Source organism: Apteryx mantelli, chromosome 4 (assembly GCF_036417845.1).
Source record: "Apteryx mantelli isolate bAptMan1 chromosome 4, bAptMan1.hap1, whole genome shotgun sequence".
NCBI lineage: Eukaryota > Metazoa > Chordata > Aves > Apterygiformes > Apterygidae > Apteryx > Apteryx mantelli.
The window spans coordinates 3,541,074-3,613,162 of NC_089981.1; the positions used below are offsets into that span (position 1 = coordinate 3,541,074).

Genomic DNA, 72,089 nt, shown 5'->3' on the forward strand with positions numbered 1-72,089 from the left:
CTGGAATGCCATGGCACAGTGCTTTAACAAACCTGAGGTCTATCTCCAGCCATGAGCATTCATCATCGCAGCACAGAAGCATAGTTAAGATGCACCCAGATTTATCACCACAACACGCACGCACAGGAGTCTGCACAGCACTCTGCCTCTTACCAGAGCAAGTCCAGTGAAGGGCCATGAACTGATTAAGGCACTGGAGCATCTCTCTTACAAAGGGAGGCAGAGGACTGTTTAGCCCAGAGAAGAGAGGGCTCATGGTGGGGGATCTTATGGATGTTTATAAATATCTGATGGGAAGGTGTGAAGAAGATGGAGCCAGACTCTTCTCAGTGGTGCCCAATGACGGGAAAATAGGCAATGGGCACAAACTGAAGCTCAGGGAAGGGATGGTGTACCCAGAATGCATTTTGTTCTTTTGGCTTTATCTGGTGGGATACAAAATGGAATATAATCCAGTATCTGACAAAAGACTACACTTCTTCCTATAAATTTTGCCCTGTAGACTTTCATAACAACGGTATTATCACTTTTAGGATCTACTCAGACATTTAATTTTTTCCCCTCTCCCAGTGCATAGAAGTCTAGGCAGACTTGGCGTTGAAGGATCTTTCCGTATTCCTTGCATTACTATATTAAACAGTAACTCAGTACTTGCAGGAATGACTTACACACTGGTTCTATAGCGAGAGCTCACAAGAATATTCTAGCTGAATCTTATGCAGGAAATTCTTTACTGATAACCATTCTAGCAATTCATTACTATGATCAGCTATGATTTTGTATAGGCCCTCCAGAAATGACAAAAGGTAAACCACTTGTGAAATCCATGCGCTACTTGAAGTGCATGTGTAGCCAGGCATAAGAATGAGCACAAATTACCAGCACTACTTCGGAGAACAATCAAAAAAATCCCACTCTTGTTCCAGGAAGCATCCATGCATTTATTTATTGCAATGCCACTTTCCCTCTGGATGCACAGCTTGGTGTATATGTTACTGTTCCAACACTACCAACCAATAACTTTTGCAGTGTTAACGTGGATAATATTGTTTATCAATCACTCCTAAAGCCTCTTCTCTATGTTTGCAGTGTGTGCCTCTTACAAAATTAAGACTCCCAAGTATATGTTAGAAGATATGCTGGTATTCTCCAAGGATTACCAAACACAGGTCTACCTTATGCAATGCTTGCATAGACTTTTGGCTGGAATAAATGCATGAGGTCGAGTTCTCTTTGTGTGTACTGCAGTAAGCCCTAGGACCATCAGAAATCACGTATCCCATGAAGTTTTGAAACAGAGAATGGAGCTAGTCATTAGGTAATAAACCCAACAGATGCCAGAAATGGACACAGTGAACGGATACATTTCATGTATGCCTAGGAGTAGAACTAGGGCTGTGCCCTTCCATCTTCCCAAACTGGCTTAATGTGCTCTCCACTAGCTGAAAACTTTCTGAGTTACCCATCTTTTGTTGGACAGCCACAAGAGGGCAATACTTCATACAAAATCGCTCTGTGATACACAGCTCCAAAATACAGTGCTGTACAGATAGTCAAGTGACGATGTGCTAATACTAGCCAAACGAATGCACCTCCTGCCTGTGAGATGCTCCCTTTCTGGACCTTCTAACCTGAGACCTTACATCTAGATCCCAGTGCTGATAATCCAATCCTGTCACAATGCAACATTCTGCTAAACCATACATCGCTAGCCATCAGCATGAAGTACGTGGTAAAGCTAACTATCTCATCAAAATGCACATGTCTAAAAGGTAGTGGTGTAGCTGTATGTGAAAGTATAAACAAGTTCAAGGAGAGCTTCACGTCATGTATCTTAGAAACCTCTTTCAGGTTGGGATGCATTGCCCCTTCAAGGTGAGAGTCTCCCATGACTATGGAGAGAGCTTTGGGCTGCTGGCTCTCAGTGACACCTCTAGTTTTCAGATGTGTCATTGTAGGCATGTTCTTAGTTGTACCGGGTAATTAAAAGTAGAAACATAGGGCAGTGTCTGAGATATGTTCTTAGCCATATCTAATGAGGCCTTCCAATTAACCAGGCTGGTTGTGATGTTGTTAGCCCAAGACTACAAAGGTCTAGGTTTGTGAATATGATGTTACTGATCCTCAAGATGCTTGTGAACTGTATGTGCCGCTATTATGTACCAAATGCAAATGCTGACTTTAAGGCCTCAGGAAAATATCAGCAATTACCAAAAGCGTCCTCAGCTGTGTCTGTATTATGCTGTTCTTTTTATCAGCTTTGTCATATGGTTACCAAGGCCTAGTGAATTTTACCTAAGTAGAGAAATATTTCATAAGAATAGCATTACTAGCCTCTCTCTATTCTAGATACTGAAATATTCAGTCCATATGCAATAATTGCAGTACTTGTGAAGTATTACTCAGGAAAAAAAAATGAGGCCTTTAGCCCAGTTGCAAGTAGATGTTACATATTGCTTGTAAAAAGGGTATTCTGCCTTTGGATAAAAATCCCATTTCACAGGTAGTATTCTTCACCTATGAATACTTCAAAGTAGTTTGGAGGTACTTGGGTGGTGCAACTCCCTCAAATGTTACTATTTCATACGCCTAACTTGCAGGATATATGTAGTGCAGTGTAAACTCCTTATTCCAGATCTTATTAATCCAAATGGCTCTATCATCCAAAGCCACCTGCTACTACTCAACCTGCTTATTTTGGTATGGTCACCACAGGAAATTTCTAATTGAGGATGTGCACTTTAAATTACAGTTCTTCCATTTTGTTTTATGATGAAATAGTAATTAAAACAAAAAAAATCTCAGGAGTCTATTTGGAGAATACATGCATGCACTAGTTGATGATATGCTGGGCCCAGATAATCGCAGGCCTGTTGGGGGAGCAATTTAAATCAAAAGTTTTGAACACACGCCTCTGAATTCAGCGAGTCCTTGGAAAAATAGTTCTTCCTTTGAGCCCTGCTTTCCAGGTCAACACCTCTCAGTGGCATTTTTGGTTGCAGAAAACTCAGCCCTGGCCCTCTTGGCCCACCAGGAGAGTCTCTCTCCCTCTGTCACTTCAGAGGCCTCGCTCTGGCCAAGTCCTGCAGCACACTGTCCCCCTCCAACTCTCAGCTGTCTCCAATCTGCATTCAAACTGCAGATTCCCTACCAAACTCCTGCCCTGCCAAAGGCACTTGCTCTCCAAAAGCCTCTCTAAGGTCAGGATGTTTGGGGCAACTGAAATCTCCTGGAGTTTCATCTCGATCCACAGTGCAGCAACCAGGACAAGACAAATAAGCAGCCATTCCCCTGGTGCCCAGCCACACGCTTTTACATCTATACACTCATTATTATCGCAACTTCCTGGCTGTTTTTTTTTTTTTTTCCCTAGATTTTGAATCCTAGCTTTGGATCTCAAAGCAAATAGAAAGCTCGGAAGGAGAGGAAAAGTCTTTTTATGCATGCCATACTGCTGTTTTATTTAGGCCTCTTCTTTGCACTGTGCATGCTACTGCATTGTGTAACCCTGCAGACTGGTGCTTCCACCGAGGGTCGTCGGCCTTATACCTGAGGAGCCGTCACTATGGGGTTTATGTAGGCATCAGAGGGGCAAGTGTTTGTCTGGAGAAGGGCTTTGTTCAGCCCTCTCATGGCACACCAGGACTATGTTCCTGGAGCAATGTGATCAAAGCAATCTGATTTTGACTAATAGTGGGATTAATGAGCTTTGTCAGGTCTTGAGCTGTCCAACTAAGGATGCTCGTTATGAGCCCAGGCCAATTACAGACTTAGCTGCTGCCTTCAGACATGGGGCTGAGAACGATCCTTTTTTCTTTCATGGCCATTTGTGTTTCAGACATAGAGACAAGATGCTCTGAGGTAGTTCTGTTGCAAGGGAATAATCCCTCCCTGCAGCTCACATTGCAGGTGGGCTCCATCCTCCCTGCTAGGCTCCCTCAGAATGTTCTTTATTCTAAAATTAAATGAAAAACTGGGTTTCTAATGAAAACTTTGTCCCCTACTTTCCAGGTTCTGCAAAGGAGATGGAGTAGCAAGAAGAAATCTGCAGAGTAGGAGGCCTGGGACAGCAGAAGAAGACAGGGAAACTTGTGAATTGGCCTCATCTTTGCCAGAAACCATTTCTGAGTTTACTGCCTTTGCTATGTAGACCAAATTGGTCAGCCAGCTGTGTATCATCCCAGCAAAAAACAGAGTAGTTCAAAACCAGCTCAGTCCAGGCAGTTTTAAGCTGCAGCCCCACTAGTGCAATGCAGCCAGCTCTGTTTGACCCATCATCTTTAAATGAAATAGATTAGACCAGGGTCTCTGTGGGGTTTTTGGAGATACAGCAAAAGCATTGTAGAGATCCTGCCAGTTTTCACAGGCTGCTTTTCCTTCAAGGCGGTCTCTCACTGTCCCTAGATTAGAGCAATAATCACATCTGACTGTAAGATGAGAGAGCTGCTAATTTCAAGGAGTGAAAGAACTTGAGATTTTAATGATGCACACTGGAGCCAATTTAAACACACTTGCAGACTCACTTGCCAAGTTGCATCATTGCAATTTGTCAGGCACGAGTTTCTTAACTGTACCTACGGAGACCTTACTAAAATCATCCTAAGTCATTTCCTGGAAAGACAAACCAATTATATTAAATTGCTTGCCTTGAGTCTTTAGACACAGGCTCCTTAAAGCTGTAACCTACCTGGAATTTGCATTTGGCTTCCTTGTCAAAGTCAGAGTGATTAGTTCAAATCAATACATGTAATAATCTGCGTAGGGTTTCCTCAGAGAAAAGCAAGGGAAATCACAGACATTTCCCCTGGAGGAAAGGTAAAGCTTAAAAAAAGAAACTAGGAAATTACAGTTTCACAATTACAGATGAAGCAATTAAAAAAAATCTGAAATGCCACAGTTTTGTTCTTATGGCTATGTTAGCATCTGTCAAATATTACTAGTCATCAGTTAATAAGTTTCAGCCTGACGTGCCTGTTTTCCACAGTCTCTCCATTTTGCCTCACCAGCACAAAATGTCTTCTTAAAGGCATACATCTTAATGCTGAGAGAAATCAAACTGGCAACTGAGGAATCCAGTGCTGAAGTCCATCACTTCCACAATTTATGAAACAGGTTGCCCCTTCCGGGAAAAAAAAAAAAAAAAAAAAAAAAAAAGAAGAACTTTAATAATAAAATAATTGAAATTTGACAGTATACATAATCCAGCCCAATTTGTTCTCTCTCCTGCCACATCTCTCAGGTTATTAGGCAGAGCAGAGGGGTTGCCTTGGGCAGCAGATTAGTAATGGCAGCAAAATTGCCAAGACCCCAGCAGAGCAGAATCCTGGAAAATTTCAGTGGGGCATAAATGGAGGTGGTCACTGAAGGAGTGGGGCAGGGAAGGAAGAACAGCCCCTCCCCAAACTGGCAATTGTGTCCTTGTGTTTTTCTGTATCCTTAGCAGCGGGTAGTGAATTCCAGCTCTTCAGGGCTGTCCCTGCACAACTCTGTGGCCTCCTTTTGGGTTTGGCAACAAAATTCAACTGCCGAGAAGCCTGTCAGCCAACCCTTCAAGTCTGCCAGTGCAACTCTTATCCTAAACCCTACCCGACAAGCACCCCATAGTTCCATTAAGGATCCCAAATCCTATTTTCCACTGCCATGTTCCCTACGAGATCAAAGATCAAGAATACCTCGAGCCCACCTCCGCCATATGTGTCAACTCACAGACCCAAGTGAGGGCTGCTGCCTACAGACTTGGAAATAGAGAGTTCAGTCCCCTGTCCTGCAAAGACCTTTGGCATCCCAGACGGTTTTCACACAATGTCAGACCATGCAGAGACTGTATTACAAAGTCTATGATATACATTCTGAAATATCTAATAATTTCTTTGTTGAAATTAAATGATTCAAAATGAACAAAGTGAAGCATTTTGATTTTTCTCAATTGAAATTTAGCATAATTGACCCAGAAGACATTTCAGTGTTTCAACATTGCTCTCTCATGTAAAAGGAAGATTAGAGAAGTAGGAATTCCCCATTGAAGAGAAACAGTATTTGCCCAAAGATGGGAGATCTTTGGAGAGCAGCCTCCACCAGGAATACCAATGACTCCCCCACTGCTTCTGACCTTCCTTCTCTTTCTGCAGGTGTGGGAGTGAGGGCAAATTTAAGATAGCATTTAAAATACCAGCAGGAAATGAGTGGAAATGGAAAATGTCCCACGTCCCTGTAAGATGAGTTTGCAAGAGAGAGATGATGAATTATCTTCTTGAATGGCCTGTCTCCTTCTTTCGCTACAAAGGCAGCTTAGACAACTAGATTAGATTCAGTCACCTAACTTTTAAATAGCTTAACTGCAGGGAGATGAATCCCATCTGCTGTACTGCTGTATAGACATGTGGCATGTGCTCAAGATCCCATGATGGGTCTGGATCTACTGCACAGCTCTGTCCAGGAGATGCATTTCACATTCTCTGAAATGTCACACTGAGCTGCACCGTGTGCTGTTCTGACTGTCTTTATGTACACAGTAAACTATGCACATCCCGAAATCTGGGATGCATGGAGCCTAATCCACATGACATGGAGAAAGCATGTGTGAAATTGCACATGCATGTGTAAAAAAAAAAAAACAAAAAAACCCCTCCTTCCCTGGAAATCCACCAGCCTTACCCTCCCAAGCCTGCAGTTCTGCGCCATGCCATCACACCATATTTCCATACCACAGCAATGCAGGAGGCCAGGCTCCATGATTACTCTTTCAAATGCTCATAGGTGTGAAACACTTGGGGAAAACATACAGGAAGACTTCCTTGCTGAGCTTTAGCTGTATGCAAGTGACCTATTTAAAGCTAATCAGGCTTCCTCTGTGTTCATCAGAGAGAAAGAAGTTAGCATCTTCACAGAGCGCTTCTTCCTTAGGACAAGTTGAATCATCTCCAGGAACTGCCTGTCTCTCTCTGTTGAGTCCAGAGGGGGTTTAGATGACTAGATTAGATTCAGACAAAGCTTTTAGGTGCTTCCTGGTAGATGACATGAGCATTTTCACGCACAGTCCTCCCTAATTTCTCCCTTTTATCTCTACCGAGAGATCTCCAACCTCCTAGGCACCAGCATGAGGTCCTTCAGTAGGATGCCTGAATTTAGGCGAGAAGAACTGAATCCTAAGAGTCAGTTACTCTAACACAAACAGATAATGTAACTCCCTGTATTTCTCTTGTTGGCAGATGTTGAACTTTTGACGCATTTAGTGACATAATGAATACATTCATAATGGATAATTTGCTGAAGGAGCACAGTAACTTAATTCCTGCAAGGTGGAAGTTTCACAGTTATTCAATTCACCTCACAGAAGAAAATCCTCTTGTCTTCCCTTTACTCTGCTTCCCCAAATACTTGTGCAGCCTCCCCAGATGTGATACTGGATTGTGTCACTTCCTCCTTTACCTATGGATGTCCCCTTGTATGACTTTTCATAATTAACTTGTGCAGGAGAATTATGAGAATTATTAATTGTGTTCAATGATCTTATTCCTTACCATTGAGATCTGGCTGATAAATCAGGTGCAAAAAAGCAAGGAAGATAGAGATGCCAAGGGGAGAAGAAAGAGAGGCAGTAACAGGAGCAGCGGTGAGTTTGAGGCTGCTGAGGCTTTCTTTCCACCATGCAATTACTGTGCAGCTATTTTGTACGTCTTATTTCTTACCCTGTCCGTTAGTCTCATGGGCTAGGGAATTACCCATGCCAGGTGGAACTACTCTTCTTTTGCTATAGTTATCTGGAAGTTAATGATCTAAATCCAAGGTACTTGGGCTTTCTGGAGAGTTGATAGGGACAGGCATGACGAGGGTTCACTGAATTTGCTAGGATACTTATGTCATCAGTTTCACTAGTAAAAAGTAGTAAGGGCAGGGAATGAGACGGGCATGTCCTATAATCAATGACAACAAAGACACCCTTAGAGGATGATTCCTTCTGCTTATCACACTTATCTTAAGATGGGATGAATTGTCCTTTAAAGGTGATATTGCTTCCTTTGTCTATAGGGGAGCCTAGAATAGATGTTGACGAGACCCCTAACCAAGGGTAGGGGAAATTAATTCACAGAAAGATTCTTCATTACAGTGCACCTGCTGAGACTCCTAATTAAGGCCTGGTGTCTTGCAGGAGATCTAATTTACAGATATTAAACTGCATCGAGAGTCATAAATACACCAAGTACTTCAGTAACACCATTTTTCTGAAGAAAGAATTCTGAAGCGGCAAGCTGAGTGTTAGAATATCACATTTAGAATATCACATTTCATATTGAAGTTGTTTCTCAGCGTGTCACTCCACTAATGTTTCACAACGCCCAGGCTGCAGGTCAGCTGCAACATATAGGGAAAAGAATGAGCTGTTGCTCCAAAGGCAGTACTGAATTGCATAGTTCTGCAAACATCGAAGCAAAGAACATTTATCTGGGCATTTGTCTGGAGCAGGGAGGGGCTCTACTGCAAGTGTGAAGTCCTAAAGTTTTTCTATTTAGACAAATCTTCTGATTTGTTTCAGTAAGATGTCTTTGTAGTGAAGAAGGAAGCAACTCGCTATTATGAAGGTACACGAAATGTTTCACAGAATCACAGAATGGTTGAGGTTGGAAGGGACCTCTGGAGATCATCTAGTCCAACCCCCCTGCTCAAGCAGGGTCACCTACAGCACATTGCACAGGATTGCATCCAGGCGCGTTTTGAATATCTCCAGACAAGTAGACTCCACAACCTCTCTGGGCAACCTGTTCCAGTGCTCTGTCACCCTCACAGTGAAGAAGTTTTTTCCCATGTTCAGATGGAACTACCTGTGTTTCAGTTGGTGCCCATTGCCTCGCGTCCTGTTGCTGGGCACCACTGAAAAGAGTCTGGCTCCATCCTCTTGACACCCTCCCTTCAGATACTTGTACACGTTAATAAGATCTCCTCTCAGCCTTCTCTTCTCCAAGCTAAACAGGCCCAGCTCTCTCAGCCTTTCCTCATAAGAGAGATGCTCCAATCCCCTAATCATCTTTGTGGCCCTTCGCTGGACTTGCTCCAGTAGTGCCACATCCCTCTTGTACTGGGGAGCCCAGAACTGGACGCAGTACTCCAGATGTGGCCTCAGCAGGGCTGAGTAGAGGGGGAGAATCACCTCCCTCGACCTGCTGGCAACATTCTTCCTGATGCACCCCAGGATACCATTGGCCTTCTTGGCCACAAGGGCACATTGCTGCCTCATGCTTAACTTGGTGTCCTTCAGCACTCCCAGGTCCTTCTCCGCAGAGCTGCTTTCCAGCAGGTCAGCCCCCAACCTGTCCTGGTGCATGGGGTTATTCTTCCCCAGGTGCAGGACCGTGCACTTGCCTTTGTTGAGCTTCAGGAGGTTCCTCTCCACCCACCTCTCCAGCCTCTCCAGGTCTCTCTCAATGGCAGCACAGCCCTCTGGGGTATCCGCCACTCCTCCCAGTTTTGTATCCTCAGCAAACTTGCTGAGGGTGCGCTCTGTGCCTTCATCCAGGTCATTGATGAAGAAGTTGAACAAGACTGGACCCAGTACTGACCCCTGGGGGACACCGCTAGCTACAGGCCTCCAACTAGACTCTGTGCCACTGATCACAACTCTGAGCTCTGCTATTCAGCCAGTTCTCAATCCACCTCACTGTCCACTCATCTAACCCACACTTCCTGAGCTTGTCTATGAGGATGCTATGGGAGACAGTGTCAAAAGCCTTGCTGAAGTCAAGGTAGACAACATCCACTGCTCTCCCCTCATCTACCCAGCCAGTCATTCCATCACAGAAGGCTATCAGATTGGTTAAGCATGATTTCCCCTTGGTAAAGCCATGCTGGCTACTCCTGATCACTTTCTTGTCCTCCACATGCTTGGAGATGGCCTCCAGGATGAGCTGCTCCATCACCTTTCCAGGGATGCAGGTGAGGCTGACTGGCCTGTAGTTCCCTGGCTCCTCCTTCTTGCCCTTTTGGAAGACTGGGGTGACACTGGCTTTCTTCCGGTCTTCAGGCACCTCTCCTGTTCTCCATGACTTTTCCAAGAGGATGGAGAGTGGCTTAGCAATACCATCCGCCAGCTCCCTCAGCCCTCGTGGGCGCATCCCATCGGGGCCCATGGATTTGTGGGTGTCAAGTTTGCTTAAATGATCTCTAACCCGATCCTCCTCCACCAAGGGAAAGTCTTCCTTTCTCCAGACTTTCTCTCTTGCCTCCAGGATCTGGGGTTCCTGAGGGCTGGTCTGAGCAGTAAAGAATGAAGCAAAGGCGGCATTCAGTAACTCTGCCTTCTCTGCATCCTTCCTCACCAGGGCACCCTCCCCGTTCAGCAAAGGGCCCGCATTTTCCCTAGTGTTCCTCTTGCTACTGATGTCTTTGAAGAAGCCCTTCTTGTTGTCCTTGACATCTCTCGCCAGATGTAATTCCAAACGGGCCTTAGCCTTCCTCGTTGCATCCCTGCATACTCTGACAATGTTCCTGTATTCCTCCCAAGTGGCCTGTCCCCCTTTCCACTCTCTGTAGACTTCCTCCTTCTGGTTGAGTTTTGCCAGGAGCTCCTTGCTCATCCATGCAGGTCTCCTGCCTCCTTTGCTTGACTTCCTACTCATAGGGATGCACCGATCTTGAGCCTGGAGGAAGTGATGTTTGAATATTGACCAGCTCTCTTGAATGCCCCTTCCTTCTAGGGCCCTAACCCATGGCATTCCTCCAAGTAGGTCCCTGAAGAGGCCACAGTTTGCTCTCCTCAAGTCCAGGGTTGCGATCCTACTCAGTGCCCTGCTGCCTCCTTGCAGGATCCTGAACTCCACCATCTCATGGTCACTGCAGCCAAGGCTGCCCCCAACCTTCACATCTTCCACCAGTCCTTCTTTGTTTGTTAGTACGAGGTCCAGCAGCACACCTCTCCTTGTTGGCTCCTCCACCACCTGTGTCAAGAAGTTGTCACCAATGCTCTGCAGGAACCTCCGGGACTGTTTGTGCCTAGCTGTGTTGTCTTTCCAGCAGATCTCAGGGTGGTTGAAGTCCCCCATGAGAACCAGGGCCTGGGATCGTGAGGCTACTTCCAGCTGTCTGTAGAAGGCCTCATAAGTTTGTAGCTTTTGAAATAAGAGTTTATTTCTGCAACAATACGGCATAAAATATCTCGCACCTTCAGGCAAGGAAGGTAGGCCTATTTCTTCATTTTAGAGATGAAAAAGATCATTTTCAATCTGCAGATAGAATCATAGAGTCATTTAGGTTGGGAAGGATTTCTGGAGGTCATCAAGTCCAACCTCCTCCTCAGAGCAGGTTCAGTCAGATCAGATTGCTCCGGCCCGATCCAGCTGAATTTTAAATGTCAGCACAGATGGAGATTCTACAAATTTGCACCTAATCCAGTGTTTGATCACTCACGTTGGGGCAGGAGAGGGAAATTTCCTCCTTCAGTTTCCCAAGTAGTCCATGGAAGAGAGCAACCTGTTGATAGCAAGCTCATTGAAGCCCTTTTCTGAGAATTAACTGGGCTAGTTGCTGTGCTTTAGGGCAGAAAAGGTTGGGTAGGTTGGAGATAAACAACAGCCAGCTATGCAAGGATAACTCAGTGTGTAAAGGCAGTCTGGTCTTTTGTGCATCTAAGCAGGGTAAGCATTTTGCCCACTTAAACTGTGTACCTAACCATTATAGGCTGGTTTTAATCCTGCTGTCTGCTTCTTGAAATGGGCAAGTACTTCTGAAGATTTGGTTCAAGCGGGGAATAAACTGGCTTGATATCTACAGTATGTACTCTTGCCTTTCTGGATGAAACAGGTCAGTAAGAGAATAGTTTTGTACCTATGCAATACCTTGAAGCCTATGCTAGAAACAGACCTCAGCAAGAATTGAAACCTCCATTCAGTCACCCACATTATAAGAACTCTGCTTTGAGAGCGTCAGCCAGGTTACTGGTAACCTCCAATAGATTAATAATAATTTTTCATGTGAGGTGAAGCTGGTAGAACCTTTACAGGGATGAGTGATTCCCTTTCTGTTCAGGATTCCTTCCCTTTTAGCACGACTTTTTTCCCCCTCTAAATGGAAAGTATTTCATTTGGTGACTCTTCCCAATTTATTCCTGAGCAGAAGATGGCCACTTTTCCTTGACAACAGGGATGCAAGCAAATGGGAAATCCTTTCTCAGCCAAACCTGGAGGATCTTGTGGTATCTGCTCCTCTTTGGGAAGATGCAAAGCTGGGTTTTCCTGCTGCTGTTGCCATTTAGTGCTTACCGACATTTCTTTCAAGAGAGGAAACTCTTACTTTCTTCTGCCAGGATGTGGATTTGTTATTTGTATGTTTACGAGTTGCAGTCCCAAAGGTCAGGCTGGTGGAGGTCCATGTAATTAAGGCAGGTCTTAGCAAGTTGGCACAGCTGCAGCCTAACCTTTATATTCCTATTTCAGCAAGGCTGAACGGGGGCTGCTTTGCCCTTTTAATGGACTTTGTGGCCCATACTGAGCTATAACTACCCTGCTACCAATGCCCAAGGGAGTTAGCTAGTAGGCAAAAAACGTATTGGTGATTGCAATACAGGAAGAATGATGTCTGAACTAGTGTCAAGACCATGTATCTTCAGGAACAAGTGGGCCATTGCCCTTGGAGTGGGCCATTTGGATGATACTGTACACCCAACCGTGGCCACGAGTGAGGGGAGAAGAGTGCTCCATAGATGTCCTCAAGAAAAGCAGACTTTTTTCCTTAAATAAGGAGAAAGAGGGCACACAAAAACCATTGTAGTGCCAAACTCGGACTTGTGTTTCACAGTGCTGCTGCTGCCTTTTGAATAAATTATTTTATCTTTCTGCGCTTTCTTATCTCACCTGAAAAATAGGAACAGTACTCCCTTGTATCACAAGTCATTTCAATGCGTAATTCAAGAAGTCTAGTCAGAAGCTATGATGAAAATGCTCCGTACTTCCTTGTGGCTACTGAGACAATCCATTGTGTGTTGCCAGTTTCCCATCACTTCTAGGTGTTGAACCAGTTTCCTGTTGGGAGATAACATGAGTGTGCTAGCAACATGCCTGAGAGGAATCACTGTGTGGCCATTGAGTTTATCCTCTCTGGACTAACAGAAAGCCAAGAGGTGAAGGTAACCCGTTTTTTTTAAGCACATTAATAGGGAATCTTGGAAGGATCATGTAGATGAAGGTTGATCCCCCGGCTTCACACACTGTGTACCTTTCCCTCAGTAACTTGGCTTCTGTGGATTTCTGTTACTCCTCAGCTCTCTCCCCAAGGTTGCTGGTGAACTCTTCAGCAGTGAGGAGAGCCACTTCAGTCAGTGCCTGTGTGGCACAGCTATTTACTTGTCTCCTCATGGCTAGTGCTGTGTGTCTCCTGCTGGCAGTAATGGCATATGACTGCATGTGGCTCTCTGTAACCCTCTCCTTTATGCAACTGTCATCTCCTCAAAAGCCTGTACACAGATGGTAATCATCTCCTCTTTCACTGGCTTTGTCCAGGCACTTGCGCAAACTATCTCCACCTTCACATTCTCTTTCTGTGACTTTGGTGTTATCGGTCATTATTTCTGTGACATCCCCCTAGGATCCAGCTTTCATGCTCTGACACCTATAGCAAAGAGACGGTACTTCACATTTTTGGTGTGTTTCGTGGCACCTTCACATCTCTGGCAATTCTCATCTCCTCCATCTACCTCATCTCCACCACCCTGAGGATCCACTCCTCCAAGGGCAGATGCAAAGCCTTCTCCACCTGTGCTTCCCATCTGAGAGCTCTCTTCTTGTTTTATGGCAGCACCGTTTTTATGTGCGGTAGCCCAACATCCAGCTACTCATTGGACTGAGATAAATGGGCCTCTCTGTTCTCTACAGTGGTGACTCCAGTGCTGAATCTTACCAGCTACAGCCTAAGGAATAAGGAGGTGAAGGATGCTCTGAGGAGAGTTTTAGGTCATATTAGAGAAACTTCAGCAGACTTGTTAGAAAGAGAACTTTGTTTGGGGAAAATTTATCAAAACCTTGGTACAAAGAGTAGGACTTTCAAGGAAGATTTGATCAGCTTCCAAGGGTGAGATTCAGAAAGGTACTTAATTGTTAGAAGTGATTTTAGGTGGACTTTTAACTGGTTGTATCTGCAACTTCTATCTTGAAAGACTGTGTTCCTCTGCCGCTGAAAGCTGGAGGAATCCTGACTCTTAACTTGCAAGTTCCAAGCACAAACAGGACTCCTGCCTGAGGAGTGCATGGCACAGAATTGCAGTTCTCTGTTCTACTAGGAACGTTTGCTCATGTAGGAAAACCACCGGTCCGTCAAGATGAGAAAAAGCTTTCAGAGATATTCAAGAGGAGAAAAGAAATGTGATTTGAATTTACGGCCATTTCTGCTACGTCTTCAGTATTTGAAAGGAGTAGCCTCTTCCAGTGCAACACACAGAACCTGAAGTTCTGCAAAGGAAATCTTGGAGAACAGACACCCGTGTTTTTGCCCCCCAAACACTAGGGAAAGTAACTGTCCCTCTCCTGTTAAATCTCCCTCTTCTGTCACTCATTACTACCTCCTTTTTCCCCTTCTGCCTGGAAACATGAAAAAACTACAGAAATGCAGAAAAGATTGACTTCTTATTTTGCTACCGTTGTGAAGTAACGAGAACTTATTCCTGCTTTTCATCTCCACATATCAGCAATCCACTTGAGGCAACTGAGTGAACTGGTAGTTATTTTAAGGACATTGGACATAATTTGAAAGTTAATCAAGCTGAAGTGTTGTTTCACTTAAAAGAATGACGGAATAAGATGATGACTTGCCAACTACATGTCTGCCATCAATGTGATTTTGATAATAAACGACCAATCATTTCTGGGAGATGAGAAAGTTGGGAAAGGCTTTGGAATCCTTTTATCAATTCAACTAAGCTAGCTCTAAGGATAGGTGTTCTAGCGCTAAACGATGTTTCATCCCTTCTGGCTGAGTTTACAAATCAGTCGGCAGAAGGAGTTGAAATCTTTATTGAGCTGAAAGTGACAGAATTAATCTCAGACAGGCGAGAGGTTCCTGCCTCTGCATAAGGTTTACAGTCAAAGGGGGATGGAAAGAGGTCTTGTGGATTCCCTTTGCAAGCCTGTTAGGGCTGTTATTTCCCCTGACTTCCTCTCCTTAAAGCTGTGCATAACTGTAGCAAAGATTGTGTCCCTGTGATCATCTATGGCACCCTAAAGAAGGATTTTACAAGTCTCAGGAAAATGTAGCCTTTTGGTCCTGCTAGTTGTCATCTTTCTGTTGCTGCAGAGGCTGAAGCTCAAGGTTTGTCTCTTGTTTCTCATTATTAAGTATCATCAGATATGTGAAGATCACAGTTTTTACACGTATCAATGTTGCGTTGTCCTTATCTTGAACAGAGATGTGAGATTTTTAAACCAGATTTCTGAGGTGTTCAAAATTGTCTCTTTCAGTGGACTCCCAGCTCACAGGAAGGAAATAGCTTGGAAAGAAATCACAGGCATCATTTTATTTTCCTGTGTATGTTTACAGGTCTCTGGGAAGAGCAATGTACACTACTACTCTTCCAGAGAAAGACAGGTAGGTTGTCATCAAAGAGCTTCCCTGCACAGCAATGAGTCATGTCTGCACACCTCTCTCTGCGCTGATGTTTAAGATAGTCAAAGCCATCCAGAGCTAAGCATCAGCAGAACCGGCAGCATGTTTCAATCAAGAATCACAATCTCAAACCTAAATATGCTTTCTGACAAATATCATCAAAAAGAACAGATTTTCATAAGCCCTGCATTCACCTATGCCTTAGTCTCCACCTCGAGAAACCCAGACAAAATTAGGGAATTTAAAATGTTAAAGAGCTGCTGTCTCTTCAAATCTACAGTTTGCTTTTCGAAGAAAGCCTTCTGATCCAACATCCAGAATCCTGTTCCTCTTCTTCCCTTCCCCAAATCTCAGTTCCAGGAGGAGATTTGGGAAAATCCCGGCCTTGAATCACTTGTCATGACAGCAATGCTAAAGTAAGTCTATTTGCAGTAGAACAGCATTGCCCAGAGTCAGGAGGTCGTAGGGGCATTTGGGGTTTCCCTGCTGCAAACAGTTGAGGAAAACTCAATGAATCGAGAACAGTACTGTTAAGAATTTTAGGGAAATTTTCAGTGTTCAGCTAGGAATTAGGTTATATTGTGTGGAGTATGGAGAGATATTGGATCCCCGTATTTCCACTGAGATACCTATCCCTTAGATTTTTTTATACTGTAAAGCACCAGACGACTGACCAGCCTAGACCTGAGACTTACACAGCTCTAAGGTGTCTAAAGGTAAAAGCCACAATACCACCCCAAAGGCTCGGGTTTGACTGGTGACAATATGCTCACATCCTTTTGACCGACAATTTCCAAAGAAAGATGAGAGCTGCATATAACTTTGAATTTATTTTCAGTTCTATTCTGAACAGCCACGCCAAAAATAGAACAACATTCCTGAAAAGTCCCTCCTGAACACTTCTCTTTGCCTCCCCATGGTTTCTTGAGCTACAGTCATCTTACAAACACTCACCCTGTTGTTTCATGTCTCACTGCTCTTTGCTTTTCTGCTCCACAGCTTTTTCAAGGCTTTTTTCATGTCTTCATTTCGGAGGGTGTAAATCAAGGGATTGAGCATAGGCGTGATGATGGTGTAAAACACAGAGATTATCTTGTCTGCTGAAAAGATGGTGGAAGGGCGCATACAGATGAAAATGCATGGCCCAAGGAACAGAAGTGCAAGAGTGATATGGGAGGTGCAGGTAGAGAGTGCTTTGAGACGCCCTTTGGAAGAGGGTGTCCTCAAAGAGACCAAAATAATGACATAGGACACAACAAGAACAAGCAAAGAGCCTGAGGAAATCAGACCACTATTGGCAACCACGATGCAACCAGCCACGTAGGTGTCAGTGCAGGCCAGCTTCAGCAAAGCGTGTACATTACAGAAGCAGTGGTCGATCTCATTGGGCCCACAAAACAATAGCTGAGCGGTCAGCAGGGTCTGCACCAGGGAGTGCACACAGCCTCCCACCCATGAAACTGCAACCAGCCGGCCACACACATGCTTGTTCATAATGCTTGTGTAATGAAGCGGCTTGCATATAGCAGTGTAACGATCATACGCCATTGCTATGAGGATGAACATCTCCGTGCAGGCAAAGAGATGGACCCCAAAGAGCTGTGCTATGCAGCCCACAAAAGAGATGGTCTTCTTTTCAGCAAGAAGGTCAGAAATGAGTTTGGGAACTGTGACAGTAGAGTAACTGATATCTACAAAGGACAAGCAGCTCAGGAAGAAGTACATGGGAGAGTCCAGCTGTTGACTGTTCTGTATAGTGATGATGCTAAGCAGGTTTCCAAGAATAACAGTGGCATAGAAGACTAAGAAGAATGTGAAGCATACTTTTGCTAATGCATCATCTTGTGTGAGTCCCTGGAAGATAAACTCCATCACATTGTTCTTGTTCTTCATATACGTCACATAGACAGGACCTGAAGCACAGAATAAAGCCACCTGTGATGGCATTAGAAACACAGTGCTATCAGTACACATCCATGTCGATCACTGGTATGTTCAATATCAATGTATTCCCTTTTATGCCTTTTGGGGAAAATTTCCTTTCAAAGTCAATGCTTCTCTCAAGGAGTGACAGTTGATATCTAACTCAGAATGCATTACTGAAGTGTGTATTAGCGAGTTCCATTTATTTGTTTGAGGGAGTTGGTGGAAATATCCTCCAGATTCATATTTCTGATCTTTGCCCCTTTTAAAAAGGAAGACTAGCTGCTAGGCTCCCTAAACATCCACTTTTGAAGTGTTGATTTGGAAATGAAGAAGTGACTGAGAAGGATAGTGCATGTTTTGATTTGAGTCTCAACACGCTAGTCATGCCCTAAGGAATTCTGCTCAAGCAGTGAACGTACCTTCTTTTTCAACCCTCTGAAGGAATTCAACAGAACTAGTCCTTGCTATTGCTCTCTGACTCTGGTAGAATGTCCATGCATTTTTGTGCAACCATCAGTATTCACCTCATGACACAAGGCAGCTAGCTAATTAACACCACTTCAACTCTCAGCGTATCATGTCTGTTTAGCAGAGATGTGCCTTTAGGCACAAACTGTCTTTAAGGCGCCCTAAGTGAAATCAGACCATGTTCAAGGCATGCCAGGAAACCTGAAGCAGGAGAGTCATTGTCCTATATGTGCTGTACTGGGCTACATCTTGTGTGGATTGGTTCCAGTTATTGCTCATGAGTTTCTGGGTTGCGACCTCAGTCTCCAAAAGAGCAGGCTTGTGTTTCCTCAGACCACCTTTCCTACAGTACGTGGGTGAATACTGGAGATAATCTGCATTAACGATGTGTCAGTAAGGTTTTTGTACACCTCAGCCAAGTTCTGGACTAGGCATGGAAACCCCCATAAACACACCTGTGATGCCACCGGGGTAATAAATACACCGCTGCTGAATCTCCTTTACTCACCAACACCCTTGTATTCACCTTTGCTGCACTCTAGTGCAGTACGCAAGTATCACTAGTGTTCAGTTTCTACACTGAAAAGATAGACGGCAAGAGCTGCATAACAGTGTCTACAATACTGGCAAGTCCTTTGGGCTCTTAATCCTGTTCCACAATCACAGGTCAATCAGTTCTTTCTCACGAGATCTCTGCCTCTTCCACCCTCCAACTTTACCAACAGAGGAAATATTCTTTCATGTCTCCATCCCTATCTCCATGCCACTCCGTGGGCAGAGGGAAAGCAGTATGGGGAAGCCCAAAGCGTGTGTGTTAAGAGCATTGTTGCCACGATGTGTACAGCTAGAGGGGACAAATTAAGACTGAGTACATAGGCAGTGCTGCAGCTACCTGTGGACTCCTTGACTCTGTAACACCAGAATCTTCCTTTTGACAGATATTTCTGGAAATGGCATATAACTGAAAAAATAAGCAAAGACAACACCAATTAAAAGAAAGGGTAAAAAAAAAATTGAGTTCTTTCTACTTCATAAAATGCACCTCACAAAAGTCACTCGACAGCGATGCCTCTTTTCAAAGGCAGGATTTCATAGTCATGCTTGAACAAAACAAAGAAGCAAAATCAGAAAATTTACACAGTTTATATTTGCTAGTCTGCAACAGTTTGCCTGCTATTCTCCTCTGATGACCCCTCAGACCACTTTAGGCAGGTTCATCAAAACTTCTCAGCTCCAAGCTGCTTCTTGTGTGTCACGAGAGCAGTCCACATCTCTGCCAGGGCTGAAAACTACAGGGGATGAAACGGACAGCCTGAATGTCCAGCTCCATTTCTCATTCTGCAAAAACAACTTCCAAGAGCATCTGCAAGAACAACTCTCTCTCTCTCTCTCTCTCTCTCTCTCTCTCTCTCTCTCTCCAGATGGGGAAGTTGTGGCAGAAATATTTCAAGTAAATTGCACAGCAGAAGCACAAGCTTACCAGAAGCAATGAGATCGCAGAGGCATGTGAAGTTTTCTTTGTCAGAAAGAATCAGTGGACGGGGAGCTAAAATATATATTTTGGACAGCTATTAGAGTAATCTCTACAGGGTGACTCTGGAGCGTGATCACCTAGACCATGTCACATTGTGGAGGGGTTTGCTTGCTTTCTTGCTTGCTTTCCAATGCTGTCCAGATAAATGGACTTCATTTAGTATTAGCTATGTGCTTCTTTTGGAAACATTTCTATTTAAAATCAATGTCATGGCTGACCATTTGCAAGAGTTTGTGTTCACATTACCCTTGCAATCAAACATTTTTTGAGTAAAGATGACTCTTACATGTGTCAGATATTTTTTCCCTTCCAAGACAATATTTCACATATGCTTTCTTATTTCTTATTAACTTGCTCTTACCATTGCATGTTTGCAGCATAAATAAATATCAGAACTGTGCTATAGGACTGTTGGCACTTAGACATCTGGTCTGTACACGTTTGAAACAAGAAGTAAACGAGGAAATTATTTCAAGACTTTAAAAATGTTTGTGGTCAGGCCTCACTACTTGCCAGGTATTTTTACTCAGGCAATGCAAAATACAGAAGCAGCTGGTTAGTCCTCATATTAAGTCATTATAAGGATCTGGGCCAATGTGTAGAGGAATCAAATGTTGTTGTTGTTGTTGATGCCTTCCATAAATTATGGTCCCACTGTTGCCTGCTAGCACCCGCCAGCCGGAAGAGAAATCAGAAAAATCATGGTGTTATTCCCCAAAACATTAAAAAAACCCAAACTAACAGTTTTAAAATTATAAGCCTTAGCTTGAACTGACCATGTGCCCTAACCCCTCAGCAGTTTCAGTATGAAGGGGGTCACTGGGCCCCATCTGTCTTTCTACCTGCCCCACCTAGGGTGAGACAGACCAACCTCTGAAGGCGCCTGTCCCTCTCTGTTGACAATGGTGCTCAGCTAGACAACTGTCCTTCATTGCATGAAGAATTTAGACTGCTACAAATAGGTGGGGATGGTCCCACCTTTAGCTGTGTCCACAGAGTGTGAATGCTGGGTGAGGGACATGCTGGCCCAGGCCTGAGGGACACTATCCCTCTAAGCCTTGAGAATCAGGATTTATCCCAGTTCCGTCCTGCTGGCTGCCATCCACATAACCCACCACGGTGAGGAGAAGACACTGAGACATCCGCAGTGTACTGGTGCATGCCTGTGAAACGGGAACCCACTCTGCCACCCCCTGCATAGAGCAGAGGACATTCGGGGAACCAGAGCATTTGCGACATTGTCCCAGGGTTTGGTCTGTAGATCTGCTGCTCTCCTGTGCAGGGAACACCTTCTTATCTTGAACCACACTTAAGCCATGTTAAGGTGCAACACAAGTGCAAGCAAGTGTTTATAGGGAACGTGAAGTGAAGGAAGAAAAAAGAAAGTGCTTTAGTTACTTTCAGAGTGCATTACACAGATGTCTTTCTCCCTCACGCAGCGGATCTGCTCTTTTCCTCCTGGCAAGGTAGGAGTCAGGGTCCCGTGGCTCCTCGTGGCTCCTTCGGCCTTGTGGAGAACCTTAGCTGCTACAACTAACCTCCCTGTGGCAGCTGTGACTGGCTCTGAGATGATTTAATCTTCCATCTTCACATTTCTTCTCTTCCCTCCTGCAGCAGTAGCTGCTCCAGCTATTCCCTTGGAATACATGTTTCTTCCTTTGCCTGGGCCTGTAGATGTGCCCTGTTGTGCTAGGAGTTATCCTGCGTAAAGGAATTATTCCCAGACAACTCTTTTTTTTCACTGACACATAAAATTGTGCCCCCCAATGCTTTCTTTGGTGGCGACAATATCCTACAGTGAGCAATTTATCTTTCACTTGGATCTTTGATTCTCTATTAGTAATAAACAGTAAAATGCAAAGTCTGAGGCAGAGATGAAGGGCAGAGGGGATGGTTAGGAAGGAGGGCATTAGTGATAGGTGAACTACTGCAGAAAGGCAGAGAGTTGCTGCACTGGAATGGGAAGGGGAGAAGCTTCTCCTCATATCATCTGCATCAGCAAATGACCCAACCAGCATCTAATATCAGCAGTTTAATTGCTAACCCGTGGATTCAGCATATGACAATGCAGTACTCCTAAGAAGGCATTTACTCCAAAGTAAAGGGGAAGGAAGCCTTTGGTACAATTGCTTCCAGCAGCAGGTGACCAACAGCCTTGCAGACACCTTGGGCCATTGTTTCCTAGCTGAGTAGATTACAGAGTAGATGGAGTTTGTCTGACGGAAAGTTTACACCTGGGAGAGCTCGGACTAATGGGATGCTCTGCCTGGAACACATTTTAATATTTTTGATAGCATTCATTTCTTTATTTGCTGGTGTCTCAGCAGTGCTTGGAAGCCCCAGTCCTGGGCCTGTGCTATTCAAAAAGAGAACATAAAGGGAATCCCTGCTAGTCACAGAGTTTACAATGCCATTCCAATCAAAACATGAACTTTCAGTGTCTTCCTAATTACTGCAACAGCTAAAACCAAGCTTTTCTTCAAAAGGGAGCTTTCAGTAAATTTTCCAAAATGGAATTATAGTGAGAGAGACTTGATTTTCTCAGCTCCTGAGAAAATGTTACCACAGTTCTACACCTCACCCTTTTCACGCCAAACTTTTCTATTCCACAGTTTTCTCATGGCACTTTTCATCTCCTCATTTCTCAGCGTGTAGATGAGTGGGTTCAGCATGGGTGTGATGATATTGAAAAACACAGCTAACCTCTTGTCCTCCGAGAGACTGCTGGATGGGCATATGTAGGTGAATGTGCATGGCCCAAAGAAGAGAATCACCACAGTAATGTGGGACCCACAGGTGGAGAGGGCTTTGTGCCTCCCTTCGGATGTTCGCCTTTTCAAGGAAAACAAAATGACAATGTAGGATGTGAGTAGGATGAAGAAAGAGACCAAACAAATCATTCCAGTATTGGCAACGACAATGATGCCCACAACATAGGTGTCGGTACAGGCCAGTTGTAGTAGAGGAAGGACATCGCAAGAGTAGTGGTCAATTTTGTTGGGACCGCAAAAAGGGAGGCTAACGGTTATGAGGGTCTGCACCAGGGAGTGCACAGAGCCCCCCACCCATGAACCCATCACCATCCAGCCACACACACGCCTGGTCATGAGGGTGGTGTAGTGCAGGGGTCTGCATATGGCAAAGTAGCGATCATAGGCCATCGCTGTGAGGATGAAGATCTCAGCACCGCCGAAGACATGTCCCATGAATAGCTGTGCCATGCAACCCCCAAAGGAAATGGTTTTCTTCTCAACAAGGAAGTCAGCAATCATTTTGGGAGCTGTGGCAGAAGAGAAGCAAGTATCTGCAATGGACAGGTGGCAGAGAAAGAAATACATGGGGGAGTTCAGACTTTGACTGCTAACTACAGTGACAACGATGAGCAGATTTCCTGCCACAGTAACAATATAGAAGAACAAAAACACCACAAAACATATTTTCTGCACCCCTTGGTTCTTTGAAAGGCCCAGAAGAATGAATTCCTTCACACTGCTTACATTCTCCATGTTGATCAGACGGGTGCCAATATGCAATATACAGCTTATACACCTGAGAAAACAAAGACAGACACATGATTCATCAGCATTTTATCATTATTAATGATGAGTTCTATATCAGAAGTGGATACAAACCAAGAAAGATATAGCATTAGTATTAAGCTTTTGAAGTGTTTAGTTTCTGTCATGTATTTTTCTTAACGGCTATTTAATTCTCCACAGTACAAAACTTCTGCCATGGCTTTGGCGGCACAGAGATAGGTGCACTCTGTGATATGTTCCTTAATCCTGGTCCTCCAGGATTTTGAAGGACTGGCTCCATGGCTGATAGCCTTCCATGCACTAAGGACAAGGCCAGAGTGTTCACCTTGGGCACTACAAGGCAGATAATGCAGCATGTTTGCCCTCAGGGGAGACAAAGTCCCTGACAGCAATCTTTGTAAAATGGGTGTCTTTAAGAATACCTGGAAATATTGCTCAGAATGATGATTGGCTTTATAAGTACACATGATCTTTGAATTCTCGTTTAGAAGGGAAATGTACCCACAGGCAGAGAAAAGAACTCTCTTGTGTATATACATTTTGAAACGTAAATATGAAATGTCACAGGCTGAAAAACGAGTTCTGGGAAGGTTATCTATCATGGAGGGGAAAAAAATTGCACATATGACTTAATGGAGTATTTCACATTGTTCTAAATCTCAGCATTGTTTCTATCAGAGGAAGGAAGAATGAAAGACTCTTGTGAGATCTTCTGTCCTCCCAGCATTGTACTGATTATACCTAGTGTGATTTTTGATACACTCTGCGTGATGCTTTCAAGGGTTAACTTAGCTTAATGAAGCTAATCTAACTAAACTCCTTCAACAGCCAGTATAAGTCTGATTCATAGGCTGATTCAGAATGACTGAATTAGGGTCCTTTGCAGAACCCTTTTTTCCTCCACTCACTATGAGGAGCTTAAGCAAATTAGCACCACCAGGTTAGAATGAACTTCAGAGAATAATCCACCTTTATTAGGTTATGGCTGAGCTCCTTGTCCCTAGGCATTTCTACATCCATACAGTTTCTCATTTGAGACAAGGTCACATTCCAGCATAAACATGGGACTTCTTTGGTTCACCCTGTATTCCAGCTACAACCCATCGAGCATTACATGTCACTAATAAATGAGTAGCCTACATCTTTAGAAAGAGTGTAACGTCTCTAGCTTGCCATTATGCACCCAGACCACCAGAATTCCCTTGCTCAAAGAAGTCTGGGAACCACCAGATGAAGCTCTTCACAGAGAGTTTAAGGTCAGCCAAAAGCAGGCACTCTTTTAATAAAAATATCCACTGTATGGGCTTCCTTCTAGGATCAAAACATTCCCCGTCAGCTGGTGTTAAAATGCACCATTTTAAGTCCTGCAGAATTACATCACAACCAGGTCTTCTCATTTGTCTTGGTGATCTGTGAGCAAATCTGTGGAATGATTCAGTTAAGCCAAGTTATCTACCAACTACTTCAATCTGCAGCATAATCAGAAATTCTCATGCAGGCACAAAGTCATCAAGCATCCACAGGAAACACTGAAACTGAGAAAAGCCAAGATTACTTTCAAACCCCCAAAGTGAAGCCGAGAGAGGAAGTGGGCAAAGTTAGGGACTTTTCCTATGCTTACAGTTGTACTTACACTAGATGAAAGTTTTTCAAGCAGAAGGGTAAAATTTACATGGATGGTTCCCCTTCAGATATTTCTACAAGGAAAAGGATCAGTAAGAACAACGGGAGGTCAGTTTCTCCCTCGTCTTACCAGGTCGTGATCCTTTCTACCCCTCTTCCTTCTAATGAGCAACGACGTAGACTTCTCAACAGAATAAATGACAGGGATGAAATGAGCACACCTTTATGGCTGTGCAGTACCCAGTCGAAAAGAAATAGCTGGGCTCCATCCAAGCCAGAGCATGACTGGAAGCATACCACAGCAATCGCAGGGCCATATTTAGGCAGTCAGAAAGGAGTGACCAAGAGAGAAATGGTCAGGGGAAACTATATGCCGGAATGCCAGCAGATGGCAAATTCCTGAGCTAAAAACAAGGTGTGCATCTACAAAAGGACCGATTCACAATTCAGACAGCTCGGCTATGTATCTTGCTTGATAAGGTCCTTTCCATCACCACCAAACTGCATTTAACAAACTATCTCATCTGTCTGATCTCATCTCATCGACTTAAGTCATGTAGGCACCTGTACCTAAGCTAGGCATATTACACCTGACCAGCCTACTTGTAGATGTGATGAATCATGTGCTGCAGGTACCCGTTTCTTACTGTTGACTCCAAGAGGATTACTAGAATGACTAATTCAGTAGAGGATTGCCACCAGTTATGGCTTATCTCTTCAAGTGCCTTTGCAGGGGTAGACCTGAGCTATATGACATAATGCAATCAGCTGCAAAATAAAATGAATCTCATGTGTACTCTTAACATCTCAAAAAGGGTGAGAAATTGCACCATCTCCTTACTGCATGCATTCTTCCCTGAAATCTCAGGTGGTTATGGGAAACAAAAGAATAATATCGAAGCAATCGAATCTGCGGCTGTAGAACTAGCTCTGTGTATGATTCTAGCCAAAGACAACTAGAGACAGTTGATAACTTCAGTGGAAGTTCCTTTCTGTATTTTCACATTTGTTCAAGAAGAAAGGAAAAGGAAGAGGAAAGCAAAGCAAAGCAAACAAAGCGAAGCAAAGCGAGAAGGCAGAGAAGCTGCAAAACTTACCTCGCCTGTGTTTAGAGATCTAATTTTTTGTGTAAGGGCTGTACAACTTCATCTCCTCAACTTCTGTCTCTCCTGGTATGAATGTGTTAGAACACAGCACCTTTAAAGAACATAGAATGGCTTCTGGAAAGCTTCCAAAACTTGCTTAGGAGGTGGCTGTTAGTGTATAATCCAGTCCCATCTAATTTATTACTTGCTTTCGTGTGTCACAAGTGTATCTTGATGTTTCCTGCCTGTGTGAGAAGTGGTTTAATAGGCTGTGTGGATGATGTGACCTGGGTGTGCTGAATGATGCTTTCATATCCCAGGGCTGAGAAGAAAACCATTTAAGCACCAACCTTTAACCCTCTCACAGGAAATCTTCCACCTGAAGGGCTCTTGGGGCTGCAGGAAGGAGGGGTGGAGGCTTAGTGAAGGGAAGGCGTGAAAGAAAGGGGCAAAGGAGGAGAATGAGTTCTGTCTTGACTGAAAAGTTTAAGTAAATATATTTTAAAGAAACAGTTGTCAGTCAATGCTTTTATAATGATATCACAAAGGCATTTCAGGGTTTCTCCATAAGAAATAACAGTCAAAGGAGTAGCTGAGTATTCAGCTGGACAAGCATATGCATGGACCTATCCAGCTAACGCTTCTCGGAGTTCTTCCTTACTCCAAGCTGATAGTTGTATGGATTTCCCATGTGTAAAGGGCCATTAGGTCCACTGCTCTGGCTTCCTAGCATTGTGAATGCTAAAACAGTCCATTTGTAATCTAGATATTTTCTCTCCTTTTTTCACTTCTGTGTATTCCAAAACACATGTAAAAGAGAAATCTTCATTAAAGGAAAAAAAGAAAGAAAACTCAAGCTGTAGGAAGAGTCACCATCCTCCAGGGATGGTAAAGAATTCCTATCGCAGGAGTCTTTTAAGGACAGGTTGGGCTCATTTCTCTCAGGAGTGGTTACGATTAAGTTTTTATAGGGACAGAAGATGTCCTGGGTGACCTCTTGATGACCCTCCAAGTCCTATCTCACCAGAAATTTCATCACTGGAAATCCAGTGAATAAAGCCTCTTTGCAAGAATTTGCATGTTTTAACAGAGGTCAGTGAATTACAAAGTCAGTCAAAAAAATCCTTCATTTACGAATTGGGAAACTGGGGGAGGAAGTCACCTATTTAATGCCGATGGAAGTCAGCAAATTTAACCCTGACTTAGTCACTCTAGGCTCTTCTGCGGAAAAAAATGAATGTCTCTGGAGGCAGATGCATCTGATCTACCTCAGAACTGATTTTAGGATGCGATTAGGTGTGAAATAGACGTCTAGCTTTTAAACAAAACAACCTAGGGCGGACAACTCTCAACTGTCATGATGGGCCCCATCTTTCTTAACCTGAGCAGCTGCAGTCAAAGGTGAACCTATGAAATGAAACAAACGAAACAAATAGACATGCTGATTTATAGCAGCATATCATCTCAACCAAGGCCCAAGTCAAATTCATCATTTCTCTCAACTCTACTGTGTATTTGTAGCTTATGCCTCATGGATGTCAGGAAAGACATTGTCTCAGCTACTGTCCTTTGCTTTGTTTTGCTGAAATTTCTGGAAATGTGGAATGGCCTGATAGCAACATAGTTAATGTCTCCATCTCCTCTGCACAGAATGCCAGCGATCTCCACAGTGAAAACAGAAATCCTACAGTTAATGAGAATAAATACTGGTAAAGAAATGCCTTGGTGAAAATAGTCCCCTAACTTAAATGTCCTTTTACTGTCGCCTGGAGTCTTGGGCAGCTTAATGAGGGTTAACAGTAGTCACTACAGGAAACAAGAGTATTGGGTAAGAAGGTAAACAAAGTCTTACAGTCTTTGGGAAAGGAAGAGGAACAACAGATGACAGAAGCCAGAGATCAGGCCAATAGCATCTGGCCTGCTAACCTAGTGTGAGTCAGCCTGCCACTTTCTGTACCCAGTGGCACACATGGCAGCAACTTGGCTAGCATCACATTCATGTCCTTTTGTTTCCCTAGCCAAATGGACTACCAGAGGTGACTTAATGCACAAGTCCAAATGAAGAATTGCTGCTACCTCCTGCTGCAAAATAATTCCCCATTGGGGTGTGCTTAGTGCCAGCAAAGGAGAAAGGTCTTTTCTCCATTTTCATTCCACTTACCTTGGCACCTGGCTCTGGACACCACTATGGCAGCAGGTCATGCTCAGGGGAGCTGTGATTTGGACAAGGAGGGACTGTGCATGGTGAGATGAACGAGGTTTTGCAGCTGGATAGTGAATACTGGCAAGGGGGTTGTTGACAGAGCCATGGTGAATGTGTGTTGTGAATTTGATGATGGGCAGGATGGGGACAAGGCACGGTGTGGAGGGAAGTTGTGAAACTTGAAATGGATGCTACATGGCCAGGGGCTGTCTTCATGGAGTTTGTGAAATCAGAAGTGCCTGAGGTGTGGTGAGGGACTGTGCTGAAAGATAGTATGAAGTGGCAGGTGATACTGTGGGTGTTAAGCTGTGTTGAAAGACCTTGTGACATCAGAAGCGGGCATCGTGTTTTGAAGGGTAACACTAGGAGAGGTTGCAAAATTGTGGCTGCTGAGGTGTCATAAGGCTGGCTAGAAAGTTCAAGGAGACCCTACAGTAGAACAGGTTGTGCGAAGTAGTAGGGGACAATGTATGGTGACAACTTGTGTTGGGAGAGGTTTTGAGGTCAGAAGAGGACACTCGGTAGTGGTGAGTGTGCTAAGGGAGGTTCTGCAGTGACAGTGGACCCTTGGGGAAGGAGAAGTTGTGTTGAGGGAGGTTGTGAAATCAGCAGCAGGCATTATGGAAGAGGACTGACAATTTCTCGATCTGTGTGACCCTGAGCAGCAGTAGAGCATCTTCTGCAAGGTCTGTGAAACTAGAGCTGCTCATGGATGCAGCTGGGAAGCAAAGCATCAGTGCAAGAGTCAAGCTATAACTTTGGACAGACAGTTCTTGTGTTCTTTATATCGCGAGACTGTCTGAAGAAGGGAGAAGTAGCGAGAAAGCATTTCCTAAGCCATGACAGTGACAGGTTCTGTGCTGGGAGGGAAGGGGGAAGTGGTTGGAATCTAAGTGACCACATACAACAAACTAGATCCTTCCTCAAGAGAGTGATTGGCTGTTTCTCCAGACGTCACATTGAAATGACCATGGCTTTTTTAACAGTGTCTAAATAGCCCAGCACCAGGATTTGATTTTACAGCACAAGGATTTTGTCTGGACCATCAGTCACAGAATTCAGGTGACAATTTTCACCAGCAGATCCACACCAGGCAGTTGCTGCAAATAGTCCCTGAAATACCAAGGAACCCACAAGAAGGTGAGAAAGTCCTGGATGGCTGCAACGATCTTTGCCATTGCCCTCTGTCTCTTGCTTTCTGCCATGATTTTGGAGAGATGATGAGGGGAAGGGAGGAGAAAAAAGAACGGGGGGAAAGGAGCTCCAATATTTTCCTTTCCTGCTGGTTAGAAATTGGCTATAGCTACACAATTGTCTTGATCATCTTCAAGATAAGGAGATCTTCATTCTAGGGATCTTTTTTCCAAGAACAAATGCTATTGCATTGCCCTAACTGCCCATCTGTCATAGAAGGTGGCATTCTTCAGAGATCAAACACTAGCAGTTTTGGTCTTAGATGATCAATTAAGATCAGCTGAGAAAGCACAACAGCATAACTCTGTGTCCAGAGAATGAGATGTCTTTGTGGTGTCAAGTTTGTTCAGACTAACAGCTGCCACAAGAACTATACTGTGCTCAGCATGTAAACCACAGGAAGGCTGTTTAATCTCAAGGGAAAGAAAGATCAGCTAGACTGCTGCTATTTGATGCAGGCTTTCATTAAGTAGTTTCATTAAGGAAGTAGGCTCAGGTTTTGAATATGCTTTGGAGACAGGAGACCAATCTTACCAAAGCCTTATAATAGATATTTGAGAACCGTGAGTGACTTTTTCAGCATGCTTTTGCACGGTCTATGGAAGAAACCATAGGATGGTTACTTCACTTGCATTATATGGAATGCAAAGTTTTTGATGATTCGGCATATCTCCACAGGGCGTCCATTACAACCAGTATGACAGTACATGACAGTACATATCAATGGCCCAGGCTGATGCTATTTAACATTATGAAATCTGATTGAAATGCTTTAGCTAGAAACGTAATCACCTGATGTTCCCTAAATGGCCAATGGAGAGAGAGGCACCTCCAGAGGATGACCCACATTTCAGGTGGGGTGAATTGCCTTGTGGAGATGATGGCAGCAGGGAGGTAAAACAACCACTTTCTTAATGTGAGCACCTGGTGAGAAGGTTGGAGTGGGCAAAGGCAGAGGTAGGTGCCACTCAAATAGTTGCGTCCTCTTTAAATCAGTTGGCAAATTGCTTCAGGTCACACAGAGAGGTTGTGGCAGAGGAGTGTGCTGCAACTGGATTCTCCAAAGGGTGGGTAACCACTAACCATCGGCTCTTCATTTCTCTTCACAGCATACTTGGTTCACAGAATTAGCGGCTGCTTCAGGTACTTTCTACTGTGGATCAAGGTCTGATAATTTTTCATTGTGGGAGATCTGCTGCGACCCCACAACCAGATGGAGAGGAAGTGAACACAGTCATAAGGCCATATATTTTCAATGGGCTTGCTACAGATGTTCAGGGAGCAGGTAGCCTTGTGAGTGCTGTTGGGCAAGCAGTAAGCTACTCTACTAAGATAAAGAAACAGAAGGTGAGTTTGGACTCAGATGTTACATGCAGGACTTACCTACCTGTTCTGAAACAAACTGTGCTACAACAGACATTCCTTGCTTTCTGAAAGAGACAATGCTTTTTATTTCCCTTAGTCCATTTCAGAAGTACATACTTATATTCTTGGATCTAACAGTCTCTAAAGGCTTGATGTTAGAAATACTCGAGGTCCCATAATGGCTGAGGATGGAATCTTCTAGCTCCCTGCAAAAGAGTATGCCGCAGTGCCAGAAGTTCCCTGGGTTCAGTCAACCCTAAAAGACACATCCTGCAAGCTGTGGTGATGACATTAAGGGTGCAGTTCACCTCACCTGCCTTCAGCCATCCAGATGTTAAGCCACTAGGTGAAGCTAGCACCATGGGATGTGTCTGCAGTCAGCAGAGAAAGACAGGCAGCTGACTGTGCACATCTAAGACACCTATCTTAGGGCCAAAATATTACCCTTGCAGGTGCTCCTAAACCTCCATTAATTCTAATGGTAGCTCTAAAAGCTAAGTGCAATGAGACGTTTGTATTCTTAATGGACAAAGTTAGGTGCAATGGTTCCACTTGGATTCTCAACCAAGCACTGCCAGTGTATATGCCTGTTGCAGACTCATGCGGCAAAACTATCCCCACTGCCAGCTATCAGCTATCAGCTGGACGAGGAGATTACCTGCATAGTCTTTCCGTGTAGCACTGAAGACAGGGTGGGTTGTTGAGACGAAACAATAATGTTTCAATTTGTCACATTTCACCCGTTCAGGTAGTCTGTCTCCCCACTTGCTGTGGCATTTGACAAAGGGGTAAGGAACTATTCGTGTCGGTTAGATTATCCCATGATTCACCTCTTCACCACTGTCCTTATTTTGACTTGTTTCTCTCTTCTTTTTGACTATCTCCTGCTGTCTTTCATGGCACTTCTCTATCTTGTCATGTCCAAATTAACAGCTGGCAGGGCGAGTAGGAAAGAGTCACACAGTTTGACCTCATTGCACAAAAATGGAGTGAATTTTATTTCTGGACCTTTGGTTTTGGGGTTTTTTTGGGGGGCAAGATTCTCATTCAAATCCCAGTATCATGGAGGAGGGAGCAGGGTGAATTGACAGAACGGTGTGAAAGGATTATTTAAGCCATAATTCCAATGTCATGTGAGGGTCAGACACTTTCTCCTACACATGCTTCTTAAAACTTCTGAGAAAGAAATTAGTAAGGCCTGACTCTGTCAGACTGAATTATTATCTATACATAAGGCTCCAGAGGCCAAACCAATCACATTAAACTACATTTCATTAAAATAGAAATCAGTCATCAACATAAAAACTACCAGCTATATGACTACTCGACGATGTTTTCTGGGAGTATGGATAGGAAAAACTCAGTCTGATTTAATGCTGCTTAAATTTGTATGTTGACTATCTACAACTTTCATACACTTTTGACAATATTCATCTAACCTAATCCTAGCTATGTGAAGCAAAGACAATTATATCTGAGCTAATATCCCTGGGTTCCCTTTTTATTAAGACAAGAAAATGAGGAACTTTTCGGGTATGATCAATCTGAGCTAACATTGCTTTATTTTAGCCTACTTGTTTCCCACCACTGGCTGTAAAAGGAGCCTCAAGAAATAAGTTCAAAAAGAGACACATACATTGCAATCTAGCTTTTCCTACGTGCCACACACAATTTGGCCTCAGATACGGTGTTTTAAATGACACATAGAAGCTCTGGGCTCCAAGTCCAAACACAGCAATCCTTCCCTGAATCTACCTCTGGCTACAAAGAGCTGGAAAGACATTGCAAACACCACCAGATGATCATGAGAGAAAGTCACACGAGCTACCACCTCTGTGCTCTCTGCTTAGAGGTCTGTGTGAAATCAGAGACAGTGACAGATCAGTACTTCACAGTGAAGCCCTCATTATGAGTGCTAAAACTACATCAACCTTCCTTCCAAATACAACCAGCCTGGCTGAAGGGGCTAATTACAGTGGGACTGTGCAAAAGGCAGAGCCGTCATATGCTCTCCTCAAGTTCATGGAGAGCTTCTGCCTCATCAGCTCTGCCTCTGGCATGGTGGGAAATGGCACGGTCCTTTGGTACCTTGGCTTCCGCATCCAGAGGAACTGCTTCACTGTCTGCATCCTGAACGTGGCTGCCGCTGACTTTGGCTACCTGCTCTGCATCGCCATCGAAACAGTTCAGTGCCTGATGCACTGCAATGTGGGAGTGCAGTTTGGGATATTCCTCTTCCTGGATCTTTTCACGTACGGGACTGGCTTGTATCTCCTGACAGCCATCAGCATTGAGAGGTGCCTGTCTGTCCTCTGTCCCATCTGGTGCCGAAGCCATCGCCCAAAGCACTTGTCTGGCATCATCTCCGGCCTGCTCTGGAGCCTCTCGCTGCTGCTGAACATGCTGGGGTACGTTTCTTGCACTGTTCGCCCCTCTAGCAACTGCCACATACTCCTCATCACCATTGGAGTCCTGGACTTCCTCTTCTGCACGCCCCTCATGCTGGTATTCAGCCTCACCCTCTTCCTCAAAGTCAAGTGCAGCTCCCAGCACCTCCAAACAGGCAGGCTCTTCACCCTGATTATGCTCACCGTCCTCTTCTTCCTCATTTTTGCTGTTCCGCTGAGTGTCCTGATCCTCTTTGACTTCTGGGGCTATAAATTTCTCTACTCCCCAGAGACTGGTTTTGTGCTGTCCTGCGTCAATAGCAGCCTCAGTCCAGTTCTTTACTTCATTGTGGGCAGCTACAGGGATCGGAGGATTCGGCTCACCCTCAGGCTGGCCTTCCAGAGGGCCTTTAAAGATTCAGCAGATGACAAAGATGAACGGGAAAGCCACAAACAATAACTATGCCCTCTTAAATTCATCCCTTCTTTTGCCTGAACACCTTCTGCATTGGAGACAAAAGGAAAGAGAGAGGAAGACTGTGAAGATTCCTTTAAACCATTGGACTCTAGAAATCGGGGGGGGGAAAAAGTGAATATAAGGCTTTAATTTAGGGTTATCCCAAGCCATGTTGCTAGTCTGCTACATTAAGCCCATATTCAAATGCCCTTTGTTCATTTAGACTCCTGCACAATATGGCATGAGAAGCAGGCTGCATAGCTTTCTATCTCTGCTTACTGTCACTGTCCTTGGGTGCTAAATTTATTAAACACCATCTTGAAATGTATCAGCCTGGTCTTTGTTTGCTTCTTGCTTTCAACCTTCACGTTAACTGAGAGCAAAAATCTCAGCTCCTTCTCCATCAATTTTCTTGCTCCTAAAGCCATTGCATAGACCACATATTGTCAAAAGTGTCTGGTCAAAAATAATTTCAAAAACAATTATTTTGGCAATAAACCATGTAAGGGATCTCTCCCCACCCCTCAACATTCATTTTTGGGAAAAAAAGAAGGTTTTCTAAAAGAAATGTGGAAGGAAGAATGACCACAATGTATTGAAGGAAGGGAGAGCTATATGGGGATGTATGTTCTCCTCTGCTTGAGTGCTTTTCCCCAGGTGTCTGCCTGGATGCTGTCCCTGCTTACCAGAAGGAACAGGCCAACCTCCCTCCAGCCACAAACTGAAAGCTCTCCCTGAAAAAGGAAGAGATGCAGGGTGAGGCAGCATGCAGGCTGTGAGAATACACATGAAAAAAGGGATGTGAGTGTGTCAGAGTTCAAAGGAAGGAATCCTAAGGGAATAACGAAGAGAGTCCCCCTGCTGCCACAAAACTCCCACCATCTGTGGGGCACAGGACTGTGTAGGAAGTTCCTCAGGGCAGAGGGAAGGGAAGACTGACAAATTCCCATCCCAAAGAAGCCACTAGAGGTAGGAGAGAACTTGGCTAGCCCTGACCTTGCAAAGGGGGTAGTAGGAGGTGCAGTGGGTCGACCACCTGATTTGCTGGCAAAGGTTGCTGGGTAGAGCCAATCCCCCTTGCAGGCCAGAAGCACTCCTGTAAAACAGCAGCAAGCTGGGGAGGCAGTGAGGCTCTATCAGACACACAAGAGCCTGCGGGGGCAGCGAAGGAAGGCACACAGCAGGCGGTCCCCTTCTCCTGGAGTCTGCTCCAAAGACCCGCGAGGGCCCTGTGAAAACCTGGCCAGAAGTAATCCAGAACATCTTCTGGAGGATCACAGGGAGAATACAGGCAGGATCGACCTGTCAAGGACATCATCTCACTCTGAGCATGACTCTCAAGTAGTGTGACACATCCCTGCAGTAAAATGGGCTGATAGGGTTAATGCAAGAAATTCAGCCAAATAGAGAGCGGGGGCCAAAGCTGACTGCATGGTCTCTTGTACACTTTCCGTGTCATCTGTCATGTCAGAGGTAATCCCCAACAGGCCATTCACTCTCTTTCTCCTTAAAAGAACAGATGTGAGCTGAGAGGGGAAGTAATATGCTAATGCTACTTAAGATGACACAATTACGTGAAACTTAGAAGTACAGATACTATTTTTCTGCTTTTCCTGTTCAGCTTAGTAAAGTGCAAGTACATCTGCCCTGGCAGTTAACTGGTCAGGAATCTGGACTGTTATGAGCTGCTGCTTATCCCTTCCTGGGGATTTTTATCAGCTGCATAAGGATACAAGGATATGGAAGAGCAGGGAGGAGAGTGCTGGAGGGTGAGGGAGGGAGAGAGGCAGTGGAGCAGTAAACACAGAAGGAAGCAGAGATTTGGGCCAGCAGTCCTTCACATTTTTCCCCAAGAAACCCTGCAGTCTGTATTGCATCCTTATGGAAACTGGCCTAAAGCGGATTGGCCACACACTCCCTATATATATATATATATATATATATATATGTATATGTATATCTCAAGAACTCATCGTAATTCTTACTGGAAGTTTGCTCTTGGCTACCCGCATTCAGAACGCCCTTTCCAGGAAAAGCAGCCAAATCCTATCAGAGGTTGTCCTTTCTAGGCTGTGCAAGGTTGGACACCAACTTAACCTTACATTTTCTGAACACTAGATGGTTTCCGAGCTCATCGGGATTACCGTTCTTTTGAAACTGATCTCTAACAGGAAATAGCCTGCTAAAGACCATATCTCAGGAGAGAGATACTATCAAAAACCATTTTTACCTGTTGTAGACAGAGTGCAGTCCAAACACATTTGTTAGCATGAAAATTAGAACCCTTGTACAAATTATACATATGCAAAGAGGAATTAGGGACACATTTGTCCAACAATTTTAAAAAGAACTGATGCTTTTTGTCATGTTCTGACATAGTGAATTGATCCCTGCAGCTCAAACCTGTCTCTGTCAGAGGCAAGGACTCCTTACAAAGCTTTCCTTGCTGGTGTTTCTGTCCCTGCTTTTCGCCTTCCTCTCCCATCCCTTAAGCAACCTTGTCACTTGGAAAGCTAGTATTTCCCAGCTGCATGATAGCTGGAATTTGTCCCCTCAACATCCCTCAGGACTTTTCGTGAAGAGGTCGCTCTACACCAGCTCAAACTGAAGGAGAATTGAGCTCACAAAGTCTGGTTTTGTCTGAACATGGAGCAAGTTTCAGGGCATTCAGCCATGCTCTTGACTTCTAATCCTCTCTGTGTAGAGGAAATGACTCATGGAAAGAAAGTTCAGAAGACAAACAGGGCAAAAAAAAAAAAACGTTTTTAGCTGACAGAGATTCCTATTTTGTATAGATTGTTTCTGTCCTAGTAATTAGATGAATATTAGCACCCACTTAATAGTGAGATTTGTTGTTGTTGTTGTTGTTGTTCTCTGCTCTTCATGGATCTCATGCGTATTTGGTAATATATTTTCTCCATCTGAAAATCCATCTGATTTTCTCAGTCCATTTTGCATTTTCTGGAGCTGCCTTAGCATGCATTTCCGTTATAGCTGTGCTTTGCATTAGAGTAGCAACATATGCATCACCCATTTTGTGGGATGTTCCTGACAAAGAAAAGGGATAAGAGAAGAACCAAGAACACTCATCATACAATGTGTCGTGGAGGGAATACTATTAAAACTACTGTCAAAGAGAACCCTAAATATAAGGCAAATCATACTGAAAAGAAATAAAGGGAAAACAAAAGGAAAAGGAAATGGTGACTGGACCAGGTAAATACTTTTTTATGTAAGACACAGGAAAAATCTTTGCTGAAAGTTTCACGGTGGGCTGAAAAAGGACAAACAAAAAGCCAAGGTTATTTGAGAAGAGCTAACTCCAGCCGTGCTAGTCTGGTACTACACAGCTGCACTTGCTCTTTGGCAAGGGAATAACATGTCCTGCAGTGATTTCAGAGGGAGCAGGACCAGTCCCTATGTGATTCAATGAACTACATATGAGGATTTAGCATGCTTGGCATATTCCCTTGCAGCTGGCCTGCCCAAGTGGATCTTTTGTCATGCAAACAATTTATAGCATCCCCGTTACCCAATTCCACCCTGTAACATGTTTGATCTGTGCCCCAAGATGGCTCTTCATGTTCCACCTTTACCATACCGGCCTCAGTCCATCCTGTGCTTAATAAACTCCAGGCCTCAAGTGCTCCTCCCGTGCCATGCTCCTGACCTCATCAGACATTTGTGCTTGGGTAAACACCTGGCTGTTGGTCACAGCTTCTTACGGCTGCCTTGGTCCACACAAGAGCAAGGTTTTCATGTGAACTGCATTTGTGTAGCTCCAGCAAGGTGCAGAGGTATTACCTAAACCTACACATTGCCCCCGAGACTATCACAAGAAAGAGCAACACTTCTACTAGTTATGGTCATTTTCTCTTCTCTCGTATTGTTCAAGAAAACTTCATTTAGAGATAAAATAAATGTAAAGTATTTAGGGTGGGAAGGATTTATCTTTAGTCTTCGTAAAAGCTAAGGGTAGGATTTAGGTCACCGGACTTTGGGTCCTCACAGTGTAGGTGTGCCAGGTGCCTAGGATCCCACTACAACCACGGAGATCCAGGAAATGCAGTCAGTGGAGCCGAAAGAACAACTGGATATAGAAGGAGAACAGCAGAGAGGTCTCATGGTTTCTAGTGAAATCTCTCCTAAAGCAATATTATAATCAACTGTCAAAGGGCTTCTCCAAACCTTGTTAACTGACATGAAATGGCTTCAGGAGTACTGTTACTCCGTAGAAAACAAACAAAAAAGAGAAGTTTTGACCCCTGTTAGTTCTTTGAACTAGTGGGATAGCTCGCATGACTGGAATGCTGTCATGGATGGCTACGTGCTTTTAAGGAAAGACAGGCCAGGAAAGTGAGGTGGTGGAGTTGCTCTTTATGAGAGAGCAACTGGAATGTATTGAGCTGTGCCTAGGGGTGGATGAAGAGCGAGTCGAGAGCTTATGGGTAAGGATCAAAGGGCAGGCTAGCATGGGTGACACTGCTGTGGGTGTTTACTACAGGCCACCTGATCAGGATGAGGAAGTCGATGAGGCCTTCTACAGACAGCTGGAAGTAGACTCACAGTCCCAGGCCATGGTTCTCATAGGGGACTTCAACCACCCTGAGATCTGCTGGAAAGACAACACAGCTAGGCACAAACAGTCCCGGAGGTTCCTGCAGAGCATTGGTGACAACTTCTTGACCCAGGTGGTGGAGGAGCCAGCAAGGAGAGGTGTGCTGCTGGACCTCGTACTAACAAACAAAGAAGGACTGGTGGAAGATGTGAAGGTCGGGGGCAGCCTTGGCTGCAGTGACCATGAGATGGTGGAGTTGAGGATGCTGCGAGGAGGAGGCAGGGCACTGAGTAGGATCGCGACCCTGGACTTGAGGAGAGCAAACTTGGGCCTCTTCAGGGACCTACTTGGAGGAATGCCATGGGTTAGGGCCCTAGAAGGAAGGGGCGTTCAAGAGAGCTGGTTAATATTCAAACATCACTTCCTCCAGGCTCAAGATCAGTGCATCCCTATGAGTAGGAAGTCAAGCAAAGGGGGCAGGAGACCTGCATGGATGAGCAAGGAGCTCCTGGCAAAACTCAATCAGAAGGAGGAAGTCTACAGAAAGTGGAAAGGGGGACAGGCCACTTGGGAGGAATATAGGAACATTGTCAGAGTATGCAGGGATGCAACGAGGAAGGCTAAGGCCCGTTTGGAATTACATCTGGCGAGAGATGTCAAGGACAGCAAGAAGGGCTTCTTCAAATACATCAGTAGCAAGAAGAAGACTAGGGAAAATGTGGGCCCTTTGCTGAATGGGGAGGGTGCCCTGGTGAGGAAGGATGCAGAGAAGGCAGAGTTACTGAATGCCGCCTTTGCTTCAGTCCTTCCTGCTCAGGCCAGCCCTCAGGAACCCCAGACCCTGGAGGCAAGAGAGAAAGTCTGGAGAAAGGAAGACTTTCCCTTGGTGGAGGAGGATCGGGTTAGAGATCATTTAAGCAAACCTGACGCCCACAAATCCATGGGCCCCGATGGGATGCACCCACGAGTGCTGAGGGAGCTGGCGGATGGTATTGCTAAGCCACTCTCCATCCTCTTGGAAAGGTCATGGAGAACAGGAGAGGTGCCTGAGGACTGGAAGACAGCCAGTGTCACCCCGGTTTTCAAAAAGGGCAAGAAGGAGGACCCAGGGAACTACAGGCCAGTCAGCCTCACCTGCATCCCTGGAAAGGTGATGGAGCAGCTCATCCTGGAGGCCACCTCCAAGCATGTGGAGGACAAGAAGGTGATCAGGAGTAGTCAGCATGGCTTCGCCAAGGGGAAATCATGCCTAACCAATCTGATAGCCTTCTCTGATGGAATGACTGGCTGGGTAGATGAGGGGAGAGCAGTGGATGTTGTCTCCCTTGACTTGAGGAAGGCTTTCGACACTGTCTCCCATAGCATCCTCATAGACAGGCTCAGGAAGTGTGGGTTAGATGAGTGGACAGTGAGGTGGATTGAGAAGTGGCTGAATGGCAGAGCTCAGAGAGTTGTGATCAGTGGCACAGAGTCTAGTTGGAGGCCTGTAGCTAGCGGTGTCCCCAAGGGGTCAGGACTGGGTCCAGTCTTGTTCAACTTCTTCATCAGTGACCTGGATGAAGGGAAAGAGTGCACCCTCAGCAAGTTTGCTGAGGATACAAAACTGGGAGGAGTGGCCGATACCCCAGAGGGCTGTGCTGCCATTGAGAGAGACCTGGAGAGGCTGGAGAGGTGGGTGGAGAGGAACCTCCTGAAGCTCAACAAAGGCAAGTGCAGGGTCCTGCACCTAGGGAGGAATAACCCCATGCACCAGGACAGGTTGGGGGCAGACCTGCTGGAAAGCAGCTCTGCGGAGAAGGATCTGGGAGTGCTGGTGGACACCAAGTTAAGCATGAGGCAGCAATGTGCCCTTGTGGCCAAGAAGGCCAATGGTATCCTGGGGTGCATCAGGAAGAATGTTGCCAGCAGGTCGAGGGAGGTGATCCTCCCCCTCTACTCAGCCCTGCTGAGGCCACATCTGAAGTACTGCGTCCAGTTCTGGGCTCCCCAGTACAAGAGGGATGTGGCACTACTGGAGCAAGTGCAGCGAAGGGCCACAAAGATGATTAGGGGACTGGAGCATCTCTCTTATGAGGAAAGGCTGAGAGAGCTTGGCCTGTTTAGCTTGGAGAAGAGAAGGCTGAGAGGAGATCTTAATAACGTGTACAAGTATCTGAAGGGAGGGTGTCGAGAGGATGGAGCCAGACTCTTTTCAGTGGTGCCCAGCAACATGACGCGAGGCAACGGGCACAAACTGAAACACAGACAGTTCCATCTGAACATGAGGAAAAACTTCTTCGCTGTGAGGGTGACAGAGCACTGGAACAGGTTGCCCAGAGAGGTTGTGGAGTCTCCTTCTCTGGAGATATTCAAAAATCCGCCTGGGCGCGATCTTGGGCAACTGCTCTAGGTGACCCTGCTTGGGCAGGGGGTTGGACTAGATGATCTCCAGAGGTCCCCTCCAACCTCAACCATTCTGTGATTCTGTGAAATGGCTTCAGGAATCCTGTTACTCCACAGAATTAAAATGAACAAAAAAGAAAAGTTTTGACCCCTGTTAGTTCTTTGAATGTTCTGGTGCAGACATTTTCCCTTCTTTCTCTGCTTTCAACTTAATTTCAAAAAATCAGATTTAGATCCATTCCTTTTAAATCCAGCCCTTCACTTGCTCACAAACTGTTTTAGTGTTAATTCGATCCACGCACCAGCCAAACCAGAAAGAGAGTAATGGAGACACAAAGGAGGGAAGGATTGAGGGCAGGAGCCAAAAAAACCAAAAAACAAATAGAAAGTCTGGAGAGATGGATGGAGAGGCAGAGAAATGCCCTTTCAGCCCTGCAGCAACAGGCAAGTGCCAGTGCCAGGAAGAGAGGTGACCCTCCCAGCAGCTACTGGGAAGACAGTGAGATAAAGTGCTGTGGCTGGGAGCTGAAAGCTTTCTCAGAAGCACTAGGGTGAGAGGCCTTGCATGGCACTGCATAAGGGGAGCGAGGCATCCCCAGTGTGGGGCAAGACAGTGGTGGGGAAGAGATTTGGCACAGGCACAGGAGGGTGGCTGATGGCTCAGCAGGAGCTGTGTGCTGCAGCCACATAGGGAAGGGAAAAGCTCCTTACAAGCACCTTTCTCTCCACTGCCTGTACAGGCAGCCTAGGGCAACTAACTCATCTGGAGATGGCCATCTTGGGCGAAAGCTGGGAGTGATGAGTTGAGATGTCCTCTGGGGACAGCGATGGAGAGGCTCAGGGTGTAGGTGAGGAATTGGTGCTCTTCTCTACACACACAGAAGCACCACGCATCACTCCAGGACCCCTGTGTGTTGACCAGAGCAGCTGTGGCACCAGCTGAACGGTCCCCTAGGTGTTCAGACCTGAAGGATGTTTCTATACAAGCCCAAAATAGCCAGGATGAAATTCATCCCTGCTGAGAGTGGCCTCCCAGGAGCTGCCAGAATGCACTGGAGTCCTGCAGGCTTGGCCTCAAGTCAAAGTGAGGGAAGAGACTCCCTGTAAGGTTCAGGGTCCCAAAGACATGCCCAGCATCCTGGGTCACTCTTCCTCCCTGCGCTCTGCATGCTCTGCATAGCCATGCTCTGTGCACCATGTCCCCTTCCACAAGGGGGGACCACGTAATGAGAAGAGGCACTGGCATGGTGTGCAGACAAGGATCGCTCTCAGCCAGCTCCCTGGTCCCCAGCACAGCCCTGCTCGGAAGGGGCACGTCACCAGCTGAGCTGCTCCCACCGCAGTGGAGATGCCCTGGCTCCGCTGGGGGCTGAGCACTGCTGCCCACCTCCCCTCAGTCCCCTCTGCAGGCTGCCCCACCCTCCCACACCTCCTCGCCAGCAGGGATTTATACAGCAGTCTCTGCAGCAGTGTCTCTGGGCACTTGGCTTCCTTCTCCGCACGTTGCTTTCTCTGCAAACGCTTGTCGGAAGGTGACTTTCCCAGAGCCATGGAGCCGGTGGTGACAGTTGCTCCTGAAGAGGAAGTAAACGACTGGGTTGGTGCTGCTGTCCCAGAGGGATGAGCCAGGGACCATCAAAAATGGGAATTTACCAATGTTTGGCATGCAATAGTAATGCTTTTTCACTACTTCTCCCTTCTTCAGACAGTCTCGCGATATAAAGAACACAAGAACTGTCTGTCCAAAGTTATAGCTTGACTCTTGCACTGATGCTTTGCTTCCCAGCTGCATCCATGAGCAGCTCTAGTTTCACAGACCTTGCAGAAGATGGCCTACTGCTGCTCAGGGTCACACAGATTGAGAAATGGTCAGTCCTCTTCCCTAATGCCTGCTGCTGATTTCACAACCTCCCTCAACACAGCTTCTCATTTCCCAAGGGTCCACTGTCACTACAGAACCTCCCTTAGCACACTCATCACTACCGAGTGTCCTCTTCTGACTGTAAAACCTCTCCCAACACAAGCTGTCACCATACATTGTCCCCTACTACTTCACATTACCTGTTCTACAGTAGGGTCTCCTTGAACTCTCTAGCCAGCCTTATGACACCTCAGCAGCCACAATTTTGCAACCTCTCCTAGTGTTACCCTTCAAAACACGATGCCCGCTTCTGATGTCACAAGGTCTTTCAACACAGCTTAACACCCACAGTATCACCTGCCACTTCATACTATCTTTCAGCACAGTCCCTCACCACACCTCAGGCACTTCTGATTTCACAAACTCCATGAAGACAGCCCCTGGCCATGTAGCATCCATTTCAAGTTTCACAACTTCCCTCCACACCGTGCCTTGTCCCCATCCTGCCCATCATCAAATTCACAACACACATTCACCATGGCTCTGTCAACAACCCCCTTGCCAGTATTCACTATCCAGCTGCAAAACCTCGTTCATCTCACCATGCACAGTCCCTCCTTGTCCAAATCACAGCTCCCCTGAGCATGACCTGCTGCCATAGTGGTGTCCAGAGCCAGGTGCCAAGGTAAGTGGAATGAAAATGGAGAAAAGACCTTTCTCCTTTGCTGGCACTAAGCACACCCCAATGGGGAATTATTTTGCAGCAGGAGGTAGCAGCAATTCTTCATTTGGACTTGTGCATTAAGTCACCTCTGGTAGTCCATTTGGCTAGGGAAACAAAAGGACATGAATGTGATGCTAGCCAAGTTGCTGCCATGTGTGCCACTGGGTACAGAAAGTGGCAGGCTGACTCACACTAGGTTAGCAGGCCAGATGCTATTGGCCTGATCTCTGGCTTCTGTCATCTGTTGGTCCTCTTCCTTTCCCAAAGACTGTAAGACTTTGTTTACCTTCTTACCCAATACTCTTGTTTCCTGTAGTGACTACTGTTAACCCTCATTAAGCTGCCCAAGACTCCAGGCGACAGTAAAAGGACATTTAAGTTAGGGGACTATTTTCACCAAGGCATTTCTTTACCAGTATTTATTCTCATTAACTGTAGGATTTCTGTTTTCAGTGTGGAGATCGCTGGCATTCTGTGCAGAGGAGATGGAGACATTAACTATGTTGCTATCAGGCCATTCCACATTTCCAGAAATTTCAGCAAAACAAAGCAAAGGACAGTAGCTGAGACAATGTCTTTCCTGACATCCATGAGGCATAAGCTACAAATACACAGTAGAGTTGAGAGAAACGATGCATTTGACTTGGGCCTTGGTTGAGATGATATGCTGCTATAAATCAGCATGTCTATTTGTTTCGTTTGTTTCATTTCATAGGTTCACCTTTGACTGCAGCTGCTCAGGTTAAGAAAGATGGGGCCCATCATGACAGTTGAGAGTTGTCCGCCCTAGGTTGTTTTGTTTAAAAGCTAGACGTCTATTTCACACCTAATCGCATCCTAAAATCAGTTCTGAGGTAGATCAGATGCATCTGCCTCCAGAGACATTCATTTTTTTCCGCAGAAGAGCCTAGAGTGACTAAGTCAGGGTTAAATTTGCTGACTTCCATCGGCATTAAATAGGTGACTTCCTCCCCCAGTTTCCCAATTCGTAAATGAAGGATTTTTTTGACTGACTTTGTAATTCACTGACCTCTGTTAAAACATGCAAATTCTTGCAAAGAGGCTTTATTCACTGGATTTCCAGTGATGAAATTTCTGGTGAGATAGGACTTGGAGGGTCATCAAGAGGTCACCCAGGACATCTTCTGTCCCTATAAAAACTTAATCGTAACCACTCCTGAGAGAAATGAGCCCAACCTGTCCTTAAAAGACTCCTGCGATAGGAATTCTTTACCATCCCTGGAGGATGGTGACTCTTCCTACAGCTTGAGTTTTCTTTCTTTTTTTCCTTTAATGAAGATTTCTCTTTTACATGTGTTTTGGAATACACAGAAGTGAAAAAAGGAGAGAAAATATCTAGATTACAAATGGACTGTTTTAGCATTCACAATGCTAGGAAGCCAGAGCAGTGGACCTAATGGCCCTTTACACATGGGAAATCCATACAACTATCAGCTTGGAGTAAGGAAGAACTCCGAGAAGCGTTAGCTGGATAGGTCCATGCATATGCTTGTCCAGCTGAATACTCAGCTACTCCTTTGACTGTTATTTCTTATGGAGAAACCCTGAAATGCCTTTGTGATATCATTAGAAAAGCATTGACTGACAACTGTTTCTTTAAAATATATTTACTTAAACTTTTCAGTCAAGACAGAACTCATTCTCCTCCTTTGCCCCTTTCTTTCACGCCTTCCCTTCACTAAGCCTCCACCCCTCCTTCCTGCAGCCCCAAGAGCCCTTCAGGTGGAAGATTTCCTGTGAGAGGGTTAAAGGTTGGTGCTTAAATGGTTTTCTTCTCAGCCCTGGGATATGAAAGCATCATTCAGCACACCCAGGTCACATCATCCACACAGCCTATTAAACCACTTCTCACACAGGCAGGAAACATCAAGATACACTTGTGACACACGAAAGCAAGTAATAAATTAGATGGGACTGGATTATACACTAACAGCCACCTCCTAAGCAAGTTTTGGAAGCTTTCCAGAAGCCATTCTATGTTCTTTAAAGGTGCTGTGTTCTAACACATTCATACCAGGAGAGACAGAAGTTGAGGAGATGAAGTTGTACAGCCCTTACACAAAAAATTAGATCTCTAAACACAGGCGAGGTAAGTTTTGCAGCTTCTCTGGCTTCTCGCTTTGCTTCGCTTTGTTTGCTTTGCTTTGCTTTCCTCTTCCTTTTCCTTTCTTCTTGAACAAATGTGAAAATACAGAAAGGAACTTCCACTGAAGTTATCAACTGTCTCTAGTTGTCTTTGGCTAGAATCATACACAGAGCTAGTTCTACAGCCGCAGATTAGATTGCTTCGATATTATTCTTTTGTTTCCCATAACCACCTGAGATTTTAGGGAAGAATGCATGCAGTAAGGAGATGGTGCAATTTCTCACCCTTTCTGAGATGTTAAGAGTACACATGAGATTCATTTTATTTTGCAGCTGATTGCATTATGTCATATAGCTCAGGTCTACCCCTGCAAAGGCACTTGAAGAGATAAGCCATAACTGGTGGCAATCCTCTACTGAATTAGTCATTCTAGTAATCCTCTTGGAGTCAACAGTAAGAAACGGGTACCTGCAGCACATGATTCATCACATCTACAAGTAGACTGGTCAGGTGTAATATGCCTAGCTTAGGTACAGGTGCCTACATGACTTAAGGCGATGAGATGAGATCAGACAGATGGGTAGTTTGTTAAATGCAGTTTGGTGGTGATGGAAAGGACCTTTTCAAGCAATATACATAGCCGAGCTGTCTGAATTGTGAATCGGTCCTTTTGTAGATGCACACCTTGTTTTTAGCTCAGGAATTTGCCATCTGCTGGTATTCAGGCATATAGTTTCCCCCGACCATTTCTCTCTTGGTCACTCCTTTCTGACTGCCTAAATATGGCCCTGCGATTGCTGTGGTATGCTTCCAGTCATGCTCTGGCTTGGATGGAGCCCAGCTATTTCTTTTCGACTGGGTACTGCACAGCCATAAAGGTGTGCTCATTTCATCCCTGTCATTTATTCTGTTGAGAAGTCTACGTCATTGCTCATTAGAAGGAAGAGGGGTAGAAAGGATCACGACTTGGTAAGACGAGGGAGAAACTGACCTCCCGTTGTTCTTACTGATCCTTTTCCTTGTAGAAATATCTGAAGGGGAACCATCCATGTAAATTTTACCCTTCTGCTTGAAAAACTTTCATCTAGTGTAAGTACAACTGTAAGCATAGGAAAAGTCCCTACCTTTGCCCACTTCCTCTCTCGGCTTCACTTTGTGGGTTTGAAACTAATCTTGGGTTTTCTCAGTTTCAATGTTTCCTGTGGATGCTTGATCCCTTTGTGCCTGCACGAGCCTTTCTGATTATGCTGCAGATTGAAGTAGTTGGTAGATAACTTGGCTTAACTGAATCATTCCACAGATTTGCTCACAGATCACCAAGACAAATGAGAAGACCTGGTTGTGATGTAATTCTGCAGGACTTAAAATGGTGCATTTTAACACCAGCTGACGGGGAATGTTTTGATCCTAGAAGGAAGCCCATACAGTGGATATTTTTATTAAAAGAGTGCCTGCTTTTGGCTGACCTTAAACTCTCTGTGAAGAGCTTCATCTGGTGGTTCCCAGACTTCTTTGACCAACGGAATTCTGGTGGTCTGGGTGCATAAAGGCAAGCTAGAGACGTTACACTCTTTCTAAAGATGTAGGCTACTCATTTATTAGTGACACGTAATGCTCGATGGGTTGTAGCTGGAATACAGGGTGAACCAAAGAAGTCCCATGTTTATGCTGGAATGTGACCTTGTCTCGAATGAGAAACTGTATGGATGTAGAAATGCCTAGGGACAAGGAGCTCAGCCATAACCTAAAACAGGTGGATGGCATTACAAAAAGCTCTGAGCTACTTTCAGGCACCAAAAGGGATTATTCTCCAAAGGTCATTCTAACCTGGTGGTGCTAATTTGCTTAAGCTCCTCATAGTGAGTGGAGGTAAAAAGGGTTCTGCAAAGGACCCTCATCTAGTCATTCTGAATCAGCCTATGAATCAGACTTATACTGGCTGTTGAAGGAGTTTAGTTAGATTAGCTTCATTAAGCTAAGTTAACCCTTGAAAGCATCACTCAGAGCATATCAAAAATCACACTAGGTAAAATCAGTACAGTGCTGGGACAGAAGATCTCACAAGAGTCTTTCATTCTTCCTTCCTCTGATAGAAACAATGCTGAGAGTTAGAACAATGTGAAATACTCCATTAAGTCATATGTGCAATTTTTTTCCCCTCCATGATAGATAACCTTCCCAGGACTCATTTTTCAGCCTGTGACATTTCATATTTACGTTTCAAAATGTATAAACACAAGAGAGTTCTTTTCTCTGCCTGTGGGTACATTTCCCTTCTAAACAAGAATTCAAAGATCATGTGTACTTATAAAGCAAATCATCATTCTGAGCAATATTTCCAGGTATTCTTAAAGACACCCATTTTACAAAGATTGCTGTCAGGGACTTTGTCTCCCCTGAGGGCAAACATGCTGCATTATCTGCCTTGTAGTGCCCAAGGTGAACACTCTGGCCTTGTCCTTAGTGCATGGAAGGCTATCAGCCATGGAGCCAGTCCTTCAAGATCCTGGAGGACCAGGATTAAGGAACATATCACAAAGTGCTCCTATCTCTGTGCCACCAAAGCCATGGCAGAAGCTTTGTACTGTGGAGAATTAAATAGCTGTGAAAAAATACATGACAGAAACTAAACACTTCAAAAGCTTAATGCTAATGCTATATCTTTCTTGGTTTGTATCCACTTCTGATATAGAATTCCTTATTAATAATGAAAAAATGCTGATGAATCATGTGTCTGTCTTTATTTTCCCAGGTGAATAAGCTGTATATTGCATATTGCCATGCAACTGATCAACATGGAGAATGCAAGCAGTGTGAAGGAATTCATTCTTCTGGGCCTTTCAAAGAACCAAGGGGTGCAGAAAATATGTTTTGTGGTGTTTTTGTTCTTCTACATTGTTATTGTGGCAGGAAATCTGCTCATCGTTGTCACTGTAATTAGCAGTCAAAGTCTGAACTCCCCCATGTATTTCTTTCTCTGCCACCTGTCCATTGCAGATACTTGCTTCTCTTCCGCCTCAGCTCCCAAAATGATTGCTGACTTCCTGGTTGAGAAGAAAACCATTTCCTTTGGGGGTTGCATGGCACAGCTATTCATGGGACATGTCTTCGGCGGCGCTGAGATCTTCATCCTCACAGCGATGGCCTATGATCGCTACTTTGCCATATGCAGACCCCTGCACTACACCACGCTCATGACCAGGCGTGTGTGTGGCTGGATGGTGATGGGTTCATGGGTGGGGGGCTCTGTGCACTCCCTGGTGCAGACCTTCATAACCGTTAGCCTCCCTTTTTGCGGCCCCAACATAATTGACCACTACTTCTGTGATGTCCTTCCCCTACTACAACTGGCCTGTACCGACACCTATGTTGTGAGCATCATTGTCGTTGCCAATACTGGAATGATTTGTTTGGTCTCTTTCTTCATCCTGGTCACGTCCTACATTGTCATTTTGTTATCCTTGAGAAGGCGAACGTCTGAAGGGCGGAACAAAGCCCTCTCCACCTGTGGGTCCCACATTACTGTGGTGATTCTCTTCTTTGGGCCATGCACATTCACCTACATATGCCCATCCAGCAGTCTCTCGGAGGACAAGAGGTTAGCTGTGTTTTTCAGTATCATCACACCCATGCTGAACCCACTCATCTACACGCTGAGAAATGAGGAGATGAAAAGTGCCATGAGAAAACTGTGGAATAGAAAAGTCTGGAGTGAAAAGGGTGAGGTGTAGAACTGTGGTAACATTTTCTCAGGAGCTGAGAAAATCAAGTGTCTCTCACTATAATTCCATTTTGGAAAATTTACTGAAAGCTCCCTTTTGAAGAAAAGCTTGGTTTTAGCTGTTGCAGTAATTAGGAAGACACTGAAAGTTCATGTTTTGATTGGAATGGCATTGTAAACTCTGTGACTAGCAGGGATTCCCTTTATGTTCTCTTTCTGAATAGCACAGGCCCAGGACTGGGGCTTCCAAGCACTGCTGAGACACCAGCAAATAAAGAAATGAATGCTATCAAAAATATTAAAATGTGTTCCAGGCAGAGCATCCCATTAGTCCGAGCTCTCCCAGGTGTAAACTTTCCGTCAGACAAACTCCATCTACTCTGCAGTCTACTCAGCTATGAAATGATGGCCCAGGGTGTCTGCAAGGCTGTTGGTCACCTGCTGCTGGAAGCAATTGTACCAAAGGCTTCCTTCTCCTTTACTTTGGAGTAAATGCCTTCTTAGGAGTACTGCATTGTCATATGCTGAATCCATGGGTTAGCAGTTAAACTGCTGATATTAGATGCTGGCTGGGTCATTTGCTGATGCAGATGATATGAGGAGAAGCTTCTCCCCTTCCCATTCCAGTGCAGCTCTCTGCCTTTCTGCAGTAGTTCACCTATCACTAATGCCCTCCTTCCTAACCATCCCCTCTGCCCTTCATCTCGGCCTCAGATTTTGCATTTTACTGTTTAGACTAATAGAGAATCAAAGATCCAAGCGAAAGATAAATTGCTCACCGTAGGAAATTGTCGCCACCAAAGAAAGCACTGGGGGGCACAATTTTATGTGTCAATGAAAAAAATAGAGGTATTTGGGAATAATTCCTGTGCTCAAGGCCTGTCCGCCGCCTAGCACAACAGTGCACATTCCAAAAGAAGCACATATCTAATACTAAATGAAGTCCATTTATCTGGACAGCATTGGAAAGCAAGCAAGAAAGCAAGCAAACCCCCACACAATGTGACATGGTCTAGGTGATCACGCTCCAGAGTCACCCTGTAGAGATTACTCTAATAGCTGTCCAAAATATATATTTTAGCTCCCCGTCCACTGATTCTTTCTGACAAAGAAAACTTCACATGCCTCTGCGATCTCATCGCTTCTGGTAAGCTTTTGCTTCTGCTGTGCAATTTACTTGAAATATTTCTGCCACAACTTCCCCATCTGGAGAGAGAGAGAGAGAGAGAGAGAGAGAGTTGTTCTTGCAGATGCTCTTGGAAGTTGTTTTTGCAGAATGAGAAATGGAGCTAGACATTCAGGCTGTCCGTTTCATCCTCTGTAGTTTTCAGCCCTGGCAGAGATGTGGACTGCTCTCGTGACACATAAGAAGCAGCTTGGAGCTGAGAGGTTTTGATGAAACTGCCTGAAGTGGTCCGAGAGGTCATCAGAGGAGAATAGCAGGCAAACTGTTGGAGACTAGCAAATATAAACTGTGTAAGTTTGGGCCTCCCCACATTGCTTTCCCTCTGCCCATGGAGTGGCATGGAGATAGGGACGGAGACATAAAAGAATATTTCCTCTGCTGCTGAAGTTGGAGGGTGGAAGAGGCAGAGATCGCGTGAGAAGGAAGTGATTGACCTGTGATTGTGGAACAGGATTAAGATCCCAAAGGACTTGCCAGTATTGTGGACATTGTTATGCAGTTCTTGCTGTCTATCCTTTCAGTGTAGAAACTGAACACTAGTGATACTTGCGTACTGCACTAGAGTGCAGCAAAGGTGAATACAAGGGTGTTGGTGAGTAAAGGAGATTCAGCAGCGGTGTATTTATTACCCCGGTGGCATCACAAGTGTGTTTATGGGCGTTTCCATGCCTAGTCCAGAACTTGGCTGAGGTGTACAAAAACCTTACTGACACATCGTTAATGCAGATTATCTCCAGTATTCACCCATGTACTGTAGGAAAGGTGGTCTGAGGAAATACAAGCCTGCTCTTTTGGAGACTGAGGTCGCAACCCAGAAACTCATGAGCAATAACTGGGACCAATCCACACAAGATGTAGCCCAGTACAGCACATATAGGACAATGACTCTCCTGCTTCAGGTTTCCTGGCATGCCTTGAACGTGGTCTGATTTCACTTAGGGCGCCTTAAAGACAGTTTGTGCCTAAAGGCACATCTCTGCTAAACAGACATGAGGTAGGTGTCCACTTTACCTCCTCCAGAAGGATCTACACTGAGAGTTGAAGTGATGTTAATTAGCCAGCTGCCTTGTGTCATGATGTGAATACTGATGGTTGCACAAAAATGCATGGACATTCTACCAGAGTCAGAGAGCAATAGCAAGGACTAGTTCTGTTGAATTCCTTCAGAGGGTTGAAAAAGAAGGTATGTTCACTGCTTGAGCAGAATTCCTTAGGGAATGACTAACGTGTTGAGACTCAAATCAAAACATGCACTATCCTTCTCAGTCAGTTTTTCGTTTCCAAATCAACACTTCAAAAGTGGATGTTTAGGGAGCCTAGCAGCTAGTCTTCCTTTTTAAAAGGGGCAAAGATCAGAAATAGGAATCTGGAGGATATTTCCACCAACTCCCTCAAACAAATAAACGGAGCTCGCTATTACACACTTCAGTAATACATTCTGAGTTAGATATCAACTGTCACTCCTTGAGAGAAGCATTGACTTTGAAAGGAAACTTTCCCCAAAAGACATAAAAGGGAATATATTGATATTGAACATACCAGTGATCGACATGGATGTGTACTGATAGCACTGTGTTTCTAATGCCATCACAGGTGGCTTTATTCTGTGCTTCAGGTCCTGTCTACGTGACCTATGTGAAGAACAAAAACAATGTGATGGAGTTTGTCTTCCAGGGACTCACACAAGATGATGCATTAGCAAAAGTATGCTTCACATTCTTCTTAGTCTTCTATGCCACTATTATTCTTGGAAACCTGCTTATCATCAGCACTATACAGAACAGTCAACAGCTGGACTCTCCCATGTACTTCTTCCTGAGCTACTTGTCCTTTGTAGATATCAGTTTCTCTACTGTCACTGTTCCCAAACTCATTTGTGACCTTCTTGCTGAAAAGAAGACCATCTCTTTTGTGGGCTGCATAGCACAGCTCTTTGGGGTCCATCTCTTTGCCTGCACGGAGATGTTCATGCTCATAGCAATGGCATATGATCGTTACACTGCTATATGCAAGCCGCTTCATTACACAAGCATTATGAACAAGCATGTGTGTGGCCGGCTGGTGGCAGCTTCGTGGGTGGGAGGCTGTGTGCACTCCCTGGTGCAGACCCTGCTCACCACTCAGCTATTGTGGGCCCAATGAGATCAGCCACTACTTCCGTGATGTACACGCTTTGTTGAAGCTGGCCTGCACTGACACCTACGTGGTTGGTTGCATCGTGGTTGCCAATAGTGGTCTGATTTCCTCGGGCTCTTTGCTTGTTCTTGTTGTGTCCTACGTCATTATTTTGGTCTCTTTGAGGACACCCTCTTCCAAAGGGTGTCTCAAAGCACTCTCTACCTGCACCTCCCATATCACTCTTGCACTTCTGTTCTTTGGGCCATGCATTTTCATCTGTATGCGCCCTTCCACCATCTTTTCAGCAGACAAGATAATCTCTGTGGTTTACACCATCATCACGCCTATGCTCAATCCCTTGATTTACACCCTCCGAAATGAAGACATGAAAAAAGCCTTGAAAAAGCTGTGGAGCAGAAAAGCAAAGAGCAGTGAGACATGAAACAACAGGGTGAGTGTTTGTAAGATGACTGTAGCTCAAGAAACCATGGGGAGGCAAAGAGAAGTGATCAGGAGGGACTTTTCAGGAATGTTATTCTATTTTTAGCATGGCTGTTCAGAGTAGAACTGAAACTAAATTCAAGGTTTCATATAGCTCTCATCTTTCTTTGGAAACTGTCAGTCAAAAGGATGTGAGCATATTGTCACCAGTCAAACCCAAGCCTTTGGGGTGGTATTGGGGCTTTTACCTTTAGACACCTTAGAGCTGTGTAAGTCTCAGGTCTAGGCTTCTCCTGGCATTAAGAGGAATAACTAGGTATTTTGAGAGGTTATGCTTTCCCACTAGCTCCTACGAGCTTCGGAGAGTGGTGTCTGCTCACGTTTCTACACAAAAAAAGTGATGGTGGTGCTAAGCTTCCAAGAGAAAGCAAATCCTTCAGGATGGCACAGCACAAGCAGGTTTCATCTCACATATATTGGTGTGCTGACATGAGGTGCCTCAACTTGAGAGAGCTGCTGAAGACAGCAAGAGACCTTTGAGGGGACTGAGATTCATTGCATGGTAAAATAGGAGCATGAGAGGAGCAGGATGCTGCACTAGGTGTCTGCCTTACAGTGAAGGGTGACATACACTGTACTAGGCTTTCCAAGGCTCCCAGGAACATTGCTGGACACAGAGGTCATTCCCCGATGCCAGGCATTAACTAGGATTTTCATCAGTCTGTGCCAACCTGGTGTCTCTGGGAACGCTTCATTTAAAGGAGCTCTGCTAACACCTTTCCAAGGCCTTGACCTTATGTCATAGCTGAGCTTTATAATCTATCAGAGCAGCAATCCAAGCATGGTTAAATACCATAGTCAATGTTGGAGCCACAATCCAGTTTAATCGTTGGGACATTTTTCACCGCTTTATTTAGAGACTGAATGAAGTTTCATACTTTGGCCAGTCGTCTGGTGCTTTACACTACAAAGATCTAAGGAATAGGCATCTCAGTGGAAATACAGGTATCTAATATCTCTCCATACTCCATAAGATATAACCTAATTCCTAGCTGAACACTGAAAATTTCCCTAAAATTCTTAACAGTACTGTTCTTGATCCATCGAGTTTTCCTCAACTGTTTGCAGCAGGGAAACCCCCAAATGCCCCTAGGACCTCCTGACTCTGGGCAATGCTGTTCTACCGCAAATGGACTTACTTTAGCATTGCTGTCATGACAAGTGATTCAAGGCAGGGATTTTCCCAAATCTCCTCCTGGAACTGAGATTTGGGGAAGGAAAGAAGAGGAACAGGATTCTGGAGAGTGGATCAGAAGGCTTTCTTAGAAAAGCAAACTGTAGATTTGAAGAGACAGCAGCTCTTTAACATTTTAAATTCCCTAATTTTGTCTGGGTTTCTCCAGGTGGAGACTAAGGGATAGGTGAATGCAGGACTGAGATGAATGCGGGGCTTATGAAAATCTGTTCTTTTTGATGATATTTGTCAGAAAGCATATTTAGGTTTGAGATTGTGATTCTTGATTGAAACATGCTGCTGGTTCTGCTGATGCTTAGCTCTAGATGGCTTTGACTATCTTAAACATCAGCGCAGAGAGAGGTGTGCAGACATGACTCATTGCTGTGCAGGGAAGCTCTTTGATGACAACCTACCTGTCTTTTTCTGGAAGAGTAGTAGTGTACATTGCTCTTCCCAGAGACCTGTAAACATACACAGTAAAGTAAAATGATGCCTGTGGTTTCTTCTCAAGCTATTTCCTTCCTGTGAGCTGGGAGTCCACTGAAAGAGACAATTTTGGACAACTCAGAAATCTGGTTTAAAAATCTCACATCTCTGTTCAAGATAAGGACAACGCAACATTGATACGTGTAAAAACTGTGATCTTCACATATCTGATGATACTTAATGATGAGAAACAAGAGATAAACCTTGAGCTTCAGCCTCTGCAGCAACAGAAAGATGACAACTAGCAGGACCAAAGGGCTACATTTTCCTGAGACTTGTAAAATCCTTCTTTAGGGTGCCATAGATGGTCACAGGGACACAGTCTTTGCTATAGTTACGCACAGCTTTAAGGAGAGGAAGTCAGGGGAAATAACAGCCCTAACAGGCTTGCAGTGAAATGCAAAGGGAATCCGCAAGACCTCTTTCCATCCCCCTTTGACTGTAAACCTTATGCAGAGGCAGGAACCTCTCGCCTGTCTGAGATTAATTCTGTCACTTTCAGCTCAATAAAGATTTCAACTCCTTCTGCCAACTGAGGGACAGCATTTGTAAACTCAGCCAGAAGGGATGAAACATCTATTAGCACTAGAACACCTATCCTTAGAGCTAGCTTAGTTGAATTGATAAAAGGATTCCAAAGCCTTTCCCAACTTTCTCATCTCCCAGAAATGATTGGTCGTTTATTCTCAAAATCACATTGATGGCAGACATGTTGTTGGTAAGTCACCATCTTATTTCAGCATTCTTTTAAGTGAAACAACACTGCAGCTTGATTAACTTTCAAATTATGTCCAATGTCCTTAAAATAACTACCGGTTCACTCAGTTGCCTCAAGTGGATTGCTGATATGTGGAGATGAAAAGCAGGAATAAGTTCTTGTTACTTCACAATGGTAGCAAAATTAGAAGTCAATCTTTTCTGCATTTCTGTAGTTTTTTCATGTTTCCAGGCAGAAGGGGAAAAAGGAGGTAGTAATGAGTGACAGAAGAGGGAGATTTAACAGGAGAGGGACAGTTACTTTCCCTAGTGTTTGGGGGGCAAAAACACGGGTGTCTGTTCTCCAAGATTTCCTTTGCAGAACTTCAGGTTCTGTGTGTTGCACTGGAAGAGGCTACTCCTTTCAAATACTGAAGATGTAGCAGAAATGGCCGTAAATTCAAATCACATTTCTTTTCTCCTCTTGAATATCTCTGAAAGCTTTTTCTCATCTTGACGGACCGGTGGTTTTCCTACATGAGCAAACGTTCCTAGTAGAACAGAGAACTGCAATTCTGTGCCACGCACTCCTCAGGCAGGAGTCCTGTTTGTGCTTGGAACTTGCAAGTTAAGAGTCAGGATTCCTCCAGCTTTCAGCAGCAGAGGAACACAGTCTTTCAAGATAGAAGTTGCAGATACAACCAGTTAAAAGTCCACCTAAAAGCACTTCTAACAATTAAGTACCTTTCTGAATCTCACCCTTGGAAGGGTGAGATCAAATCTTCCTTGGAAGTCCTACTCTTTGTACCAAGGTTTTGATAAATTTTCCCCAAACAAAGTTCTCTTTCTAACAAGTCTGCTGAAATTTCTCTGGTATGACCTAAGACTCTCCTCAGAGCATCCTTCACCTCCTTATTCCTTAGGCTGTAGCTGGTAAGATTCAGCACTGGAGCCACCACTGTAGAGAACAGAGAGGCCCATTTATCTCAGTCCAATGAGTAGCTGGATGTTGGGCTACCGCACATAAAAATGGTGCTCCCATAAAACAAGAAGAGAGCTCTCAGATGGGAAGCACAGGTGGAGAAGGCTTTGCATCTCTGCTTGGAGGAGTGGATCCTCAGGGTGGTGGAGATGAGGTAGATGGAGGAGATGAGAATTGCCAGAGATGTGAAGGTGCCACGAAACACACCAAAAATGTGAAGTACCGTCTCTTTGCTATAGGTGTCAGAGCATGAAAGCTGGATCCTAGGGGGATGTCACAGAAATAATGACCGATAACACCAAAGTCACAGAAAGAGAATGTGAAGGTGGAGATAGTTTGCGCAAGTGCCTGGACAAAGCCAGTGAAAGAGGAGATGATTACCATCTGTGTACAGGCTTTTGAGGACATGACAGTTGCATAAAGCAGAGGCTTACAGAGAGCCACATGCAGTCATATGCCATTACTGCCAGCAGGAGACACACAGCACTAGCCATGAGGAGACAAGTGAATAGCTGTGCCACACAGGCACTGACTGAAGTGGCTCTCCTCACTGCTGAAGAGTTCACCAGCAACCTTGGGGAGAGAGCTGAGGAGTAACAGAAATCCACAGAAGCCAAGTTACTGAGGGAAAGGTACACAGTGTGTGAAGCCGGGGGATCAACATTCATCTACATGATCCTCCCAAGATTCCCTATTAATGTGCTTAAAAAAAGCGGGTTACCTTCACCTCTTGGCTTTCTGTTAGTCCAGAGAGGATAAACTCAATGGCCACACAGTGACTCCTCTCAGGCATGTTGCTAGCACACTCATATTATCTCCTGACAGGAAACTGGTTCAACACCTAGAAGTGATGGGAAACTGGCAACACACAATTGATTGTCTCAGTAGCCACAAGGAAGTACGGCGCATTTTCATCACAGCTTCTGACTAGACTTCTTTAATTACGCATTGAAATGACTTGTGATACAAGGGAGTACTGTTCCTATTTTTCAGGTGAGATAAAAAAGCGCAGAAAGATAAAATAATTTATTTAAAAGGTAACAGCAGCACTACAATGGTTTTCGTGTGCCCTCTTTCTCCTTTTTTAAGGAAAAAAGTCTGCTTTTCTTGAGGACGTCTATGGAGCACTCTTCTCCCCTCACTCGTGGCCACGGTTGGGTGTACAGTATCGTCCAAATGGCCCACTCCAAGGACAATGGCCCGCTTGTTCCTGAAATCATTCTAGTTCAGACATCATTCTTCCTGTATTGCAATCACCAATACATTTTTTGCCTCTTAGCTAACTCGCCCGGGCATTGGTAGCAGGGTAGTTAGAGCTCAGTATGGGCCAAAAAGTCCATTAAAAAGGCAAAGCAGCCCCCGTTCAGCCTTGCTGAAATAGGAATATAATGGTTAGGCTGCAGCTGTGCCAACTTGCTAAGACCTGCCTTAATTACATGGACCTCCACCACCCTGACCTTTGGGACTGCAACTTGTAAACATACAAATAACACATCCACATCCTGGCAGAAGAAAGTAAGAGCTTCCTCTCTTGAAAGAAATGGTGCCAAGCACTAAATGGCAACAGCAGCAGGAAAACCCAGCTTTGCATCTTCCCAAAGAGGAGGAGATACCACAAGATCCTCCAGGTTTGGCTGAGAAAGGATTTCTCATTTGCTTGCATCCCCGTTGTCAAGGAAAAGTGGCCATTTTCTGCTCAGGAATAAATTGGGAAGAGTCACCAAATGAAATACTTTCCATTTAGAGGGTGGAAAATCTCATGCTAAAAGGGAAGGAATCCTGAACAAAAAGGGAATCGCTCATCCCTGTAAAGGTTCTACCAGCTTCACCTCACATGAAAAATTGTTGTTAATCTATTGGAGGTTAGCAGTAACCTGGCTGACGCTCTCAAAGCGGAGTTCTTATCATGTGGGTGACTGAATGGAGGTTTCAATTCTTGCTGAGGTCTGTTTCTAGCATAGGCTTCAAGGTATTGCATATGTACAAAACTATTCTCTTACTGACCTGTTTCATCCAGAAAGGCAAGAGTAGATACTGTGGATACCAAGCCAGTTTATTCCCCCCTTGAGCCATATCTTCAGAAGTACTTGCCCATTTCAAGAAGCAGACAGCAGGATTAAAACCAGCCTGTAATGGTTAGGTACACAGTTTAAGTGAGCAAAATGCTTACCCTGCTTAGGTGCACAGAAGACCAGACTGCCTTTACACACTGAGTTATCTTTGCATAGCTGGCTGTTGTTTATCTCCAACCTACCCAACCTTTTGTGCCCTAAAGCAGAGCAACTAGCCCAGTTAATTCTCAGAAAAGGGCTTCAATGAGCTTGCTATCAACAGGTTGCTCTCTTCCATGGACTACTTGGGAAACTGAAGGAGGAAATTTCCCTCTCCTGCCCCAACGTGAGTGATCAAACACTGGATTAGGTGCAAATTTGTACAATCTCCATCTGTGCTGACATTTAAAATTCAGCTGGATCGGGCCGGAGCAATCTGATCTGACTGAACCTGCTCTGAGGAGGAGGTTGGACTTGATGATCTCCAGAAATCCTTCCCAACCTAAATTATTCTATGATTCTATCTGCAGATTGAAAATGATCTTTTTGATCTCTGAAATTAAGAAATAGGGCTACCTTCCTTGCATGAAGGTGCGAGATATTTTATGCCGTATTGTTGCAGAAATAAACTCTTATTTCAAAAGCTACAAACATTTCATGTACCTTCGTAATAGTGAGTAGCTTCCTTCTTCACTTCAAAGACATCTTACTGAAACAAGTCAGAAGATTTATCTAAATAGAAAAACTTTAGGACTTCACACTTGCAATAGAGCCCCTCCCTGCTCCAGATAAATGCCCAGATAAATGTTCTTTGCTTCGATGTTTGCAGAACTACGCAACTCAGTACTACCTTTGGAGCAACAGCTCATTCTTTTCCCTATATGTTGCAGCTGACCTGCTGCCTGGCCGTTGTGAAACATTAGTGGAGTGACACGCTGAGAAACAACTTCAATATGAAATGTGATATTCTAAGTGTGATATTCTAACACTCAGCTTGCCGCTTTGGAATTCTTTCTTCAGAAAAATCGTGTTACTGAAGTACTTGGTGTATTTAGGACTCTCGATGCAGTTTAATGTCTGTAAATTAGATCTCCTGCAAGACACCAGGCCTTAATTAGGAGTCTCAGCAGGTGCACTGTAATGAAGAATCTTTCTGTGAATTAATTTCCCCTACCCTTGGTTACGGGTCCAGTCAACATCTATTCTGGGCTCCCCCTTTAGACAAAGGGAGCAATATCACCTTCAGAGGACAATTCATCCCATCTTAAGATAAGTGTGATAAGCAGAAGGAATCATCCTCTAAGGGTGTCTTTGTTGTCATTGATCATAGGACATGCCCATCTCTTTCCCTGCCCTTACTACTTTTTACTAGTGAAACTGATGACATAAGTGTCCTAGCAAATTCAGTGAACCCTCGTCATGTCTGTCCCTATCAACTCACAAACAAAGCTTAACAAAGCTTTAGACTGCAAACTTTAATACAAATTCTTTTAATAATAACAAGACCATATTCACGTAAATAGCAGTACAGTGTAAGATATCAGAGGAATCAGTTCTGCTTATCTGACTCTGAAGAGCTGCAGCGCAACTCCGTGGAGTTTAAGCATTAGGAATGCCATCTGAATGTGAATCCATCTCTGTTATTAATTATGATCAAACTTGATAATTCTTCCTCTCATTAAAATGCACAGTCCTGATACACAGTTAGCTGGTTTTTCCACAGAAGACTCCTGTTGTCTCTAATAACACATCTACCCTTGGACTCGTGCCCTTTGTTAGATAACCTCTTTGGCTCATGGACCATCTAGTTTCAGGCAGCCTGCTCATCTGTGGAGCAGATATTTTGCTGTGATAACCTGTTCATCTGTGGACCATCCAGGCTCAGATTATGTGTCCATCCATCGGGGTAGATTTTTCTTCAAATGCAGATAGAAAATTCTTCAAGTAGGTAATCGCTGGTGATTTGCTTAGAGTTCTGGTGCCTCTGCCTTAACACTGCCTTTGCATTTCCACCTAATCCCACATATAATTTTCTTCTAAGGTCCTTGAACAATTAACTCTTTTGAAGAAAAGAAAAATAATGGTCTATTGGAAGATGTTGACATAGATATCATGCTTTAGTAAACAGTTTGCCATTAACCTCTCTCTGTTCTTGCAATATCACTGGACACTTATTGAAATTACTTTACGATAAGATGATGAAGACAGCTGTTCTGGGAAGCTGAGGAGCCTTTGAGACATATGAACAAAGCCCCTTCCCCTGATTCTGGCAGGAGTTTAAGGACATCTCTACCTGCCAGGAAAGCTAGCTTACTTGTGCTACTTCGAGGGCTTAGAGGTTGTTCGACAAACTGTTGGCCTTCAGAGCAGAGAGCTGAATTGGGTTACTCAGCTGAAGAGTGATCTGCTCTGACTGTCCCTAGCAGCGAAAGTCATCAGTGGGGCTTAGGCAGGCAGAAATGTCCCAGGTAACGCAGCCTTAGTTAGACTGTGCTTACAGTGGCTGCTCGTGCTGTGGAGTGGGGGCGACTCCTGGGACAATGAATGTGCAGTGCCATGTGTAAGATGATGAGTGAGGGAAGCTCGTCTGTCTGGGCTGCACCATGAGGTCTGCAATGTATTTGCATTGGACCGAGTCCTCTTCCAGACTGCATTAGACTGGCAATGTAATGGCTTCCGGAGTTCTCGTCTAGACTATGTGAAAGCCGTGGTGTTCAGGAGATAGCTGGGTTAAAAGTGGATCAACAGGTATTGCTTGTCTGGGTTATTTATCTTTCTTTCCTGCAGTCCTCTCTCACAGTTTAGTCAGGAATATCTGCAACCTCCATGGTATTCTAGGAAGCATGAAAATGTTTGCTTGCAGAAAATTTGTACTTCTAGATGCTGCCAGAGTTGCTCTGGGAACTGACTGGTTACTGCTTAATGACACCTGTCAGTCTTAATGATAAAGCTATGGCTATGGAAGAGTGGAACATATTTCTTCCTCAGACACTACGTTTACACATTAAGGGGTCTAAGTGGTTCAGGATGGGCAGAATGGGTTGCTCTGAGTGATGACCCAGTGAGAGGGAGTGTAGCTTTTTATGGGACCTTTACTTGCAGTCCTTCCTAAGGATAGGGAAAAATGGTCTTACACCCATTTGTCTAACAACTCTGTGTATTGAGGCAGTGTTATAGCAGGTTCCGTTTCCTTCTCTGTGCTACTTCCATGGCCAAAGCAGCTGAGACTGAAGTCTTTCTCTACTGAAGCCAGTGGCTTTTTGTTCTCTACAAGCCAGCTCCCTGAGTCAGATGGAATGTGATCCAAAACCAGAACTCAGGGCAGCATTAAGCTGCATTAACGTGGACTTGAAATAATTCCATAAACCTGAGCTGGCCACTCTACACTCTTCCTGTAATTCATAGATATAAATATAGACCTTTCAAGGGAGACAGAGACAGGTGTGATCAAACTATGGAGGCAAACAGACTTTTATTTGCCTTCATGAGCTATAGAAAGAGCCTACAAGATTGGTTTATGCTTTGGCAGCTCATTAACAGAAGTCTAAACTTAAATAAGATGAATCCCAGCCTCAGCATTTGTAAAAAATTCTTCTGTGTGCACATTTTTAGCCTGCGATGCATGTGAATTGATTCAAGGATATTCACCCACAACAAAAGAGGGTAGGCTGTCCCTCAGGACCACGTGCTGTGTGGTAACTTTGTTCTTGCATGGAAGACTCGAGTCACCCACATCACTAATGCTGTAAACAGTCTATGGTGCCTGATGAATGTGACCCACTATTGCTAAAAGGTTAATGATCACCTTCAGACTGTGAGTCAGGAAAAAAAAGGCTACGTGATGTATGAGGTAAGAGAATGGAAACAGAACATGGAAGCGATACTGCTGAACTGGTACTAGTTAGCAACAGTTGAAAACAAAGCTGGGATGTCTTCAAGGCATCAAACTTGAAAGTAAAAACTTAGGTGAAACTAAACGCCTTCAAAAGTGTCACAATCATTCTTTCTCACAGTAAAGCTGTAGCTCTTGCTATTACAGAAAAGTCTTTAATATTACAGTTATATCTTTCTTCACTTCCGCATTCACTTTTCTCCTACTTCTGTTGCACAACGAGCAATTATTTCAGAATAAATTCATCCATGAACAGCTGTACTCATCATTTTAATTTTTTAAGCACCTGTTCCAACTCCTTTGGAGGTTTTATTGACTGACAAACAATTTTCTCCATGTAACAGTCCGTTCAGTGCCTCATTTTGAGGACCTCCTTGGTCCTCAAGCTGTAGACCGTGGGGCTTACCATTGTATAAAACACAGACATCACCTGGTCTTGGTCAGGCAAGGAGCCAGAACTGTGGGGTGTGTAGCTGGAGTGCCAAAGGATATGGCAAAAACTATCAAGTGCACAGGAGGAGAAGGCTTTGTGCCTTCCCTTGCTGGAGTGGCACTCCAGGATAGCAGAGATGATGTAGATGTAGCAAAATGCATACCTGCAGTATGACAAAGATGTCACCTAAGATGCAAAATGCTGTGAGGATGATCTTGTTAACCCCGATGTCAAAGCAGGAGAGGCTCATCAGGGGTACCACACCACAGAAGTGACTGGTGATGCTGGAATGGCAGAAGGACACCCAAAAGGCACAGCTGCTGTGTATCATTGAGATTAGAGACCCACAAGAGTAAGAACCAAGTCACAGCTGGATGCTGAGGCTTCATGACATGACAGCTTTGTATAGCAGTGGTTTCCAGCTGGTCATATGCCATCACAGCCAGAATGAAACATTCGTTGGTGCAAAATGTAGAGAAACAATACATCTGGGCAGCACAGCCACCAAATCAGACAGCTTTGCTCTCTGCTAAGAGACTGGCCACCATCCTGGGGGTGATGCCTGAGCAGCAGAGGTCTAAGACTGCCAGATGGCTAAGGAAAAGCTATTTGGGAGGGTGGTTTGGGGAGACAATCCTTATCAATGCGGTCAAGGCCAGATTTCCAACTACAGTCATCAGGCAAATAATTAAAAGCATTACAATGAGAGTGGGCTGTGCTTCTGCCTTGTTGATTAGATCTAGGGGGAGGAACTCAGCTACTGTGGTGTAATTTTCTGCTGCCGTTTTGCTCAGATATTTGTTCACATTAGGTAAGCAATCTTGTCTTGAAACACTCTGGAGAACAACTGGCAAAAACCGATCATGATCATATGCTCCCGCTAGCGGTGAACAGCTTACTTCCTTTGGTCAACGAGGACAATACTGATTTCATCCAAAATGCCGTTCTGAAATGTAATCACTTGTCTGTGTTATCCCAAACCAGCGGTAACATACATTATCTACCTAGATTGTTCCAGTGTGAAGCTGGAGCACTATGAATGCCACTAAGTCACAGTCTAATAATGGTAAATACATACGTATCAATGTTCAAGAGCTGTTAGCGGGAAGTAGGCTAAATGAGACTGCAAAGAGAAGAAATAGTCTCTGACAGACCTTAAAGAGGTAGTAACATTTCCCAGTTCTTTGAATTCTGAAATCAAAATTACATATGCTAGTGAGCATTTCAATGACTACTGTTTCCAGGGTCTGAGGGCACTAACAGGCCTTAATGGGCCTGATCATCCTCGCCTGAGGCAGCCACTTGCACCTCCTGCCCATGGGCCAAGGAGCCCCATTTAAGCTCAACTCTGGGCCTACAGTTTCTGTCTGAGCTTCCCTAGAGGAGCACTGATCTCCAGCTCAGCTCAGCTCAGCTCAGCTCAGCGTGCAGACTCCATTGCTCTGGACCCTGCCCTGTGGACTGACCTCCCAGCTTGACCCTGCACCTATCTTGTCACTTTGGGCCTGCCAGTAGGCACTGGACTCTCTCTGTCCCTGGTTACCCTCACCAGGCCTGATCCTGGCTCTGACCCGCAGGCTGACTTCTCAGCTTGACCTCATACCTGCTTCATCACCAGGAACTCTCCTGGTCATCTGGACTCTTGGTTGAACTCGGCTACCATCTCCAGGTCTTCTCTGCCCACCTGGCTCAGGGCCAGAGGGACAGGCCCTGGCTGCAGCCTCCTGAGCTTATCATTCTACACATCCTGAATAGGGAAAAGGAAGGAAAAAATGGGCACTTCTATGGCATAACTCATCTCATCATGTAGCAGATGTCTAAGATACTCACATGAACCATTCTGTAAAAATACCTGTTACTTTTTTTTTCCTCCCCCTCCCTATTGAGAAGAAACTAAGATGGAAGACAGAAACAAAGGCATGCTTAAAGGTATATCTCTAGGTGAGATGAATTCCATAAGCAGGCATATGTATGTAGAGCTTCTCCAGATTTATTACAAATAAACCAACTATTCCTTCAGTGCTATATTTATAACTGTGATACTAATATTTTTTTTTTATTCAGAAAAAGATATTAAAGTCTGCTGGTTGGATTCCAACTCTTTCCAGTCAACTTGATGGCATTCTTCTAGACAAATGTCTGACAGAAAACACTCTTTGATTAATTCTGCTCGTTCCTGCACCAAACCAAGCTCCATTCATGCTCATAACAAACTGACTGTCTGACTAGTAGGTACATGGAGGTATGAATTCCTGAGCTGACTTTTGAAGGTGTGCAGGATATACAAAGTTACCTGTGAAGACAGAAATGGATGGTCAGCATCTCTGGGGAAAATAAGGTTTCACATGCATTTGTCTGCATGGGATTACAATGATATTCCAGAGTAGATGTCAACTGCACTTAAACTCCAGGACTATGAAAAGAGTTAAATTCATATCCATTTTCACTTATCACGTCTTTATTAAACCAAAGGTAAGTAACTGCAATTTGTTTGCACGGAAGAATACATCACTACAATCTGCTGCTGCTGTATCAATTCTATCAATAAATTGGACATACAAGCCACAAAGAACACGTGTGAAAATGAGGTTATTCTAGGATTCCTAGACTGTAACCTTCTAGTTCCACATTGTCCTGAAACGATGTTTTGCTAAATTTCAGTCTACTTTTAAATAGAAACAGACTTTATCTCTGTTATTTCTGTTTTGTATAACAGAGATGGTCTCTTTCCAAAATGTTGAGAAGATTTGGATTTATTCCACTCTTGGTAATACCCAGCACTCTGAAAAAGAAGGAGATCTGAACAGGCTTTTATCTATCTGGTTAACGATGGAGCTTCTATATGTGTGTATAGACATCTGGAGATCAAGGGTCTATAAGCAAATCTGGTAAATAATCCAGTCCTTACTGGAAAAAAAAAAGAAGAAGAAGAAGACTTGCAAGCAATTACATAGCAACTTATGCTTGGATCATACAAGAACTTCCAAAGTGAACACAGATGTTATTTCCCAGTTGAGAAAGCAAGCAACTCCACCTGTGTTGAAATCCAGTGTTATAGCAGGCAGGATTAAGCAGTGGGTGTAAGAAAATGAATGGCCATCCTTCATAGCAAAGAAACTAGAGATGGGAAATAGATCTTTCAGCTACTAATTTCTAAGGCCAGGAAAACGCAAATTTCATACTCTCCAGTGCAACTAGTAAATTCCCTCCTATGCAATGTAAGAGTTAGAAAAAAGAAGAAGAGAAGTACTTTTTTTTTTTTTTAATTTGATCTTAGCGTGTAATATGGCTCAGATATCTTTCTCAGCTCCAATATTTCAGGATACATGAGAAAGTAACCAGGTTATAATTACACTCACTGACTTGGATTCCCCAGTTGGAAGGACAAGATGTGAGGTTCTTGCTGTCTGTGCTTTGGCTCTCTATGATATAAGATATATGATCTCAGAAGTAATCGACCTCACCTAAGCTGTTCTTCTCGTGTTCTTCATAGTTTACAAAGAAGATTCATGGATTCCGGGGTATGAAGATGTCTCTTCTAAGAAAAGATGAATGGTGCCCAAGAAGTGCCCCCCTTTTTCTTTATTAACTTTAAAGGAAGATAAGATTGACGAGGTCAGATGAACTCAAATCTGCTGCAGAGGTTTAAATTTGGGTAAGATCAATCAATGTGCTCAGCTATAACTGGAATAAGCTGGGACAGCCTTTTGCTCAAGCCTATGACTAGAAGCATAGTCAACTATCTGAAAAGAGCATGTCGGATATTTTTGTGCCACAACACTCAGATATGATGCAATGCAATGTTGGTCAGTACAATATAATTACAAGATGATACATTAAAACAAGTATATATATATATATATATATAACTGATGATATTATCAACAAACGTTGAAAAACGGAAACTTTCTCAACCATCTTTCTTATTTCGAATTCTCATTTTCAAACAAATAGATAGGGTCCTAAAACTTTCTCAGCTCTGTGGACATGCTATGATCGTGCTTTGCCACCAGATGGCGAAGGCACAAACCTGAGTGTATATAAATGTGGATACACTGGTGCTGATGTTTTCCGGTAAGTTGAAGATGGCTATTTTATTTGTTGGATTTTCTTTAGCCATAGTAGGGCGCTATATTTTAAAAAACTTTTCTGAAAATTGTCATAATTCTCCTGCACAAGTTAATTATGAAAAGTCATACAAGGGGACATCCATAGGTAAAGGTGGAAGTGACACAATCCAGTATTATAGCTGGGGAGGCAGCACAAGTATTTGGGGAAGCAGAGTAAAGGGAAGACAAGAGGATTTTCTTCTGTGCGGTGAATTGAATAACTGTGAAACTTCCACCTTGCAGGAATTAAGTTACTGTGCTCCTTCAGCAAATTATCCATTATGAATGTATTCATTATGTCACTAAATGCGTCAAAAGTTCAACATCTGCCAACAAGAGAAATACAGGGAGTTACATTATCTGTTTGTGTTAGAGTAACTGACTCTTAGGATTCAGTTCATCTCGCCTAAATTCAGGCATCCTACTGAAGTACCTCATGCTGGTGCCTAGGAGGTTGGAGATCTCTCGGTAGAGATAAAAGGGAGAAATTAGGGAGGATTGTGGGTGAAAACGCTCATGTCATCTACCAGGAAGCATGTAGAAGCTTTGTCTGAATCTAATCTAGTCATCTAAACCCCCTCTGGACTCAATGGAGAGAGACAGGCAGTTCCTGGAGATGATTCAACTTGTCCTAAGGAAGAAGCGCTCTGTGAAGATGCTAACTTCTTTCTCTCTGATGAACACAGAGGAAGCCTGATTAGCTTTAAATAGGTCACTTGCATACAGCTAAAGCTCAGCAAGGAAGTCTTCCTGTATGTTTTCCCCAAGTGTTTCACACCTATGAGCATTTGAAAGAGTAATCATGGAGCCTGGCCTCCTGCATTGCTGTGGTATGGAAATAAGGTGTGATGGCATGGCGCAGAACTGCAGGCTTGGGAGGGTAAGGCTGGTGGATTTCCAGGGAAGGGTTTTTGTTTTTGTTTTTGTTTTTACACATGCACGTGCAATTTCACACATGCTTTCTCCATGTCATGTTGCTTAGGCTCCATGCATCCCAGATTTTGGGATGGGCATAATTTACTGCGCACATAAAGACAGTCCGAACAGCACACGGTGCAGCTCAGTGTGATATTTCAGAGAATGTGAAATGCATCTCCTGGACAGAGCTGTGCAGTAGATCCAGACCCATCATGGATATTGAGCACACGCCACATGTCTATACAGCAGATGGGATTCATCTCCCTGCACTTAAGCTATTTAAAAGTTAGGTGACTAAATCTAATCTAGTTGTCTAAGCTGCCTTTGTAGTAACGGAAGGAGACAGGCCATTCAAGAAGATAATTCGTCATCTCTCTCTTGCAAACTCATCTTACAGGGAAGTGGGACATTTTCCATTTCCACTCATTTCCTGCTGGTATTTTAAATGCTATCTTAAATTTGCCCTCACTCCCACACCTGCAGAAAGAGAAGGAAGATCAGAAGCAGTGGGGGAGTCATTGATATTCCTGGTGGAGGCTGCTCTCCAAAGATCTCCCATCTTTGGGCAAATAGTGTTTCTCTTCAATGGTGAATTCCTACTTCTCTAATCTTCCTTTTGCATGAGAGAGCAATGTTGAAACATTGAAATGTCTTCTGGGTCAACTATGCTAAATTTCAATTGAGAAAAATCAAAATGCTTCACTTTGATCATTTTGAATCATTTAATTTCACTAAAGAAATTATTAGATATTTCAGAATGTATACCATAGACATTGCAATACAGTCATGTAGTATGTAATAATAGAGTGTGTTTTGAATTAAATGAAACTAGACAAGAAAGTAGGTATGAAAAATGCTTTGGAAACTGGAAGTGCTTCTCCACCTCAAATGTAAGGATGGCTCAAAGTCAAACTATACCAGCTGACTAGCTGGGCAGTTGGTTTAAAAGGAAGTGCTAAAAACATGGGAATAGGAGCACTTACAGAGATGATTTATTTTTATTTATTTTTCCTTGGGAGATGTTGTGCTGGAAGCGGGAAGGGGACCTGGCACTGTGGGATGCGTGGAGGAATACTGGGGCTATTAAGGTAGTGGGAATTCTGCATGTGTGTCCATCGCATGCATCTCTAAGCACACGAGGTTTATCAACTGGAAATAACTGAGTATGTAATTACCTCACAGGAACAGCTTTTGGGAAAGAGGTCTTCAGATATGCATGGGGGTGAGGGCAGACTGAAATAGCAGCAGGCGGCTATGGCCCAAAAGTGAAGGGGCTCAGCTGGACTTCAGGGAGAAATAAGAGAATGGTGGAAACAGTGAATTTAGGAGCAGAGTTAGCCAGCTACAAACGAGGGACATGTCTGCAGAGGATGCGCAAATGACTTTTTTGCAATTTCTGATCGCCTCACAGCCTGTCTTTGCTTGAAACAAGGTAAACCCTGGCCTCAGCTCAGTTCTGCCATTACGAGCATTCACAGTCTGTGTCGTTACCTGTGGAGGCTAGGTTGAGTGCCAGTCTGGACTTCCAGCTGCTTGAGCTTATCTAGGTAATGCCCTGAACTGCACTTCTCACACTTGCTTCTGTCACTTGCTCCAATTACTCATTTCTTCTCCTCCTGCTAGGCTGAGCCATGTCTCCTTTTAGTCCTCTCCTCCCTTCCTTTGCCTTCCCTCCATCCAGAGTCAGCGTCCTCACGCACAACCTAACCAGGCCACCACAGCGGGACCATTCTTTCCCCAAACAGCCCCTGGAGTCTTCCTCAGCTGAGTCCCTTGCTCCAGGAGTTCAGCCAGACCTTGGCACTTACTTCACAGACCCCCTCCGTGTTGGCTGTAGCCTGTGCGGCCACCAACACATCCAGGTTCCCCCACCCCCTGGACTCTACCTTCTTCAGCCATGGCCTTGCAACAGCAGCCAGCTTATCCTCAGTGCTGAGTTCTTCAGTTTGAAAGGCATTGCACTACAATAAGGTTAGAGCTCATGTTCATGGGTGGGGGCAAGTGGTATGTCTGCATGGTCTGACATCATTGTGTGAAAATAGTCTGGGATGCCAAAGGTCTTTGCAGGACAGGGGACTGAACTCTCTATTTCCAAGTCTGTAGGCAGCAGCCCTCACTTGGGTCTGTGAGTTGACACATATGGCGGAGGTGGGCTCGAGGTATTCTTGATCTTTGATCTCGTAGGGAACATGGCAGTGGAAAATAGGATTTGGGATCCTTAATGGAACTATGGCATGCTTGTTGGGTAGGGTTTAGGATAAGAGTTGCACTGGCAGACTTGAAGGGTTGGCTGACAGGCTTCTCGGCAGTTGAATTTTGTTGCCAAACCTGAAAGGAGGCCACAGAGTTGTGCAGGGACAGCCCTGAAGAGCTGGAATTCACTACCCGCTGCTAAGGATACAGAAAAACACAAGGACACAATTGCCAGTTTGGGGAGGGGCTGTTCTTCCTTCCCTGCCCCACTCCTTCAGTGACCACCTCCATTTATGCCCCACTGAAATTTTCTAGGATTCTGCTGTGTTGGGGTCTTGGCAATTTTGCTGCCTTTACTTAGAAACACAATCTTTCATTTAATTTTAGAATAAAGAACATTCTGAGGGAGCCTAGCAGGGAGGATGGAGCCCACCTGCAATGTGAGCTGCAGGGAGGGATTATTCCCTTGCAACAGAACTACCTCAGAGCATCTTGTCTCTATGTCTGAAACACAAATGGCCATGAAAGAAAAAAGGATCGTTCTCAGCCCCATGTCTGAAGGCAGCAGCTAAGCCTGTAATTGGCCTGGGCTCATAACGAGCATCCTTAGTTGGACAGCTCAAGACCTGACAAAGCTCATTAATCCCACTATTAGTCAAAATCAGATTGCTTTGATGGCATTACTCCAGGAACATAGTCCTGGTGTGGCATGAGAGGTCTGAACAAAGCCTTTCTCCAGACAAACACTTGCCCCTCTGCTGCCTGCATAAACCCCATAGTGATGGCTCCTCAGGTATAAGGCTAACGACCCTCGGTGGAAGCACCAGTCTGCAGGGTTACACAATGCAGTAGCATGCACAGTGCAAAGAAGAGGCCTAAGCAAATCTCAACAGCAGTATGGCATGCATAAAAAGACTTTTCTTCTCCTTCCGAGCTTTCTATTTGCTTTGAGATCCAAAGCTAGGATCGAACGAGGCAGGGGCTGCCTGACACAAAGCTTCATTAAGCCAAAAGGCATCCTCCCAGGACTCCCTTTGGCTCCTGCATCTGCAGAGCTCTGGGGATACCCATGAATGGACAAGCTCTGCTGTGAACACTGCGGCTCTCCAGATTTCATATGGGCGGCCCCCTTGGCCCACAACGCTCCTTGCCTGCTATTCAGAAGCAATGAACTGCTAAGAGGAACAGTGCTGGCTGGTGCTCAAATGGGTGTAAAGGCTGCCAGGTGAAAGCCAGTCTGCTGGTTTTGGAGACCACAAGTCATCACTTTGACTGAGGGATGAAGGACACAGAAGTGCACCCCTGCACACTGGCACCATCTGGTCCCAGCTGTCTACATGCTCACCTCTCAGCCCCACTCCCCCCTGCAAACCTGCCCTTGCTCATGTCACGCTGCACACTCCCTGCACGGGCTTTTCACAGAGGCCACGGTGGCAATGCAGTAGGCAATGTGGGCATGCCTGAAAACCGAGGGGTGCCTCTCCTTCCACTTCCCACCCTCAGCCTGGAGCCTGCCATTCCTGACAAGCATGAAGCCTGAGCACTGTGCCATGGCGTCCAACCCTGCCACATGACATGTCCCCACGACTCACCAGCAAGTGTCAACACACGTGCCAGTGGGCCAGAGGAGGATGAGGGAATTCCTGCTTTTGGGGCACAATTCCTCCTGCGCCAGCTTCTTCCTGCCCAGGCACCTCCTTCGCACCGCAGAGCATCTGCAGCTCCCAGCCAGTGCTTCAGGCAGAAGGTCCTGCCTCCTCTGCAGAGAGGAACAGCAGGGGCTGACGTGGAGGCTGCTTTCTTGGGGGCCGTGCTGGCAATGCCCCTGGCAGAGTCTCAGGAACGGAGGCCAGAGTGCACGGTGCTCGAAATCTGCCACAGTCACTGTCCCTGTGGGCCCCTGCTGTGGAGGTTCGAGCTGGGGCCATGGGGCAGGAGGTCTCTGTGTTGGGCTCTGTGGGGCACCGGGACAGAGCTGGGGCCTTGGGGCAGTGAGTGGCAGCTGGGGCCATGGGGCAGGAGATCTGGGCTGGGGCCTTGGGGCAGGGGGAAAGAGCTGGCCGGGGCTCCACGGGGGCAGGTGCCATGTCTCCCTGGGCTGAGTCGTGGTGCCCCATAGCAGCCCTGCTCCCAGCATGCTGTGGGGATGCCCCAAGGCATGCTGGGAGTGTGGCTGCCGCCAGCCCAGCCCTGGTGTGGCAGAGCCGAGGTGCTGGCACCCTGAGGGCGCTGCCTTCCTGCCAGCTTAAAGCCATGGGCTCTATGCAGCCAGTGCGTCGCTGTCTGCTTTCCGGGGGCGTGCAGTCGTGTGCCTTGCAGTCTCCTCGATCGCCTCCTTGGCACACTCCAGGCTCCTTTGTGCGACCTTAGATCCCTTCTCCATGCATGCTCTGATGCTCTGGTCCCCTCACACCTGCTAAAGTCTCCTCCAGTCCTCTCCCTGCATCCTCAGGTTCCTTCTGTTTCCCTCCGTGAGCACCTGAGCCCCCTGCTTTCCCCGCCCTCAGCACTCTCCTCCCTTCTATTTCCCCCAAGGCTTCCTCTGATCCCCTCCGTTGCTCGCCACGCGCACCCTCAGCCCCTCCATTCCCTTCCCTCTGTGCTCCCGTCCCCTCCATTCACCTCCCGGCACGC

General features: G+C 44.8%; 1 protein-coding gene across 1 annotated transcript; it reads left to right on the forward strand.

Moving 5' to 3' along the window:
- Positions 1 to 32,320: 32,320 nt before the first annotated feature.
- On the forward strand, positions 32,321 to 33,363 carry LOC136991885 (proto-oncogene Mas-like). Its single transcript, XM_067295378.1, has 2 exons — positions 32,321 to 32,372; positions 32,417 to 33,363. Exons 1-2 carry the CDS (start codon positions 32,321 to 32,323, stop codon positions 33,361 to 33,363), a joined length of 999 nt encoding a protein of 332 aa, XP_067151479.1.
- Positions 33,364 to 72,089: the final 38,726 nt, after the last annotated feature.

Excerpts from the sequence above, each read along its gene's own strand:
- LOC136991885 (XM_067295378.1), top strand. The coding sequence starts at position 32,321 with ATGAGAGAAAGTCACACGAGCTACCACCTCTGTGCTCTCTGCTTAGAG. Across the intron at positions 32,373-32,416 it reads TGCTCTCTGCTTAGAGGTCT|CCCTCATTATGAGTGCTAAA; the intron begins GTGTGAAATCAG and ends TTCACAGTGAAG.